A 72,089-nucleotide genomic window follows, 5' to 3' on the forward strand; every position below is an offset into this window, starting at 1 on the left:
ATCACCACAGAATACACTGTCAGTTTTTATGTCATCAATTTATGCTGCATAATTTCTTCTTCCTGAAGTGAAATCCAAGATTCACAAATAACACTCTTTATTGTGAAAAAATATGTTTTCATCTATTCTGACTTCTACAAGCATTTTATTGTGAACTCCTTTGAAGATTATTTGATTAAATTTTGTTCTTTTTGTGATTGTATTCCTTAGGATTTTTAATTTGGAAGGTTTTGCTGGCCTCATGAGTAGCTATGTGTGGTTCAGATTGTTCTCCATTGATTGTGTGAGTAGAGATTTACTGTGTTCATGAGGAATCATTCCTACTTTTCAGGTACTCATTCGTTCTTCACAAGAAAAGTTTTATTTCCTATGACCTCATGAAAAATGTATGTAGTGTTCTCTTGTGCATGTTTCATCTAGTTTATTGTCTACATACGATTTTGACTAAAAAACATGTTTTAATGAATAATGACATTCAACTGTACCTTAAATATTGTAAATACTAGTAGCTACTTTTCTGAATTCATCACTACAGTTAGCAATTATTTTCCCTCAGGGCCTGAACAATATTATTCCATGCTCTCCTGATTTTAATCTATGGATAAATATTTTTACTGCTAGGCTAGAATGCTACGTTCTTAAGAGTCCCAATGTCTGAACACTACACATTGCTATTTGATTTTATCTATTTTAAAAAGACTGTGGTGAAACAAGTGACAGTAAACTTTGACTGAAAGGCTCAAAAGTACAGAATTATGTCTTTTCAGAATCAGATGTGTATTTGAGGAAAACTCAGTTCCAAGGTTTAAAGTCGAAGCCCTAGTGTTGATGATGACTTCATGATGGAAGGATGCAAAACCATGGGCTATCCTTTCCATCCTAGAATGAGCTCTTGCTCTGTCTCCATGAAATGGAAAATGTACTTTTCCTGTTTTACACATAGACAGAATAGTTCCATGACACACATTCATTTTCTGTATTTACTATTGTTGGAGCTAAAGCCCAGCGTCTATCACTGGACCAGGAATTTATGATCTATTGCTGTTAGAAATGAAAACCATGCTCAGCCTGTGTCACAAGTTCAAATCATAAAGTAATAAGCTTTGCAAAAATTCCCTGATTACTCCCTAAAAATCCATGTATTCCTACGCCCACCTTTTATTACCCACTAGATGCTGTCCTCAAGTGCCCGGGGCATCAAGTCTTACATATTTTAAATTTATGACAGCATTATATTTTTTCCTGCATCTCCATTTTCTGTGGTACATAAATTCCTGTTGTCAGTAACTTTGCTATCACATAAACTAGGGATTAGGCTCATTTTTTCATGCTTATTACAATTGTTTAGAATATTTAGAGAGAAACATTCTGGTATTATATTTGCATTATCTGTTTTCTTTGCTATTGTTGATATTCAGAGCTCTTAGAGTTAACTTTAATCTGTTGTCTAAGTCCCCTAGTACTTGCATTTTTAGGGGAACGGCTTATAGGGCACTTCCACAGTTAGCCTGTCTTCATTCTCTGTCCCATCTCTTGTTATTCATGTTTTCATTATATCCTTGTGTTCCATGTATGTTCTGAGGCAGGTTTTGGATGGGTATCCACCCTGTCATATATTCATAATTCCATCTTCTATGGTAAATGACAGTGTGTGTTTCCACACCTCCACTTCCTCCATCTTTTTCAGCCTTACCTGTTCCCCCAGTGCATGCTGTTTACTCAGCACTCTCTGAATTGGCATCTTCCCTTTACCAACCACATGTGTCTGACTTAGCCTGAAAGCATCACCGTGCTGTGTTGTAGACAGAACGATATAAATGATTTCCTAGCATTTCTACAGATAGCCAGTGTGTCAGGTATAAATTCACTTTTGGGCCTGTGGATCTTTAGAGTGACTTTTGACAGCTTCCAGTGCCATGTGTATATTTCCTTATTAGACTGACTCTGTTCAAACAGGAAAGTTTTTGTTACCTACTTGTCCTTTTACACTGGCAGTCATCCACTGTCAGAGAGGTTGGTGTTTCAGCACAAGGGTCAGCACTTAGGGAGAGCCATTGGTGACTCTTACACCCAGGAGCCTACAGAGCCCTTGTTAGCAGTTTGTGTGCTAAACCAGGATATCCAAGATCCTTTTAGAGATTGAGTGGTCTTCTTACTTCTCAGGTCATTGTTAGGAATGTATAAAACAAAGTTATATGTTATTGTATTTTTTCTATAGATTATCAAATGCATTATAAGATTGGTACATTTTCTTGGGATATTTGTAGCTCCTGAGTTGAAGAATTCTGTTTCTTGTAGTTTGAGAAAACTTGCCTTCCTCATATCCTTATTTGAATATTGAAAATATTGTAAGTCTTACTTGCCCTTTGTAAGCACTTCTGTTGTGTGAAAGGTTAGTGTGGAGGCTGTGCACACTAGTGTGGATGACAGTACCACGTTCCTTCCTTCTCTTTCTCTTTTGTTAAGATTTTGTTTATTAATTGTTATGTATAACTCTTGTTATCTTCAAACACACCAGAAGTTGTCAGATCTCATTACAGATGGTTCTGAGTCACCATGTGGCTGCTGGAGTTGAACTCAGGACCTCTGGTAGAGCAGTCAGTGCTCTTTACCACTGAGCCATCTCTCCAGTCCCCTGTTTGTCTTCTGAGTAGAGTAGAATAATGACAGCTGTCTTCCCCTTTTTTAAAGGTGGGTTTGGATGTTGGTTAATCTTCATTAGTCTGAGGGATCCTCCTTCTCTTCCAATTCTTTAGAACTTTCTTCGGATCCATGTGATATTTTGTTTACTTTGTACCATTATAAAAGGCTGGAGAACAAATGGCCTAAAGTTTTAGTGGTTTTTTATTTTGAAACTTTCTTGGCTTTAATTAAATATTGTTCACATATTTTGCAATGCATTCATGGTGATGTTTCAATGGGATCACTGGATCCTGGACTGCATTACAAATGTTTATGTTCATTTGCTTTTGGATCCAGGTAAAGTCAGCTTTGTGTGAGTACTGTACCACGTTCCCTTTCTTTCTGTATTCCGCAATATTCATTGTGCAAGATTATTGGGGGATTTTCTAAAGAATTCAGTGCTGCATCTGTTTACTCCTCAGACAGTGTTAGAAGGAACACTGAGGGCCTGGGTTTCTGCACTTGATTATTGCTTGGCCTAGTATTATGACATAGAATGTTTACTTGTTTACTTGTATGGAAAATGGATATTTTACATATGGAAAATGGATATACTGTATCTGCTTGGTAAAAAGAAGTCGAACTTCACCAAAGTGTCAGATATTGTGTTTGATTGTAATGGCTAATGAAACACCACTCAAATCTAGGTCATCAATCAGGGTAGCCATTAGCCATTTATCCTTGACTCTAGACCCAGGGAGATAAGTTCTCAGTAATATCCCAGGGTAGTCGTGTTTTACAGCAGGTATTCATGTTGTCTGTGTTTGTGCCTGGTGACTGCTGATGTTGAAATAGACCTCAGATTATACTCATATCCCTACACACTAAATATGTGACTCCATGCACACGTTTCTGTAGAAATGTTGACAAGACTCTTCATATTTTGTTTTTAATATCCTTTTATGTGGGTAAGCATTATCCGTAACTAAGTTGTATTAATTTCAGCTTTGTAGTTTTCAAACCTGGTTGTGAAATTTCAAGAACACTTCCAATATTTGAATCTGTGAGAAGAACAACAAAAAGAATGAGTGTGGCTCTGGGAAACACTCTACAGGTCAGTGTATTGCGCACCTTTCTTTGAAAAATCTGTTTTTATCAACCATTTATTAATTTTATTATCTCTATGTTGTAATATTATCTAAAGGACTTATTTTCTATAATCTTCATTTTCTTCTGGGATAATGCAAATTTAATATTTAGGTCTTTTACTTTTATAAAACAATTTTTTACTGATGTTTCTACTGTGAGGACATACTATTTTCAAGGACTGAAGACATGCAGATCTCAAAGAGAATCTATTGTTAATGATTCTCAAAAAGTATATTGATGCCTAATTTGTAAATTAGATGGGTTTCTGTGCTATTATATTAGTGTTGAAGGAAGGTCCCATGTGTCACATAAGTTACATTTCAGAGATGGTCAAGGTTCCACACAAAAGCTTTTTAATGAATTATGTGGAGTCTGATATCACTGAGCAATATATGGAAGAGAAGAATTTGGAGAAGGATAAAATTATAAGGGATTCACTGTCTTGAATCCCAATAGTAAATATATTAGCTCCTTAGAGTCATAGGTGATAGAGGAATGTATATTTCTTTTTTGTGTGCAAATGCAGAATTCACTATGCAATTTTTTTTTGGAATTTTATGTCAAATAATGATTATGGGTGTGTTAGACATGAAATCTGTGTGTTCCAAGAAGCATTCCAAGAGACATACTGTCCAGTGTGGTGCTGTGTTGTAAATTCTCAATGTAGAAATTGTTATTTCCCTTTTTCTTTTGTTCCACAGTTAGAAGTAGTGTATGTCCTATATTCTCCACCTTTCTCTTTCCTCACATGGAATGTATTAGTAAAAATTTTCAGGGGCATATAGCCTTGGTGTTGTGTATGATCTATAAATTTTCAATCCTAAATAAACGTCCTTTCTACCTTGTTTTCTTTAGAAGGAAGAATGCTTTATCTACTCTTTGTTTCCTGTTCTACCAAACTCTGTGTTACATAGGGACATAATGAAGGGTTGTGATGATGTTTCTACATTTCTTTATTTATTGGTTATTGTCTTTATTTACATTCTAAATGTTCTCCCAATTCCCAGTTCCCTATCCCCTTCTTCTATAGGGATGCTACCCCACTCTCAAATCCATTCATTGCTGACTGCCCTAGCATCCTCCTATGCTGGGACTTCCAGCCTGTTCATGGGCCTCCTCTCCTCTTTATGCCAGATAATAAAATCTGCTACATATGCTGCTGGGGACTTGGGTCCCTCCATGTGTACTCTTTGGTTGCTACTTTAGTCTCTGGGAGCTCTGGGTTCTGGTTAGTGGATACTGTTGTCCTACCTATAGGGTTGCAATCCCCTTCAGCTATTTCAGTCCTTCAGCTATCTCTTCCATTGGGCTCTCCTTGCTCTGTCCAGTGGTTAGCTGTGAGCATCAGATCCTCATCTGTACTGGTCAGACTCTGTCATAGCCTCTCGGTGGATAGCTGTCCCAGCTTCCTGACAGCAAGGGCTTCTTGGCATTAACAATAAGGTTTGGATTTGATATCTAGAGATGGGATGGATCCCTAGGTGCGTAGTCTCGGGATGGCCTTGAGTCTCTGTTCACTCTTTGTCCTTGCTTTTTATTTAGACAAGAACCATTCTGGGTTAAAATTTTTGAGATGGGTAATTGACCGCATCCTTGACCTTCGACCTGTGCCTCTCCAGTGGATATGGTTACTACAGGTTCTCTCTCCCCTTTTTTGGTTATTTCAGGTAACATCATCCCTATTGTGTTCTGTGAACTTCTTGCTTACCAGGTATCTGGATTTTGTAATGGCCATTTCCAGTTTCCCATTGTCCACCGCTACACACATCTGTTAACTATCCTACCCTCTGTACATCTCCCCTGACTCCCCCAAACCTGATCGTACACTCCCTTTTTCCTTAATCTCCTCTCTCCCTCCTAGGTGCCTCCTTCCTTTTCCCTTCTGTGATTTTCTTTTATTCCTTTTAAGTGGGACTGAAGCATGGTTTGGGCAGAGGCAACCATGGTTTTAGCTTCCTGTTCAGCTTCATATGGGCCATGAGTTTTATCATGGGTATTCACAAGTTTTGGTCTAATATGCAATCATCACTGAGTTCATACCGTGTGTGTTCTTGTGTGAATGGTTACCTCACTCAGGATGATATTTTCTCATTCCATCCATTTGCCTTCTAAGCTGATGATGTCCTCATCCTTAATAGCTGAGTCGTATTCCACTGTGTAAATGAACCATATTTCCTGTATCCATTCCACCTCGGAGGGACATCTAGATTGTTTACAGATTCTGCCTATGATAAATGTGGCTGCTATGAACATAGTACATTTATCTTTCCTATATGTTGGACCATCTTTTAGGCATATGCCCAGGAGTGGTATAGCTGGATCCTCAGGTAGAATTATGTCCACTTTTCTGAGGAATTACCATACTTTTTTAGAGTGATTGTAGCAGCTTGCAGTTGCACCAGCAATGGAGGAGTGTTCCCCTTTGTCCACATACTAGCAATCATATGCTTCTCCTGAGTTTTTGATCTTAGCCATTCTGACTCTTGTGAGGTGGAATCTAAGGTTCATTTATTTGTATTTCCCTGATGACTAAGGATGTGAACATGTCTTTAGGTGCTTCTCAGCTATTCTAGATCTCTCAGTTGAGAATTCTTTCTTTAGCTTGGTATCTACCCCAATTTTAATAATTTTATCTTATTCTCTGTAGTCTTTACTTTTTGAGTTATTTGTATATATTGGATATTAGCTCTTTGTCAGATATAGGCTTGGTAGAGATCTTTCCCAGTCTGTAAGTTGTTTCGTTCCTTTAACAGTATAGTTTTCCTTACAGAAAATGTTCAATTGTATGAAGTCCCATTTGTCAATAGTTGATCTTATAGCCTGAGCCATTGGTATTCCGTTCAGGAAATTTTCCCATTTGCTGGTGTATTTGAGGATTTTTCCCACTTTCTCTTCAATTAGATTCAACGATCTGGTCCTATGTAGAAGTCCTAGATTCATTTGCACTTGAGCTTTGTAAAAGGAAAAACGAATGCATCAATATGCATTATTCTAAATGGTGACTGTCACTTGAACCAGTGCCATTTGTTGAATATCTTGTTTGTTTTCCACTGGTTGCTTTTGGCTTTTTAATTAAAGATCACTGTAGGTGTATGGGTTTATTTCAGTTCTATCATTAATCTACCTGCATGTGTCTTTAGCAAAACCATACCTTTCTTTTTTACTACTATTGCTCTGTAGTAGAACTTGTGGTCAAGAAGGGTGATTACTCTTAAAATCCTCATATTGTTAAGAATAATTTTTGCTATGCTGGGGTTTTTGCTATTCCAGATGAATTTGAGAATTACTATGTGTATCCCTATGAAAAATTGCATTGAATTTTGATGGGTATTCCTTTGAGCCTGTCGACTGCTTTTGATCAGATGGTCATTTTTCCTTTGTTAATCCTGCTAAACACTGAGCCTGGGATTTCTTTCCATCTTCTGCAGTCTTCTTTTTATTCTTTAATCAGAAATTTGAAGTTCTTGTCAAAAAGATCTTTTACTTATGGGCTAGTCACACTAAGATGTTTATGAGTATTTGTCACTATCTTGAATGGTGTCATTTCTCCAATTCCTTTCCCACCCTCCTATCTTTTGAGTAGAGAAATGCTACTAATTTTTTGGAGTTAATTTCACACCCAGATATTTTACTTAAGTTATTTTCCAGCTCTAGCAGTTCTGATTGATTTTTTGGGTCACATTAATGGCAAATAGTGATATTTTGACTTCTTCCTTTCTAATTTGTACCCCTTTGACCTCCTCTTTATTCTAATTATTCTGGCTAGAACTTTGAGTACTATATTGAATACATAGCGGAAAGTGGGCATCCTTATCTATTTGTTGATTTTAATAGGATTGCTTCATGTTTCCCTCCATTTAGTTTGATGCTGGCTATTGGTTTAGTGTTTATTGCTTTTATTAAATTTTGGTATGCATTTTGAGTTCCTGACCTTTCCAGTGTTTTTAACATGAAGAAGTGTTGTATTTTGTCAAAGGCTGCTTGAACATCCAATGAGGTAATCATGTGGTTTTTTTCTTTGAATTTGTTTATATAGTGGATTATGGTGATGTTTTCCTATATATTGAACCAACTGTGCTTCCCTGGGATCACCTATTGGATCATGGTGAATGATCCTTTTGATGTGCTTTTGGATCCAGGTTGCAATAATTATAATTACATTGAATTTTTTTCATATTTTGATGTTGGAAATATCAGAATATTAATAAAGGAAATTAGTCTGAAGTTATCTTTCTTTGTTGGGTCTTTTTGTGGTTTACATATGAGCATAACTGTTCCTTCATAGAATGAATCAAGTAGTGTTCCTTGTGATTCAATTTTTTAAGTATTTTGAAGGGTATATTGGTATTAGCTAATCTTTGAAGGTCTGATAGAATTCTGCAGTATGACCATCTGGTCTTGTTTATTTTTGGTGGGGAGTCTTTTAATGACTTATTCTATTTCTTTAGGGATTATGGAACTGTTCATATGGTTTATCTGATTCTGATTACCTTTGCTACCTGGCATCTGTCTAGAAAATCATCCATTTCATCTAGATTTTTACAGTTTTGGAGAGTATAGGCTTGTGCTCTAGGACCTCATAATTTTTTGAATTTCTTCAGTTTCTATTGATATGTTTCTATTTTCAATTCTGATTTCAATTTGGATACTGCCTCTGTGTCCTCTGGTTAGTCTGGCTTAGGATATATCCATCTTGTTATTTTTCTCAAAGATGCAACTCTTGGTTTTGTTGATTCTCTGTATAGTTCTCTTTGTTTCTTCTGCCCTAATTTTTTACCTGAATTTGATTAGTTCTGCAGGCTACTCCTCTTAGGTGTATTTGACCCTCTCTGTTCTAGAACTACCGGATAAACTTTTATGCTGCTAGTGTATGATCTCACCAATTTCTTTATGGAGGCACTTAGAGCTCTGAATTTTTCTGTTAGCAGTGTTTTCCTTTTTTTTTTTTTTATTAGATATATTTTGTTACTTACATTTCAAATGTTCTTCCCTTTCCTGGTTTCCTATACATAAGCCCCCATTCCCTCTCCTTCCCCAGTATGGGTATGTGCCTTATCCATCCCCCTAACTGCCCACCGTCCCCATATTCCCATGCACTGGAGATCCAACCTTGGCAGGACCAAGGGCTTCCCCTTCCACTGGTGCCCCAAAAAGGCTATTCTCTGATACACATGCTCTTAGAGCCCTGAGTAAGTCTATGTATAGTCCTTTGGTAGTTATTTAGTCCCTGGATGCTCTGGTTGTTTGGCATTGTTGTTCTTATGGGATTTCAAGCTCCATCAACTCTTTCAATCCTTCCTCTAATTTCCCCCAAGGGGGTCCTGTTCTCAGTTCAGTGGTTTGCTGCTAGCATTGACCTCTGTATTGGACATTCTCTGGATGTGTCTCTCAGGAGAGATCTATATCCGATCCCTTTCACCATGCATTTTTTTTAGCTTCATCAATCTTGTCTAGTTTTAGTGGCTGTATGTGTATGTGTGTATATATATATATATATATGTATATATATATATATATATATATATGCGACATGTGGGACAGGCTCTGAATGGCCATTCCTTCAGTCATTACAGTAAACTTTGCTTCCATATCCCTCCTATGGATATTTTCCCTCTGTTAAAAAGGAGTAGGAGTATCTGCATTTTGGTCATCCTTCTTGAGCTTCCTGTGGTCTGTGGATTGCATCTTGGGTAATTCAAGCTTTTCGGCTAATACCCACTTACCAATGAGTGCATACCAAGTGTGCTTTTCTATGACTGATTGCCTGACTCAGTATGATATTTTCTAGTTCTTTCTATTTGCCTATCAATTTCATAAAGTCATTGATTTTGATAGCTGAGTAGTACTCTATTGTGTAGTTGTTCCACATTTTTTGAATCCCATTCCTCTGTTGAAGGACATCTGGATTCTTTCCAACTTCAGTCTTATAAATAAGACTGCTGTGAACATAGTGGAGCATGTGTCTTTGTTGTATGTTGGAATATTTGGGTATATGCCCAGGAGAGGTCTAACTGGGTCCTCAGGTAGTGGAATGTGAAATTTTCTGAGGAACCTCCAGACTGATTTCCAGAGTGGTTGTACCAGTTTGCAATCCCACCAACAGTGGAGGACTGTTCCTCTTTCTCCACATCTTTGCCAGCATCTGCTGTCACCTAATCTTAGCCATTCTTACTGGTGTGAGGTGGAATCTTAGGGTGCTTTTGATTAGCATTTCCCTTATGACTAAAGATGTTGAGCATTTCTTTAGGTGCTTTTCAGCGATTCAATATTCCTCAGCTGAGAATGTTTTATTTAGCTCTGTACCCCATTTTTAATAGGGTTATTTGACTCTCTGGAGTCTAACTTCTTGAGTTCTTTGTATATTTTGGATATTAGCCCTCTATCAGATGTAGGATTGGTAAAGATCTTTTCCCAATCTCTTGGTTGAATTTCATCCTAATGACAGTGTCTTTTTGCCTTACAGAAGTTTTGGAATTTTATGAGGTCCCATTTGTCGATTCTTGATCTTAGAGCATAAGCCATTGGAGTTTTGTTCAAGAAACTTTCCCCAGTGCCCATGTGTATGAGACTCTTCCTACTTTTTCTTCTATTAGTTTAAGTGTATCTGGTTTGATGTGGAGGTCCTTGATCCACTTGGACTTAAGCTTTGTACAGGATGATAACATCAGATCATTTTGCATTCTTCTGCATGCTGACCTCCAGTTGAACCAGTACCATTTTTTGAAAATGTTATCTTTTTTCCATTGGATTGTTTTAGCTCCTTTGTCAAAGATCAAGTGACCATTGGTATGTGGGTTCATTTCTGGGTCTTCAATCCTCTTCCACTGACCTATCTGCCTGTCTCTGTACCAATGTTGAACAGTTTTTATGCCTATTGCTCTGTAATACTGCTTGAAGTCAGGTATGGTGATTCCCCCAGAAGTTCTTTTATGATTGAGAATATTTTTCACTATATATATATATATAATATATATAATATATAATAATATATATACATATATATATATTATATATATTGGGTATTTTGTTATTTCAAATGAATTTGCAAATTGCTCTTTTTATCTCTATAAAGAATTGAGTAGGAATTTTGATGGGGATTGCATTTAATCTGTAGATTGCTTTTGGCAAAATGGCCATCTTTAGTATATGAATCCTGCCAATCCATGAGCATGGAAGATCTTTTCATCTTCTGAAATCTTCCTCAATTTCATTCTTCAGAGACTTGAAGATCTTGTCATACAGATCTTCAAGTTGCTTGGTTAAAGTCATAACTAGATATTTTATATTATTAGGGACTATTGTGAAGGGCATCATTTCCCTAATTTCTTTCTTAGCCTGTGTATTCTTTGAGTAGAGGAAGGCTATTGATTTGTTTGAGTTAATTTTATACTCCAACACTTTGCTGAAGTTATTTATCAGGTTAAATAGTTCTCTGGTGGAACTTTTGGGGTCTACCATCATATCATCTGCAAAGAGTGATAGTTTGGATTCTTGCCTTCCAATCTGTATCCCTTTGACCTCCTTTTATTGTCTGATTGCTCTGGCTAGGACTTACATTGAATAAGTAGGGAAAGAACAGGCAGCATGTCTAGTTCCTGATTTTACTGGGATTGCTTCAAGTTTCTCTCAATGTAGTTTGATGTTAGCTACTGGTTTGCTGTATATTGCTTTTACTATGTTTAGGTATGGGCCTTGAATTCCTAGTCTTTCCAGGACTTTTATCATGAAGGGGTGTTGAATTTTGTCAAATGCTCTCTGGGTATTTGATGAAATGATCATATTGTTATTCTCTTTAAGTTTGTTTATACAGTGGAATCCATCTATGGATTTCTGTATATTAAACCATCCTTGCATTCCTGGGGTGAAGCCTACTTGATCATGATGGATGATCGTTTTGACGGGTTCTTGGATTCGATTTGCAAGAATTTTATTGAGTATTTTTGCATCGATATTCATAAGGGAAATTGATCTGAAGTTCTCTTTCTTTGTTGGGTTTGTGTGGTTTCAGTATAAGAGTAATTGTGGCTTCATAGAGGGAATTTGGTAGTGCTCTGTCAGTTTCTGTTTTGTGGAATAGTTTGGAGAGTATTGGTATGAGCTCTTCTATGAAAGTCTGATAGAATTCCTCACTAAACCCATCTGGTCCTGGGCTATTTTTGGTTGGGAGACTTTTAATGGCTGCTTCTATTTCTTTAGGAATTATGGGTTTGTTTAATTGATTTATTTATTGCTGATTTAACGTACCTGGTATCTGTCTAGAAAATTGTCCATTTCCTCCAGATTTTCCAGTTTTGTTGAATACAAACAATTGTAGTAGGATCCGATGATTCTTTTAATTTCTTCAGATTCTGTTGTTATATCTCCCTTTTCATTTCTGATTTTGTTAATTTGGATACACTCTTTGCAACCTCTGGTCAGTCTCAAAGAACCAGCTCCTGGTTTTGTTGATTCTTTGTATAGTCTTTTTCGTTTCTACTTAGTTGATTTCTGTCCTGAGTTTGAATATTTCCTACTTTCTACTCCTCTTGGGTTCATTTATTTCTTTTTGTTCTAGAGTTTTTCGGTATGCTGTCAAGCTGCTGACATATGTTCCCTCCTGTTTATTTTTGCAGTCTGTCAGAGCTATGAGTTTACCTCTTAGCATAGCTTTCATTGTGTCCCATAAGTTTGGGAATGTTTTATATTCATTTTTATCAAATTCTAAGAAGAATTAATTTCTTTATTTCTTTCTTGACCAAGTTGTCATTGAGTAGAGCATTGTTCATCTTTCATGTATGTGTGGGCTTTCTGTTGTTATTGTTGTTATGGAAAACCAGTCTTAGTGTGTGGTGATCTGATAGGATGCATGGGATTATTTCTATCTTCCTGTATCTGTTGAGGCCTGTTTTGTGATCGATTATATCGTCAATTTTGGAGAAGGTACCATGAGGTGCTGAGAAGAAGGTATATCCTTTTGTTTTACGATGGAATGTTCTATAAATATCTGTCAAATCCATTTATTTCATAACTTCTGTTAGTTTCTCTATGTCTCTGTTTAGTTTCTGTTTCCACGATGTGTCCATTGATGAGAGCGAGGTGTTAAAAGTCCTATTGTTGTGTGAGTGGAATGTGTGTTTTGAGCTTTAGTAAGGTTTCTTTTATGAATGTAGGTGTCCTTGCATTTAGAGCATAGATATTTAGGAGTGAGAGTTCAACTTGGTGGATTTTTCCTTTGATGAATATGAAGTTTCCTTCCTTACATTTTTTTATGACTTTTTGTTGAAAGTCAATTTCATTTGATATTAGAATGGCAACTGGAGCTTGTTTCTTCAGGCCATTTTCTTGGAAAGTTTTTTCTAGCCATTTATACTGAGGTCCTGTCTGTTTTTGTCTCTGAGGTGTGTTTCCTGCATGCAGCAAAATGCTAGGTCCTCTGTATGTATCCAGTCTCTTAGCCTAGGGCTTTTTATTAGGTAATTGAGTCCGTTGATGTTGAGAGACATGAAGGAATAGTGATTGTCGCTCCCTGTTATTTTAGTTGTTAGAGGTGCAATTATGTTTGTCTGTCTATCTTGGTTCCATTACATTCTTGCTTTCTGTATGGTATAGTTTCCCTCCTTGTATTCGAGTTTTCCGTCTATTATCCTTTGTAGGGCTGGATTTGTAGAAAGATATTGTATAAGTTTGGTTTTGTCATGGAATGTCTTGGTTTCTCCATCTATGTTAATTGAGAGTTGTCCTGGATACAGTAACTTGGGCTGGCATTTGTGTTCTCTTAGGGTTTGTATGACATCTGTCCAGGGTCTTCTACTATTATAGTCTCTGGTAAGAAGTCTGGTGTAATCCTAATAGGTCTGCCTTTATATGTCACTTGACCTTTTTCCCTTACTGCTTTTAATAAGCTTTCGTTGTTTTGTGCATTTAGTGTTTTAACTATTATGTAATGAGATTTCTCTTCTGGTCCAATCTATTTGAAATTCTTTAGGCTTATTGTATGTTTATGGGCATCTCTTTCTTTAGGTTAGGGAAGTTTTCTTCTATAGTTTTTTGAATATATCTCTTGGCCATTTAAGTTGTGAGTCTTCACTTTCTTCTATACCTATTATCCTTAGGGTTGATCTTCTTTTTGTGTCCTGGATTTCCTAGATGTTTTTGGTTAGGAGCTTTTCCCTTTTATATTATCTTTGACAATTGTATCCATGTTTTCTATGATATCTTCTGCCCCTCTATTGTATCTCTTGTATTCTCTTGTTGATGCCTGTATGTATAGCTCCTTGTGTCTTCCTTCGATTTTCTATATCCAGGGTTGTCTCCCTTTGTGCTTTCTTTATTGTTTCGTTTTCCATTTTTAAATCCTGAAAGGTTTTATTCAATCCTCATCTTTTTGGTTTTGTTTTCCTATAATTCTTTCAGGGGAGTTTTGTGTTTCCTCTCTAAGGGCTTCTACTTGTTTACTTGTTTTTTCCTGCATGTCTTTAAGGGACTTCTTTATGTTCTTCTTAAAGTCCTCCATCATTATAAAAAAAAGTACAATTTTAAATCTAAATCATGCTTTTCTGGTGTGTTTGGATATCCAGTATTTTCTTTGGTGGGAGAACTGGGCTCTGATAATGCCAAGTAGTCTTGGTTTCTTGTTGCACTTAGGTTCCTGCGCTTGACTCTAGCCATTGAGTTCTCTCTGGTGTTTGTTTGTCTTGCTGTTTCTGAGACTGACTTGACCCTGCTGTAGGCCTCTATGTCAGCACTCCTGTAGAACTCTTTTCCTCTTTTCTTTTAGGTTTTTCTGAGAACAGGTGCTCTGATTTTGGGTATGTCTGTCCTCCTACAGACTGTCTTCCAGCTGTAGGCACAGGCAGGAATCAATGGGTCCTGCCCCTGATTTCTCCTAGGTCCTTGCACCCAGGGGCCACAGTTGGCATTAGGCGATTCTCTTTTGGGTCTGGAATGTGGACAGAGGGTAATCTCCTCTGACTTCTCAGATGTGTCCACACTTCTGAGGGTCTAGCTCTGTCCCCTGTGGGATTTAGGTGTGGGGCCCTGTTTGCCTGGTGCATTTCAGTCCTGGGTACAGACCAGAACAGTGTGTACCAGTGGCTGGCTGTTCCTATATTCCTGTGTCCAGACGCACTGTGCAGTTTCTCCTCCTGAGGTGTGCAGAAATAGCAGTCTGTCCTGTGGTCTCAGGATGTCTGCTCTCCTGGGTGTTCAGCTCTCTTTTCCAAGGGATTTGAGTGCAGGGAACTGTGGGATTTTCAGTGTTTTCTTTTGTGTCCTATAAATATGTGTTTCTTCATTTTCATGAAATTCTAAAAAATCTTTAATTACTTTATGCTTTTCCCTGATCACTTTTCACTGTAGAGTGATAGTACTTAGTAGAGAATTATTCAGGTTTCACGTGTATGTGGGCTTCTTCTTGTTTGTATTGAAGATCATCCTTAGTCCATGGTGATGTGATAGGATGTATGGAATTATTTCTGTCTTTTTGTATTGATTGAGGCTTGTTTTATGTCTGATTATATGGTCAATTTTAGTGAAGGTTCTGTGACGTCCTGAGAAGGAGGTATATTATTTTGTTTTAGGAGAAAATATTCTCTGTATACCTGTTAGATCTATGTGATTCTTAAATCTTAGGTTCACTCTGTCTCTGTTTAGTTTCTGTTTCTGTTTACTTTCTGTTTCACTAATCTGTCCATTTGTGAGAGTGGGTGTTGAACTCTCCTAGTATTATTGTGTGAGGATCAATGTGTGCTTTCCGCTTCAGTACCATTTCTTTTGCAAATGTGCCCTTTTGGATCATATATGTTCACAGATGACAGTTCATCTCGGTATTTTTGTTTTTGATGAGTGTGAAATGTCCTCATATTTTTGATACCTTGGGTTGAAAGTCAGTTTTATTTGATATTAGAGTTGCTACTCCAGCTTGTTTCATGGGATTATTGCTTGGATTTTTTTCCCATCTGTTCTCTTCTTTAGAAGGTAGAATGGTTGATCGGATCTCTTTCCTCTACTCGAAGTGATGTTATACATAGAGAAAAACTGAAGGGTTATTACCATATTTGTTTTTTTCCAAAATTTTTCTCTTCTACTATGTAAGTGTTCATCTGCATATTTTTTTAGGTACAATGAATGATAAATTATGCACCTAGGTTACTCAATTCATCACAAAACCCGTGAGATTGAAGTCACAGCATGTGTCTTTAACTCTTAGTCATTTTTTCATGCCACAGCTTTATGTATCTGATGCCCATTTGTAATAGAAATCATATATAACCTGAATATTATAGTTTGGAAAAACAAGAAAGAATTGTACATAACATTTATCTGTGCCCATGGCTATTCGGATACTTAAATGAGCTTATATTCCAAAGAGAAGAAAATAAAGCTAAAAGTACAATATTGAATTTTTGAATTAATCAATCCCAGGAGGAGTAATGTATTCCATATTTATGAAAAATTAGAGTAATTATCCCCATCATTAAAAAAGATTTAATCAAAGAAATTGATTCTATTTCATCGAAATGCATTGTCACATATAGCATTCATTTTAACACACATATCTAAGTATTCTTTTGTGAAAGATCATATGAAACATATATAACTATGCATTATATGAATTGCTTGTGCTAGCTTTTTTAGAACTTCAAATAATTTAATTCCCTGTAGCATTGTTTCTTTGGTTTTGAATATACTTACATAAAATAATTGCCCTAAGTATTTGATTCTATGTGCCACTTGGAATGTTTATATGTCCTGATGTTGCACTCCTTTTCTGTTTTAAGAAAAAACTCTAATATTTGATTCATCCATTAACTCTCCACTTAATACTCTACTTCTTCCTTTCGGAAAGTTTCTAGCATTGTGGCTAAAACTGAGAACATGAAATACATACGTTATAATACAGTTCTGTGAGGCCCAAGCTGCACACAGGATTAAGCTATTGTCCATATTGTATGAGGTAGACATTGTAGAATTGATAGCATATATTTCCTCATCATAACTTGACCATCTGTGATGTGACATTAGGATTCACTTTGATATCAAACTATACTACATATAGGTACATTATTGTATCCAGGAATCAAAAACACATGTTATGTTATGAAAAAGATTGCAGCTTTTGAGATGATTATATCATTCATTCTCAGAGAGATGTAAATACAAGGAAATATATGACTATTTTAATACCTATGTTTTGTACTTACATTTAATGTCTTTTCTTGTGTAATGAAAGTTGGTAGCATTTGACTGTAAATATGCATATGTGTTGTATATTTCTCCTGCCCGAAGTCTTTAGCACAGATTATTTGATTTTAACAAAATGAGTATAAAAATCCAGTTTGTAGTACCATGGGGTTGCAGTTAAATAAATTTCATAATAGAGGACTTTAAATGAAATTATCCAATAAAAACTGTGCAAAAAAATTCAAATGTAGTGATGGTGGCAAATCTTTCTTTTGCTGCTAAAGTCTCAGAAAACCACCAAAAATTCATAAATGTGAGAGACTTCATGAATGAGAGCATTATTGTAAATCATTCTGTAGATTGTCTGTGGAAGAGCAGCAATTTATAACTTTAGACTCATATCCAAGAAACTTTGAGAAAATATTAGTCTTTCAATATGTTCCTTTCCTAATCTGTATTACAAAGAATCTCCAATTTGTTAGCGCTATTTTTAATGTAGGAAAGCAATTTTGTAAAGTAACAAATACATACTTATCTATTACAGGGTTTCTTAACCTTCAAGGATGTGGCTCCAGAGTTCACACTAGAGGAATGGGAAAGTCTCAATTATGCTCAGCGGGCACTGTACATGGATGTGATTTTGGAGACGTACAACAATCTATTGTCTGTGGGTAAGAATGTACTTTTTATAGAATTCCTGAATCTTACTTTGAATTTTCCTACATTGTGTATATATAAACTCTCTGAAATGTCTGGAGAGCACTAGGATAAGGGACCTCTTAGCATGATAATTTTTCCATGGCATTTCCTTTACATTTCTGCACTTTCTTTGGAGGTGTAACTGGTGTTATATTCTCCAAGATCTTTCCAATATCTCTTATCTATTAAATGCAAATTTCTGAGTTAAAAAAATATAATGTTCAGAAAAAGGCATTGTATTTCTGGATATATAATAATTGGAGCACATTCATTTTATTATTACATTAATCTCTTTAATTATGGTTTTTAACAACGAAAAATGTTTTATGTAGATATAGAGCTGTTGGTTTGGAGAAATTTCATGCCACCTATTTCTTTGCAGTTTGATATGTGGTCTCTGAGTTTAGTATTCATACAGCATGCTCTTTATCTTCAGTATTTTGGATGCTGACACAAGCATATATATAGGATTCATTTGTGATTATGAATTTCTAGCTGACCACACGTATACAATGCCTCTTTGAATCAAATTACAATCAAAAATTAGGGATATGTTATTCAGAGATCTAATTTATGTATGTTTAATATTGATTGATGATTTATTTTTCTTAGTTTCTGCAAGGTACAATTTTTAAGATAATATTTGAAGTGTATTATCGTTCCTTTCAGTTGATATAGATCAGAATTGATCATCCAAGTAATGATTATGAAAAGAGTAAAACCAATTTTAAGAACATAAATCCTTGAGATGGTCTAGTTTACCAGACAATTCAGCAAACACCCATTATTGAACCTCTTTCTCTCCAGTGCAGTAACCCCTGTCATCCCTAATTGCACTTTTATTTTTCAGAAAATAATCTGATAGGTGGAAAACATGGGAATGTCTTGGAACAAGACACAGAGTGCATTGTCCATGAGCATATGAATATCCAAAAGAAGTTTTGTAAATGGGATGAAATTAGCAAAATGACTCTTGAATCCACCCAAAGTACACCCTATAAGACTCATCTCCGAGATTCCTCTCTTCAGTCCTCAAACCTGAAAAGACATAAAGCTGGCAAAATGAGAGAAGTTTACAAATATAGAGACTGTGTACAGTTTTCAAATGAATGTGCTATCATTGGTGTAAATTCTGGAATCCACATAGAGAACAAAGAACACAAAAATACAGAATTTGATAAGGATTTTGTCTATAAACATAAACTGATGCTGAAACAAGACATTAATGGTAAGAACCTTCACCAATGTAGTACATGCAATAAATGCTTTTCCAGAAAAGGGAATCTTCATTTGCATCAAAGAATTCATTCAGGAGAGAAACCTTACAAATGTAGTCAATGTGACAAATATTTTGCCCAACAATCGTGTCTTATGCGTCATCAAAGAAGCCATTCAGGAGAGAAACCATACAAATGCAACCAATGTGACAAATTCTTTGCCCAAGTGTCCCATCTTAGTATTCATCAGAGAATTCATACAGGAGAGAAACCTTTCAAATGCAGTGAATGTGACAAATGCTTTACTATAAAAATAAACTAATGAGAAACCATAAAATTCATACAGGAGAGAAACCTTACCAATGTAGTAAATGTGACAAATGCTTTGGCAGAAAATCCCAATCTTCAAATTTGCATCAGAGAATTCATACAGGAGAAAACCATACAAATGTAGTGAATGTGACAAATATTTTACTGAAAATCCCTGGCTTATTCATCAAAGAATTCATACAGGAGAGAAACCTTTCATATGCAGTAAATGTGACAAATGCTTTGCCTACAAAGAGAGTCTTAGTATTCATCAGAGAATTCATACAGGAGAGAAACTTACAAATGCAGTGAATGTGACAAATGCTTTCACAAATCCAGTCTGAGTATACATCAGAGAATTCATACAGGAGATAAACCATACAAATGCAGTGAATGTGACAAATGCTTTGGCTACAAAGGCAGTCTGAAAATTCATCAGAGAATTCATACAGGAGAGAAACCATACAAATGCAGTGAATGTGATAAATACTTTAGCCAGCAATCCAATCTTAGTATTCATCAGAGAATTCATACAGGAGAGAAACCTTACAAATGCAGTGAATGTGACAAATGCTTTGGCTACAAAGGCAGTCTGAGGATTCATCAGAGAGTTCATACAGGAGAGAAACCATACAAATGCAGTGAATGTGACAAATGCTTTGCCTACCAATCCAATCTTACTATTCATCAGAGAATTCATATAGGAGATAAACCTTACAAATGCAGTAAATGTGACAAATGGTTTGGCCACAGAGTTAGTTTGAGAATTCATCAGAGAATTTGTACAGGAGAGAAACCAAACAAATGTGGTTAATATGACAAATGCTTTACCCAAAACTACAGTGTTTGTGTACATCAGAGACTTCATACGGGAGAGAAACTTTACAAATGTGGTGAATGTGACATATGCTTTGGCCGACAGTCTCATCTTAGTATTCATCAGAGAATTCATTTAGGACAAAAACCTTTCAAATTTCCTTTATGTGGGAAATGCTTTACCCACTAAGTCTTAATTCATCAGAGAATTCATACTGGAGAGAAACAATGTAAGTGAACTGAATGTGACAAATCTTTTACTCACAAAGTTACTTTGACGATTGTTCAGAGAATTCATCCAGGAGAATAAATTTACAAATGTGTGACAAATACTTTACCCTGAAATGCAGTCTTCATGTACATTAGAGACTTCATAGAGGAGAGAAACCTTACAAATGCAGTGAATGTGACAAATGCTTTACCCAAATGTTAGCCTAGAAAGGCATCAGAGATTTCATACATGAGATAATACTACTTGCAAGTGTGATGTACATGAAAAATGCATTAACTACAATGTAAGTCTGACATTACATACAGTGGAGAAACATTATAAATTTAGTCAATAAAACAATTCTTTACCTGCAAATATCGTCTTAAAATTCATTAGATAATACTTAAAGTAGAGAAAATTTCAAATGTTTTAGAGATGTGAATCTTTTCTTTTGGCCTATCTTTTAGAATTTACAGAATATGTACATGTGACAATCTGAAGAAATATAATTTATTTGGAAATATCTTTGACTTCATTTCAGGTCAGAGAAAACGTTTTAAATTTTTTTGTGCGGAAGTATATCTTGCAAAAATTGAGCTTCCACACTAGAGAATTTGTATGATTATGAAAACTTCAGAAACCTTCATGCAGTGTTCAAATCTTAGAAAATGTCAGGTATTTATGGTGAGAAAAACTCTGAAAATATGACAATGTAGGAAAGTTTTCATTAAACTTTTACCTGTTCACCCTGAAATATTCCAAGATGAAGACATGTGGGGAAGCCAGAATAATATAGTGTTGTGTAACACTTTCATGGCAACAGAAATTATCTATTTCAAAGGAACTTCACCTCTCAAAATGTCTAATAAAACTGTCAGGATTCTGTATATTCAAGTGATCAATTCAGACAAATTATACTTAAAAAGGTTTATTTGACAAACTCAGATACCAAAACTGTTTGTTCTTTATCCTATAAATATGTCTACAGATGTTAAGTCTCCTTTGACAATCCAGTACTCATAATTCTTATTAAATGCTGGTTTCATGTTTGAGGATAACGACTGAGACTGATTATGTGTCCTTGTGCTGTGTGGTCAACAACTCCTTCCCCATTGTCCTGTAAATAAATGTGAATGATTCCCCAAGTTTGATTTGGTTGTTTTAAGTTCATACTTGGGATCCTTAGATGAATATATGTTCCATCTTCCTAGGAAATGTCTCTCATAAAATATATGCTGAAGTCATGAATATTTTCTACAATCCCATAACATAAACGTTGTAGTAGTGATTTTCAGTGGGTGGATATCAACCACTTTGGTTGCAGTGATCGCTCTGTCATAGGGGTTGCTTAAGATCATAGAAAACATGTACTTATGATGGTCTTAGAACTGAGAAATCATTCAACTCCAAGTTATTCTGCCCACATTAGAATTATTTGAATTGTATGTCAGTGTTTAGCATCAGAAACATTAGAAACACTGTATTAGAGATTATGATTTGTGTTAACTAAAGTAGGGATGATTCTGTTCAATATCCAGGTTTACTGCCATAGTATTACTAGGTTAATTTAAAAAGACTTGAATCAGAAAACATGTAGAGGCTTACAGAGACTCAACAATTAGTCTGCACTCTTTCCTGAATACAAGAAAATATGAGAGAAAAGTCAACAAGAAAGTAAATGAAAATATGGCTTCATCATCTTCAGGTATAGCCATCCAGACTGTGATGTGTCTCTGCATGGCTCTGAAGTCATTAGTACCCCTTAATTGAACAAAACTCCAGTAACTTTCAGAACAATGCTACACACTGACACATATTACAGATCATTGTTATCCTATCCTGTTGCACCTGAATATTCCACTGTACCAAAAGGAACAAATCAGATTTTCATTCTTTTTCTATTAAAACTACCTTTATTTAATCTTTTCCAGTTACATTCTTTTAAACAAGGCTGTGTTTAAAAGACATTCAGGCAATGTTGATTTCATTAATGGTGCCAGAAAATAAGCATAAAAATGTAAAACATAGTTGCCTTAACCTGAACATACCTGCATTACCTATTACTGACCAGTCTGTGCCAAAGATTTATTCTCTGGCACTAAAATGGAGCACTTAAAAATATTGCTGTAAAGCAAATGTCTACACACTGGGCTTTGCAGCAAATAAAGTTATTCCTACTTTAAAATATTTAAGTCCATAATTGGATGAATATACACGCCTTCTTACATATAAGGAGTTCAGATCATAAAAACACAATACAGTCCAAAAAAAAACCCTACTTATAATAAAACTAAATAGTTTTATGATAAGAAATACAGATATCGCATATGTTTACAAATATCATAGACACATGAATTTGTTCAAATATTGTAAAGAAGTGGTTTTACATTATAAATGTTCCAAACATCCATTTACCTTGCTCAAAGCAAACAAAGTAAAACTCAGTATTTAACTCCTGCAGTTCAGATATGATAACAGTATACATATAGAATGGAAACTTGATCAGATTATACAGTGAATGTTTTCTCAGTTGAGTGTAGGTCTTCAAAAGCAAGAAAAAGATAAACAAGGTCCTGATCTGCTATGTTCACGGGGGTGCCCAGTTTATCAAAACAACACATTGAACTTTTGGCTAATAAGAAAAATAAATTACAAAATACAATTAAATACCTGTAAATTCAATAATGAAGTAAAAAAAATGTGGATTCATTTCATAGAATACATATTTTAAATATTACCTTGAGACAAACCAAAAAAATTAATAAGCACACCTGTAGGCTCACACGTAAGACAGAGGAGAGAGTGTGTGGAAGGAGTAACAACTTTCTAAGTAAAAAATGAATGTGTGGTGTGGTCAACAGCATCTTTCTAGCCAGTCTTTAACTCCTGAAAAAGAAAGACAAGGACAAATCAGATGACAGAATGGCAAGACCCAGTGGTCGGTCAGGGAACAGCACTTGAGCAACTGGGTTTTCTTCATCTGGAGTTTTAATGGTTGGACCTAACTTTAGAGGTGGGAAAAAAATTGGATGTGGCAATTTTAGAGAATTACGATTAGGGAAAAGTTTATATACAAATGAATATGTGGCGATTAAACTGGAGCCCATGAAATCCAGAGCACCAAAGCTGCATTTGGAATACAGATTCTATAAGCAGTTAGCATCTGGAGGTGGTATACCTCAAGTTTACTGTTTTGGCCCTTGTGGTAAATACAACGGTATGGTGCTTGAACTGCTGGGACCTACTTTGGAAGATTTGTTTGACCTCTGTGATAGAACACTTTTTCTTAAAACAGTTCTCTTGATAGCTATACAACCGATTTCTCACATGGAGTATGCCCACTCAAAGACCTTGATATACAGAGATATGAAGCCTGAGAACTTCTTAATAGGATGGCCAGGAAACAAAGCCCAGCAACTCATTCATGTCATAGATTTTGGTTTGGTAAAGGAATATATTGATCCAGAGACAAGGAAACATATACCATACAGAGAACACAAATCCTTACTGGAACAGTCAGAACATGAGCATAAACACACATCTAGGAAAAGAACAGAGTAGAAGAGCTGATTTAGAAGTTTAAGCCATATGTTCATGTACTTCCTGAGAGGCGGTCTTCCTTGGTAAGGCTTAAAGGTGCATATGTTAAAAGAGAGATCAGAAAATTGGAAACACGAAATTTGTCACACCGTTAGAAGTGCTGTGTGAAAACTTGCCAGAAATGGCAACATATCTTTGTTACATAGGAACGCTAGATTTTTTTTGAAAAGCCAGACTATGATTACCTAAGAAAGCTTTTTACTGACTTGTTCGATTACAAAGGGTATATGTTTGATTATGAATGTGACTGGATTGGTAAACAGTTGCCTACTCCTGTAGGTGCAGTTCAGCAAGACTCCACTCTGTCATCAAACAGAGAAGCACACCAACAGAGACAAGATACAGCAGCCTAAAAACCAGGTTGTAAGTTCTGCAAATGGAGAGCTAAACATGGATGACCCCACAGTGGGTCGGTCAAATGCACCCATTACAGCCCCTATGGAAGTTGAAGTGATGGATGAAACCAACTGCCAGAAAGTTTTGAATATGTGGTGCTGCTGCTTTTTCAAATGAAGGAAAAGAAAAACCATAGAACATCACAAATGACTGGAGACAGACAGATCCTGGGGAGTTATTTATATGTTCACATGCTGTCTTGTGATTAAAATCATCTCTATAGTGACCACATATTTTTTCAAGGATTCACTCTTGAAACAAAAACGTCACACTTTCATATTTCATTTTGTAGTTGTCTTACATTCATCACCCCATCCCTGATTTAAGTTTATGGAAGCTTTAAAATCTTGTCAAAATGTGAGTGCTTTGTCCATCATTGAATGGAATGGACGAATCAAGCATATTGATGAGAACAGTTCCATAGGAAAACAATACAGGTTTCCAAATGTCAATTAATTGTACCTAATTTGATTTCTTTATGTCTTCTATAAAAGCATAATCAAACAGGAATTTTCCTCTCACTGGTTAGTGCAACAGAGAAAACAGTTGCCCAAATATTAAAAACAACTCTTTTGAACAATTCCTGTTTTGTGACATCTGCATTGATTTCAGTATGTCTGATGGTACTGTTATTCATGAATCATATTGGCCTTCTCTTTGTGAAATAATGGTACAGTCACTGCCTAGAGGTACTGAGGAAAATGTACTGTGGGATTGGCAAACTCTGGCGGTCAATAGATTGGCAGTATTGGAAATATGAGCTCAGCTTCTGTGGCGCCACTGTGTGAGGTGCAACTGCAGAAGAAGCACCAGGAACATTTGCTTAATGTCACTCTGCTTCCAGATGATGATATATGATAGATGGCAAGAAGTGAGTACTGGAGAAGTAATGTGTGTTAGAGTTTAAAAGCACACTGAGGATAGGATGAAAATGGGAACATATTTTCAGTGTGTAAGGCTGGAGCCCCATTAAGAGCCTACTTACTGCTCATGGCTACATTTCTCTCAAGCAGAAACCCGAGGACGTGCCATACAGTGGTGGCTGCCTGTTATGTTGTTCTTCAATTAAGGAAAAGGATCATACTCCCAGCAACAAACACTGGGCCACTCTGCTGCCCTCTGTGCACACAAGTCTCTTATATTCAGCTTGGCTAAGTCTCTGGAATTCCCTGTCTAGACCACAATGTTGATGACTGCAGAATATTCTGAAGAGAGGGTGGGCATGGTGCTTTGCCTCCATAGCTTTCACAGTGCCTGCATATGAAGAGTGTAACAGTTCTGTTGTTAGCCAAGTCCATTCCACTTCGCAAGCCAGTTTTGTAAGGACACAGTCATACATTTTGTCTCATCCAGATTTCAATTCTTAAATAGTTTATAGAATTCTAACATTTTACACATCTAAGAATGTACATTCTGAAGAAAAACTCACTATTAAAATAGTCATCTTAATTTTATTTTTGAGTCCATTTATACAACCATCTTGAGTCTGTAAATCTTTTAAGAAATGTCCTTTGTATAGTACATGAGGCAGATGTTCATACACAGTTTAGAAACCCAAACATCCTGGAAATACATTGGGAAGTAATGGAGAAAGATGAAAAACTTGCTACTCCAAGTGAAACATTATTTTAGAATATTTATACAAAATTCAGGAAGGCTCAGAAACTTAGTTTCCTAGACAAAATTGTATGTTACTATGAGCAAATCGATGACTTTACATATTTTGATCTTCATTTAGAAAATACGGATATTGTTCAGCTTGTGAGACACTAATGAGTATTGGAATTTGCTGAAAGAGGGCATCATTGACAGTAGAATATAACTACTAGTAGAAGCAGTAGAGGCCTTTGATTTCAAATGATCATAGGTGATTTCTGTCAATTACTGCATCAGGGAGGGATGTTGAAGCTCACACACTAGGCAATTAATAGGTGTCTAGAATATCCCTAACACTCTGGAAATTGCAACCACTTGGAGAGTCTCTGTTGATTCCATGTTCACATATCCAATATAACTAGGCACACTGCTTGATGACTTAGAGATCAGTATACCAAACATGCAAAGATTACCAATGTCATAGAAAAATTTAAATTGTGCACAATGAAAACCCAGGTTGCCATTTACCCCTCCCACATTATTATTATTTCATTCTTCATTTATACACACACTTCTTGTCTATGGTACAACAAGCATATGGTGAGGGTGGATAAAATATCTCCAGGTGTACTCATTGATGGAGTTATTGGGGAGAAAGCACATGCAGCTTAAGAAAGTCTTGCAGTTTCTACTGAGATAGTAAAAAGGCTATTTACTTGCTACTTTGATGATTTAGGAAGAGGTGCTAAGTGCCAGAGAGTGTAGTTTCTGGCCTGTAAGGAACACAGGAGGCGGGTCATCTACAGTGGCACAGTAATTTAGACTTAGATTAGTAAACATTTATCATGACACAGCAACCCTAAATATCTCTTAAGACAATGCCTTACCCCATCTCCCATCAGAAAAAGTCATATCCTCAGCTGACACTTTCTCCTCTGATTCTTCAAGAAGAACCAACCAGAAAGAAGACTCCCACCAAGGCTGGCTCCTAGCACTTACTCTTTTCAAGATTTTCTTCATGTACATATTATTTACTTTCTATATAAGAATTAATATTAGAGCTATTATAATTTAGTACACTGTGTATGGAAATGATGCGGTCACAATTCTATTCATAACTCCGTGTATGTTAATAGAAGTATTGAATAGTAGTTACAGTTGTTGTGTATTGTAAAATTAGGAAACACCATGTTTCTAGATTTCTTTGTCGAAAAGTATTTGGAGAATTCTTTAGACACTCTTCATTTTGTGGTACTAGCAATGTGGGCATTCTTACATGTCATGTTTCTATTCTGTTTTCTATGTAAGTGAATGTCTTTCTTTGTCATGTGTATCTTTTCAATTGAAGTTATTCACATTAGGACACAATATCAGCTCTTCCTCTTCTCCTAGTACCCGTAACTGAATTCATTACCCCATTTCCCTTAAAAGCACAAGTCCCTGACTATTGGATGTAGTTAGTGAAGATCTTTTCTTCACCTTCGTATTCTGAAGATGGTGTCTTTTGACTTACAGAAGCTTTTCACACTCACAAGATTCCATTTATTAATTCTTGACTTTGGGCCAGAGCCATTGGTGTTCTGTTTTGGAAGTTGTCTCCTCCTGTTCCAGTAGGTTGAAGGCTGTTCACAAATTTCTATTTTCTTAGATTCTGTCTGGATTTGTAAAAAGGCCTTTGATCCATTTGGATCAAAGTATTGAGTGTTTTGCAGGGTGATAGATATTTTCATTCTTCTTCATGAAGACATCCTGTTACACCAACCTCATTTGTATAAGATACTTTCCCCTTTCCATTGTATGGTTTTAGCTTCTTTTTCAACAAATCAAGTATTCATCGATACATGGGCTTATTTTTGTATCTACAGTTGTATTCAATTGAACCACTTGCCTGTTTCTATACCATTTATTACTATTTCAGCAGTATTGCTTAAAGTCATTGATATTGATATCACCAGAAGTTCTTTTATGGTTCATGGTCATTTTACCTACCATGGGTTTTTTAAAATTTATTTTCATTTTCTATATGAGGTGGAGGTTTTATTCTTTCAATATATATGAAGAAATGTGTGGAATTTTGATGGAAATTGCACTGAACATTTAGATTGCTTTTTCGCAAAATGGACACTTAATCCTCCAGATACATGATCAAGGGAGGTCTTTCCCCCTTCTGATATCTTCTCAGTTTTTTTTTCATTTTGCCAATGTTGAAGTTCTTGTCAGACAAGTTTTCACTTGCTTGGTGAGAGGTAAATGAAAGTGTTTAATTTTGTTTGTGGCTCCTTTTGATTCCCAACAATGACATTCTCTGGTACATATACATCTGGAGCCATGGGTGTGTCCATGGTAGACTTTGGATAGTGGTATAGTCCTTGGGAGAACTGGTTGGTTGGTATTGTTTTCCTTATAAGTTTGCAAACCCCTTCAGCTCCTTCAGTCCTTTCTCTAACTCCTCTAATGAGGACCCTGTTTTCAATTCTAAGGTTGGCTACTAGCATATGCCTCTGTATTTGTCATGTTCTGGCAGACACTCTCAGGAGACAGCTAAATCAGGATCCTGATATTATAATGGGTATTCTAGCTTGATTCTTCGGACCATTTGCTTAGAAAATTGTTATCCAGGCTTTTATTGTGAGATATTGTGTTACTGAGCGAGGTGTGTTTCCTGTATGCAGCAAAATTCTGGGTCCTCTTTATGTATCTTGTCTATTAGTTTTGTCTTTTTTCTGCAGAATTGGGTCCCCAATTAATGATGTTAGAATATTAAGGAATAATGATTGTTTTTTTCCTGTTATTTTTTTATTTGTTAGTGTACAATTAATTTTGTGTGTCTCTTTTCATTTGGGTTGGAAGGGTAAGAAGATTACTTTCAACGCTTTCAGCTCTTTTATATTTTGGTTGTGAGCCTAGGCTCTAATGACTGAACCATCTAAGAAACAATGCCAACCAACCCCTGAGCTTCCAGGGACTAAACCACTACCAAGAAGACTATACATGGACTGCCTAGGACTCCAACTACATATGTGGCAGAGAATAGCCTTGTTGGGTCACCAGTGGGAGGGAAGCCCTTGGTCCTGCCAAGGTTGGACCCCCATTGCAGGGCAATGTGAGGGGGAGGTAAGGCGGAGAAATGGGGAACACCTGTGTCAGGGAGGTAGCCAGGAGGGTGAGGGTCTTATGGACAGGAAACCAGGGGAAGAGAATAACATTTGAAATGTAAGTGAAAAAATATATCTGATAAAAAATTTAAAAAAGCAACAACAATAAAAAAAGATTACTTTCTTGCTTTTTGATGTATCCTTTTCCTCCTTGTGTTGGGACTTCATTTTTTCCTTTGTCTAGGGCTGGATTTGTGGAAAGATATAATGTATGCAAATTTGGTTTTGTCATAGAATATCTTGGCTTCTCCATCTATATTAATTAGAGCTTTGCTGCATATAGTAGCCTGGGCTGTATTTTTTCCTTCATGTCTTGACTTTTTGCTATCTTGCTCACGGTCTTCTGGTTTCATAGTCTCTGGTCAGATATCTGGTGTAATTCTGATAGGTCTGCCCTTATATGTTAATGAACTGTTTTGCCACTGTTTTTAATATTTTCTTTGTTTTGTGCATTTAGTATTTTGACAATTATGATGGGAAGATATTTTCTCGTCAATGTATTCAGAGTTCTGTATGGGTTATTGTATGTTTGTGGGCATCTCTTTCTTTATGTTAGGAAGTTTCCTTCTATAATTTTGTTGAAGGTAGTTACTGATTCTTTAATTGGAGATCTTCGCTCTCTTCTATACCTATTATCCTTATGTTTGATCTTCTTTGTGTTCTGGATTTTCAAATATTTTCTGATAGGACTTTTGCATTTACAATTTCTGTGACAGTTGTTGCTAATGTTTTCTATAGTTATCTTCTGCCTCTAATTCTTTCTTCCCTTTTCCTATATTCTGTTGCTGATGCTTGTGTCTATGACTCTGATCTATTTCCTAGGTTTTCTATCTCCAAGGGTTGTCTCCTTTGTGATTTATTTTTGTTTCTATTTCCAATTTTAGATCCTGGATGTTTTGTTCCCATTCATTTTACATGTTTGGTTGTTTTCCTACAATTCTGTAGGTTTCTGTGTTTTCTCTTTAAGGCTTCCAAATATTTACTGCTTCATGAATTTTATGTTATCCTTGTGCAGAGGTCATGTTAATTTTCTTTGTATAGTTCAATTTTTAGGATATGTGCTTTTTTGGGCCAGCACTAATTTTTTTGTTAGGAGCTTGACTGGTTTCATGGCCAGATTCTGAAACTCAGGGTTATAGTTTTTTAACGTTCCACTCCTGTAAGAGATCTCTTTTCCCATAAATAAATAAAAGCTATATCAACCATGTATGGCCTCAATTTTCTCCCAACCTTGGATCCTATACATTTTATTCATTTCACTGTTTTTTTTTTTTTTTGGTAAAGTCACCAACTCCTTGAAGTGGATGTCTTCTTTCTTTTTTTATTTAATGTATATTTTATTTACATTTTAAATGTTACTCCTTTCCCAGTTTCCTTCCATAGTCCTTTATCCCATCTCCTCCCTTTCTTTTATGGGTTTCCCCTCCCAAAACCCACCTTCCTTCTTTTACCTGGATGTTCCTGCACAGCGTGTTTGGGGTGGGTGGTCCAGCCTTGCTGGGATCAAGGTCTTTTCCTCTCATTGGTGCCCAACAATGCCTTCTTTACTTATGCAGCTGGATCCATGGATCTGTCCATGTGTAGACTTTGGATAATGGTTCAGTCCCTGGGAGCTCTGGATGTTGTGTTGTTGTTCTTATGGGGTTGCAAGCTCACTTCCAACTCCTTCAATTCTTTCTCTAATTTTCTCCAACTGGGACCCTCTTCTCAGTACAGTGGTTTGCTGCTAGCATTTTGCCTTTTGTATTTCTCACGTTCTGTTCGAACCTCTCAGGGAGACAGCTATATCAATCTGCTGTCAGCATACTTCTTGGCTTCATCAATAATGTTTAGGGTTTTTTTTTTTGGCATTATATATATGGGCTGGATCCCCAGGTGGGACAGTCTGTGAATGATCATGCCTTCTTGTCTCCGTACTGTCTCTTATGAATATTGTCCCTCTTTTATGGAGAACTTAAGCAATCATATTTTGTGTTTCCTTCTTCTTTAGCTTCATGTGGTTTTATGTGGATTGTATGTTTGGTGGTGGAGCTTTTCCATTTCCTGGTTCTCGTGGTGATGCTTACTACCATACCTTTTGTTCTCTTTCCCTAGGTTTTCCATTTCTAGCATTGCTGCAGTTACATTCTTTATTGTTCCATTTCCTTTCAGGCCTTGGGCAGTTTCTTCATAAACTTCTCCTGTTTGTGTTTTTCCCTTTGTCTTTTATATTTATTTGGGTCATCTTCAATGTGGTTATCTGTTTTTGAATATGTATTTTCCTGTGCTGAATGACAGGGCCCAGTATAGCTATCCCCTGGAGCTCTGCCAGAACCGGAAAAAATACTGCTGCGAATATACGTAAAATATTGGACAAGCATTTATGATCCCAATGGTGAAGTTAGGACAAGGACCTAGAGCTGTTGGAGTTTGCAAGCTCAAAGGCATAACAATAGTATCAGCCAAACAGACCCCCCCCCCAAATCTTTCAGGGCTTAAACCATCAATCAAAAACTACAAAGGGAGTACCCTTGGTTCCAGCTGGATGTGTAGCAGAGGATTGCCTTATGTGGTATCACATGCAAAGGAGCCCCTTGGTCCTTAGGAAGTTTGATGATCCAGGATAGAAGAACAATAGGCCATTGAGTTAAGAGTGGGTGGATGGGAGGTGGAGCACCGCATACGGGGAGGGGCAAGGGAGAAATGTATAGGGGGCTTATGGAGGTAAAACTTGGAAGGGGGATAACATTTGAAATGTAAATAAACAAAATTACCAATAGAAAACTAAATACATCTGAGGAAAGGCTTAATTTCTGTCCTTGACTAATCTCAGATGCATTATTAATGACTATTATGTTTAATGTATTCACATATGCAGAATCAGTAAACTGTGGAAGTAATTTTTTTGTGTGCCAGCCTTATGTAGGAAAGAATAAAAGTCACCACAATGGAAAACATGAAGCTCTGCCCTCTCACATGTATCCGTGGGCTCAGAACCCTGCAATTTAAGGATAGACACCCTGGTCTGTGCTTCTGTTTCTGAGCTCTCTCTCTCTCATGCTTAGCTGGAATCCATTTTAACTTGCCATAATCATCACAATCGTTTTTGAATGTGAGGATTCTCCTGAGAATCCTAGAACTCATTATAATCATGAAAAGTATTGATTTCTTAGCTATTTTCTCTAAAGAGACTTGGGTAATTCTGGAGTCTCCTTTCCCCAGCATATGCAGATGTGGACGGGTGTACATAATGAATTATTGACATCAATTTAGAAACTATCTGTGAACAAATTGCTAAAGAATGCAGTGTATACTGTAGTTCTACTTCTATCTTCCTTCTCATTTTTCCTTTTTTGGCAAAAATCTAGACAGGTTTCCAAAGGAATTTCTCTTTTTCACCTCACCCTTCAAGCAATAAGTAATATTGTGCCTTAACCTAACATCATTTTAATTCTTCATTTTCTTTGACTGAGGCATCCAGCTCCTCTAACTTTTCTTCAAGTCTGATAATTTGTCTCCCAGTGTTTCTCTATGCATTATTATTATTATTATTATTCCTACTGCATTTTCCTTTCAGGGTCTTATGTTTGTTGTTTCTAACCTCCTATTGAACTTAACTTTCATATCCTATGTTGCTGTCCTCATTTCTTTCAGCCATCTGCTATTATTTTCTGACTCACAAGTCATTTTGTTCGTGTCCTCTTTGAGTTCATTTCCCGGGTTTACAAGCTTTGACTCTGGGTGTTCAATTCATTATCTTGGATATCATGTAAATCACCTTCATTAGGAAGCTCCTTATAAGGTTTCTGTGGTTTCACCCAAGGCATTTTAATTGCATCTAGTTTTTTTTTGGGGTATTTGTTCTGAACATCAGAATTCAGAGGTATTGCTATCTTTTGTGTATCTTTAGCCAGTGCACTAGATTCACAAAGTGAGAAGTTAGGCAAACGACCTTGGATGTAAATGGGTCAGAACAAGTGCAGTGTCCTACTACATCCACCTCTGGTCTAGAACTGGCAGCAAGCTTGTTTGAAGCTGTGCGGCTAGGTCCTAGGCTCTGACAGTTGCAGTTGTGTGAAGGCAACCTGCAAATACAGTTGGGGAGTGGTTCCTGATTGGGATCGGGGGGCACACCTGCCAGATCAGATGAGATTAAGAAAAATACAAAATAAAAAGAATGGAAAAATTAAGTAAACAAGCAAGCAAAAATCCAAACAGATTTAAAAAAATATCTATGAAGAATTTGGACGGGAAATGATTAAGATGTTCCGAAGTAGGTGGGCTTAGAAGAATTAAGTAAGAGGAAGCTGCTGCATATTGAGCGTGCCCAGAAGGAGTTACTCTGAGAAACCCCCAGAAGTGACAGGAAGTTCTGCACTTCCAGCAGATTCTTTGAGAATCTAGCCATTCTAGTGTTCAAGAAGTCCTGGTGGGAGAGTAGTCCTGAGTCCTGGAGGTTACCTGAAAACTTCCTTAAGCCCAGTTGCCGCGCAGGCTTCCTGGGACATTCATCAGCTGGTCCTGTCACCTGCCAGGTCAGAGGTGCTGCTGCGACCAGGAAACAGGCAGCAGCGGAGCAGCTGTGTGGAGCAGGGGTGCATTTTCTGCCTCCACTCTTATATTTCTGTTGTGGATATCTTAGCATTGTCGGAAGTGAGATACTGTGAATTAATATGTTTAGGTGATCGTTAACTAATTTTGTGGCATAGAATATTTTATGAAATAACACTTTAGATCCTGACTGCATCTGTAGTTTTGTACAGCAGGGTTTTTTCATTCAAAAAAGCCTTAGTAAAGTTCTTCAGGTTTAAATTCATGCATGCTTCCTTTTTTTTTTTTTTTTTTTTTTTTTTCTACATCTTTTTAACTTGTTTTTTTCTTTTTTACTTTTCAATTTTTTTTCCCTTTCCCGTTTTCCCTCCCAACATCCCCCTAACCCATCCCACTCCCCTTATATATGTGTGTTCCCCTCCCCATCCTCCCCCCATTACCACTCTACCATAAAAATCCTGTTCACTGGGGATTCAATCTTGGCACGACCAAGGGCTTCCCCTTCCACTGGCACTCTTTGAATCGGGACAAAGCAATACAAAAGGTGACTGAGAGTTGCAAAGCGTGCACTCAGGTTAACCCGGGAAGGACCATGATTGGACAAGGAGTTCGTGACACCGCCCCGGCATCCATTGGGAAATTGATTTTACTGAAATTAGACCAGGTATATATGGATACAAGTATCTTCTAGTGTTTGTAGACACCTTCTCAGGATGGGTCGAAGCCTTCCCCACAAAGCACGAGACTGAAAAGATGGTCACCAAGAAGCTCATCGAAGAAATCTTTCCCAGGTATGGCATGCCTCAAGCGTTGGGGTCTCCCAAATAAGTCAGTTAAGTGGCCAAATTACTGGGGATTGATTGGAGAATTACATTGTGCCTATAGACCCCAGAGTTCAGGGTCAGGTAGAATCATGAATAGAACAATTAAGGAGACTTTATCCAAACTTATGCCTGCAACTGGCTCAAGGACTGGGTGGCCCTCCTTCCTAGTTTCTGCCAGACCCCGAACACCCCGGCCCCCATATCTAACTCCCTTTGAAATAATGTATGGAGCACCACCCCCATTTGTCCATTTCTTTGATTCAAACATTGCTGATTCTGCTGACAGCCCTTCTCTGAGGGCCCATCTGCAGGCCCTACAGATCGTGCAGAGAGACGTCTGGAAACCTCTGGCTGCTGCTTACCAGGACAAGCTTGAGCATCCGGTGGTGCCACACCCGTTCCAGATTGGAGACACCGTGTGGGTGCTCAGACATCAGACCAAGAATCTCGAGCCACGGTGGAAAGGACCCTACACCGTCCTCCTGACTACCCCGACAGCCCTAAAGGTAGACGGGATCGCGGCCTGGATCCATGCGTCACATGTCAAGGCAGCCCGATCTGAGGAATAGACTAATTACAACACTACACCCCAGACATGGAAAGTTCAGCGCACCCCAAACCCCTTAAAGTTAAAACTCCTACGTGGCTCCTCCTAGCCCTTTTGTGGCCCGGAGTCGGTGGGGGAATAAGCCCCCACCACACTTATAACATTACCTGGACAGTCACTAATCTCATGACGGGAGGGATGGCTAATGCTACCTCCGTAAGGGGGACGCTGGCCGACGTCTTCCCTCCCTTATACTTTGACCTTTGTGATGTGGTGGACTACAAGTGGGAGCCTGGCACCCATAATTGGCATCCCTCAACCACCTACTATGGTTGCGGCCTGGCGTCCCACAGCAAGGAGATCTACGTTTGCCCTGGACACAGAGTGAGCCGGGAGTGCGGAGGGCCGGGGAGTGGATACTGTGCCCAGTGGGGATGTGAGACCACTGGGGATGTGTATTGGAAGCCATCCTCCTCTTGGGACCTGATCACTCTGAAACGAGATGGTCGTTCTCCTTACACCTTGTGTAAACGGGGCGGGAAATGCAATCCCCTCGTCCTCCACTTCACCGACTCAGGTAAGAGAGCGACTTGGGATGGGCCCAAATCTTGGGGCCTGCACTTATATGTCACAGGACCGACCCGGTGGGCCTGTTCTCTCTAAATAGACAGGTTTCTCCCCTGGCCACTTGACCCATTGGACCCAACCTAGTTCTACAAAATCAGAAACCTCCCTTGCTCCCAGCACAGGCCCAACCCCCGTCATTGCCTAAAGTCACTCAGGCCCCTGGTAACACCCCTACAAACCCCTTCTCCACGACGGGGGGCTCCACCATTCTGACCTCCCCGTCGCCAGGCACCGGGGATCGACTATTCAATTTGGTGACTGGTGCATATCTGGCTCTCAATTATTCAGACCCTTCTAGGACTCAGGAGTGCTGGTTGTGCCTCGTTTCCGGTCCGCCCTATTATGAAGGGGTGGCAGTCATTGGAAACTATACCAATCTGACCACTGCCCCGGACAGCTGTGCCAATACCCCTAGCCACAAACTAACTCTGCCAGAGGTATTGGGACGAGGGCTCTGCTTGGGGAATGTACTCCACACACACCATACCCTCTGCAACACCACTCAGAGGGTTCCCACTGGGACCTACTTCCTGTCAGCCCCAAGAGGCACGTACTGGGCCTGCAACACTGGACTAACACCCTGCCTCTCGGCCACAGTCCTCAATCAATCCTCTGACTATTGTGTATTAGTAGAAATTTGGCCCAAAGTCACCTACCATGAACCTGAGTATATATACTCGTTTTTCGAGAGACAGACTCGATTCAGACAAGAGCCTGCCACCCTGACCTTAGCTTTACTCCTAGGAGGAATCACCTTGGGGGGAGTGGCTGCGGGTATAGGGACCGGGACCACTGCACTCATAGAAACTGGTCATTTCTGTCAGCTACAAGCAGCCATGAATGCAGATCTTAAAGCTATAGAAGAGTCTGTGAGTGCATTAGAAAAGTGCTTGACATCATTGTCTGAGGTAGTCCTCCAAAACAGACGGGGGCTAGATATGTTGTTCCTCCTCGAGGGTGGATTGTGTGCTGCTCTAAAGAAGAGTGTTTAGCTTCTATACAGACCATGCCGAAAGTAAGAGATAATATGGCTAAGCTTGAGAACGCTTGGCCCAGAGACAAAAACTGTTTGATTCCAACAAGGGTGGTTAGAAATTTTTAACTGATCCCCTTGATTTACATACCTCCTGTCTACTTAATCTTCTCCTAATTCTCCTTTTTGGAGCCTGTATCCTTAACAGGCTGGTACAGTTCATGAGGGATAGATTTTCAGTCATTCAGACTCTTGTACTGACCCAGCAGTACCATAGGCTGAGACAACTGGAGACAGAGATTTCTTAAACAAGTCGAGTGAAAGATTTCAAAGTTAGCAAAAAGAATGGGGGAATGAAAGTCCCCAGCTTAGCAGCAGTAACGCCATTTTGCAAGGGTGGTTAAGATGACTGGTTCAGGGAAAGGTCAGAACACTGAGAACACAGCGGCTGACAAGAAGGATGTGTGTGGTCGAGCGCCTGGCAACAGGATGATTGTGGTTAAGCGCCTGACAATGAAAAAGAGGAATGTGGAAAGCCCCGGGAGAGGTCCCACACCCTGGTGGGGGGCCAAGTCAGCCGTTATGTTCCAGGAAGGCGGCTAGGGAACTTGTCCCCGGGCTGAACCCTCGCCTCATTAGAATCCACCAATTATATCCCTGTAACCATGTATCTGCTTCTGTATGCTTGCTTCTGCTCCCCAAAACCCTATAAAAAACCCGTCCTTGGTTCCACTGGGCGCGCCAGTCCCCCGAGGTGACTGAAGCGCCCACAGGTGCCTGTGTATCCTGACAATAAACCAAATCCTCTTGCTGATTGCATCCTATGGTCTCGGTCTGGTCATTGGGCTGGAGGGTCTCTTTCCCGAGGGAAAGTTCTCTCTGAGAGCTTTTCACTAGTTATTCCTGACCTTTTGCTGGCTGCTCAACTCAGCTATTCAGCTAAAACTCCTTCTACATACCAACTGATTTAACTCTGCTTGCTTGCTTGCTTTCTTTCTTTCTCTCTCTCTCTCTCTCTCTCTCTCTCTCTCTCTCTCTCTCTCTGTCTCTCTCTCTGTCTCTGTGTGTCTATATTGCTAACTTCTTCCCTTCTCTCTGTTCATGTCATATTCCTCTTTTTCTTCCCCCCCCTGCCTACCTCTCACACACTGGTTACTTTCCTGAACTCAGTCTTTGCTGAAGGTGAAGTTAAAAGATAAAAGTTTTAAAGTTGCCCCCCTAGACACAAAGTTTAGAGCAGAAAAAAAAAAAACAGGTTAGGCCCCAAAATTGTATGTTCCAAGAAGCCTCTCCTAGGGCTATTAGAATGGATAATTACATTGGCCAGCCCAACAGCTTTCTCCCAGAAAAAAGCTGACCATAAATCTTAAAAAAAAATTTTGAGAAGAAGGAAACAACTTCCCCAAGGAACCAGCGAACCATGAAGTAAAACAATCTGAGAAGTAGGGCAAGCTTCTCCTAGGAAACAATCTTGGGGACAGAGTTCTTCCTTGTGATTTTCACACTGTTATTCTACACACTTTCCAATGATGGGTTTCCATCCCTGCCCCCTCGGGTTGTGGTTCTCTCCCTAAATACCTCTTCTCCTGGCCTCTTGGGGTAGAACTCCACTGCCCCTGTGTGGGATACGAGTCTCAATCCCAGTGCACTGGTTGCTATCGATAAACCTCATGTGATTACAACAAGGACGGTCTTGTGTGAGTTCTTGGGGGGTCGCGTCATCCCGAGACTTGAGTGAGGGTCTCCCCACTCTGGGGGTCTTTCAAAGTCATCCAAGAACAGCTTCCCAATAAGCTGGCACTTAATCTAATCTCATCTTTCTTGAATTGGTTCATTTCACTGAAAGGAAAATTATACAGATTTAAGGTTCAAAAATATAAAATTAAAAGAGTAAGTTTCAAAATCCACAGACTCAGGGCTAAACACTGTCCAGGCAGGGTGGGGCCCGCCCTGCAGCCTGGACTGACAGGCCATAAAGATGCAGAAGGGCACCTCCCCCAGCTTACTCAGAGTCACACATTAACCAGATGTCCTTCAAACCCTGATAAGCCCCTAGCTTCTAAAATCCTGTACACTCCAGTCAGCACGTACTCTTCTGCTGCTGTAATCTCACTGCCATGTTTGAATGAGCCAATCACTTATAGCCGTGCCAGAAATTAGCCAATTGTGTGTAACCACGCCAAACACCCTAGCCTTCCCTATATAAACCCCTGACTTTTGAGCTTCGGGGTCGATATCTCCGTCTCCTGCACGGGATACGTGTCGGCCCGGAAATCCCCGTAATAGATCTCCGTAATAAACCTCGCCTTTGCTTATGACATCCAAAATGGTCTCTCTGTATCTGGGGTCCGTGATTTCCCAAGACTTGAATAAGGGTCTCTCTCTTCAGAGATCTTTCATTTGGGGGCTCGTCCGGGATCGGTGTTTCCTGGGGTGCGCCATCCTGAGACTCGAGCTAGGTTCTTTCATTTGGGGGCTCGTCTGTGATCGGTGTTTCCTGGGGCGCACCATCCTGAGACTCGAGCTAGGTTCTTTCATCACCAGTAGAGAACATATAAATTACCAATGGGGATTGGTGTACTAGCAGGGTGTCTGGTCCAGGGAATAATTAGAATTTAATCAGACTACACAAGGAGCCACAATTGTCTACTGCAAACCACACCAGCTCCTGAAGCTCAACAGTCTGATCTACCCAGATATGGGCAATTACCCTGTGCTCCCCATGTTCAGTTTTGAAGCTTGCTTGAGCTTGCCTCTAAACACCAAGTATGCACTCTTTAAATGAGGATGGATAGCTTGCATCTGTAATCCTCAATTATAACTCCATGGTACAGGAGGCACATAACTTCCTGGAATGCTGGGAATTGTAGTTCTTTAAGAATAACAGAGACTCTGCCAAGCAACCAGAGCTTCCAGGGACTAAGCCACTACCTAAAGACTATACATGGACTGACCCTGGACTCTGACCTCATAGGTAGCAATGAATATCCTAGTAAGAGCACCAGTGGAAGGGGAAGCCCTGGGTCCTGCTAAGATTGAACCCCCAGTGAACATGATTGTTGGGGGAAGGGTGGCAATGGGGGGAGGATGGGGAGGGGAACACCCATAAAGAAGGGGAGGGGGAAGGGCTAGGGGGATGTTTGCCCGGAAACCGGAAAGGGAATAACACTCGAAATGTATATAAGTATTCAAGTTAATAAAAAAAATGACAATAAAAAAAAATAACAGAGGCTCAAGACCTCAAGAAATGTTCAAAGTCCTTAGTGATCAGAGAAATGCAAATCAAAACGACCCTGTGATTCCACCTTACCCCAGTTAGAATGGCTAACACCAAAACCACAGGTAACAACACATATTGGCAGGGATGTGGAGAAAGAGGAACACTCCTCTATTGCTGCAGGGAATGCAAACTGGTACAACTACTCTGAAAATTAATTTGAAGATTTCTCAGAAAATTGGAAATAGACCTACCAAAAGACCCAGCAATACAACTCTCAGGAATATACCCAAAAGACGCCCACGGTGCCATAGGGGCACATGTTCCACTATATTCAGAGCAACTTTATTTGTGATAGACAGAAGCTGGAAAACAACCCAGATGTCCCATGACAGAAGAATGGATACAAATATGTGGTTTATTTACACAATGGAATACTACTCAGCTAATAAGAAAAAGGACATCCTGAAATTTGCAGGCAAATGGATGGAACTAGAAAATATCATCCTGAGTGAGGTATCTCAGACCTACAAGTTCTTGTTAATGTGAAATCTTAGGTTTGAATAAAAAATGAAGACAGGATTGCATAAAGGTATGGCTGAAGAGGTATGGACTTTGATCACATGGTACAGGGGGTTGTGTAACCCATTGTAATTTCCCATGAAGCTTTACTATTTTCCAAAACATGCAACCTGCAGCATTGCCAAGAAGGTACCTGGTTCTAATGGTGAGATTAATTATAATATTTGGCATTACAATCTGAGGAAGAAAGCATTCAGAGTTATCTGGTTGTGTCCAGACTGAACCAGGAACATGAGGTGTGGGGGATTGGTATTGTGGACTAGAAGAGAGGATAGATGGGACTGCTAAGGGAGAACCAGGATCCAAGAAAGCACCTAGGCCACATTGTCTGCATTGATATGTTAATAGGCACCACAGTTAACCATTCCTCCTGAATTCCTTTGAGTCCTTCCCAGGGTCAGCCCAGCACAATGAGAGGGGATGATATCAGGCCATATTTTTAAAAGTAGAAAAGTTACTCTAGATTAAGGCAGAATTAGACAGCACCTTTTCAATAATTATGATTGCTCACTTACTTAAGAATAATGTCCCCTTATATCATGAAAAGCACTCTGCCCATGCACGTTCATGGTTTGTTGAATTCTGTAATGTGAACTACTTGCAGGTGTGGGGATGATTAGACCCTGCACTTAGGGCTTTTTTCAGAGACATATAGTTGGAGAAGTTCAACAATCTGCACTCCGTGGGTCACAATAGTTTTCTTAAAGTCTTTTTTACTCCTCCTCAGTTTTGCTTCTAAAAGGACTCTGAATGTATGTTAACTGTGTGACCAACTCTTACATCTCAGAGGGTAAACTGAAATCCTCAAAGAAAAGAGATATTTTCATGATATCTCCACTTTACTTCATGTTTATTCTTTCACCAGGTATTGGCTCTTTTTGTTGGTTTGAATTTTTCTGGCCTCCCTGATTGATTGTTCCTTTGTTTTGATGTTGTCTTTTTCTTAAACTCATCTGATCATTCAGGTGTACCCACCCTCCCCATCTGGAAACCACTCCTCCAACCCTGTTGCAGTCTGTCTAACATGCAACTGCAGCTGTCAGGATGCCCAGGACCTACTCTGTACAGCTTCCCCTCAAGGTGTTGATAGACTAGACCAGAACTGTATGTAGTAGGATACTGCACCCTGGGTTCTGAACACTTCATACACAAGTTCTCCTGCCTAAGTTCTCACATTGTGAGTATAACCCACTGAGCTAATGATATTGACAGCAATCCCTCTGAATTCTGATGCTCAGAATATATATCCAATACAAAGTAAAACAAAGATAAAGTTCACTTGGTTGGAACCACAAACCATATACCCCATTAGGAATGCAATTTACATGGCAGTTAAGATAAAGAATTGAATACCCAGAGTCAAAGCTTGTAAACCAGGGAAATCAACTCAAAGAGGACAAGAACAAAATGATTCTTGGGCAAGAAAATAATAGCAGATGCCTAAAGGAAACGTGGACAACAATGTAGGATAAGAAAATTAAGTTCAATATGAGGTTAGAAACATCAAAATTAAGACCCTGAAAGGAAAATTCAGTAAGGCAAGTAAAAATAACTCATAGAGAACCTGTAGGAGACAGATTATCAGACTTGAAGAAAAGGTAGAGTAGCTGGATGCTGCATATGTTGCAGACAATGGCCTTGTTGGGTACCAATGGGAGTGGAAGCCCTTGGTCCTGCCAAGGCTGGAACCCCACCCTGCTCTATGGGAATGTCAGGGTGTGGAGATGGGAAAGGGATATTGTTGGGGAGGGGAAACACACTTCTAAAAAAGGGAGGGGGATGGGATAATGGGATTATGGAAGGGAAAAATGTGAAAGGGAATAACATTTGAAATGTAAATAAAAATATTATTTAAAAAAAGAAGTAGGCATCTAATTCAAGGAGTTGGACTTTACCAAAAATAAAACAAATGATGAAATGGTTTAAATGTATAGGATCTGAAGGTCAGGGAGGAAAACTGAAGCCATATATGGTTGATATAGTCATTCATTTATGGAAAAGAGATCTGCTACAGCAGCGGAAGATAAAAAAGCACATCCCCACAGTTTTAGAATCTGGCCATGAAACCAGTCAGCCTCCTAAAAAATATTAAATTCATGCTGGCTCCAGCAGCATATATCCTAAAATTGGAACTATACAGAGAAGATTAACATGGCCCCTGCACAAGGATAACATGCAAATTCATGAAGCATTAAATATTTTGAAGCCCTTAAAGAGGAAACACAGAAATCCCTTAAAAATTACAGGAAAACACAGCCAAACAGGTGAAGGAATTGAACAAACCTATTCAAGATCTAAAAATGGAAATATAAACAACAAACAAATCACAAAGGGAGACAACCCTGGAGATAGAAAACCTAGGAAACAGATCGGGAGTCATACACACAAGCATCAGCAACAGAACACAGGAAATAGAAAAGAGAATCTCAGAGGCAGAAGATACCATAGAAACACGAACACATCTGTCACAGAAATTGTAAAACGCAAAAAGATCCTATCCCTAAACATCCAGAAAATCCAAAACATTATGAGAAGATCAAACATAAGGAAATGGGTATAGAAGAGATGAAGATTCCCAACGTAAAGGGTCAACAACTATCTTTAACAAAAGTATAGAAGGAAACTTCCCTAACCTAAAGAGAGAGATGCCCAGAAACACGTAAGAAGCCTACAGAGCTCTGAATAGATTAGACCAGAAAAGAAATTCTACCCATCATATAGTAGTCAAAATACCAAATGCACAAAAGAAAGAATATTAAAAACAGTAAGGGAAAACGGTCCATTAACATATAAGGGCAGACCTATCAGAATTACACCAGTCTTCTCACCAGAGACTATGAAAGCCAGAAGACCCTTGGGGAGATGTCATACAGCCATGAAGGTAAAACAAATGCCAGCCCAGGCTACTATATTCAGCAAAACTCTCAATTAACATAAATGGAGAAACAAAGATATTCCAATACTAAAACCAAGGTTACACAATATATTTCCACAAATCCTGCCCAACAAAGGATAAAAATGGAAGACTGCAACACAAGGAGGGAAACGATACCCTCAAAAAAGCAAGAAAATAATCTTGCCATCATCCCAAACGAAGAGAGACACTCAAGCATAATTCCATTACTAACAACAAAACCAACAGGAAACAGCAATCACTATTCTTTAATATCTCTTAACATCCTTAATTGAGGACTCAATTCCCCAATAAAGAGACATAGACTAACTGACTGAATACATAAAGAGGACTCAGCATTTTGCTGCACACAGGAAACACACCTCAGTGACAAAGACACAATAACTCACAATAAAAGGTTGGAAAAATTGTCCAAGCAAATGGTCTGAAGAATCAAGCTGGAGTTGTCATTATAATTTCAGGAGCCTGATTTATCTGTCTCCTGAGAGTCTCTGCCAGAGCATGATAAATGCAGAGGCAAATGCTAGTAGCCAACCTTAGAACTGAAAACAGGGTCCTCATTGGAGGAGTTAGAGAAAGGATTGAAAGAGGTGAAGGGGACTGAAACCCCATAAGAACTACAATAACAACCAATCAGTTCTCCTAAAGACTAAACAATTGCCCAAAGACTACCATGGACAGACCGATGGCTCCAGCTGCATATGTACCAGAGAATGGTCTTGTTGGGAACCACTGGGAGAAGCCCTTGGTTTGGCCAAAGCTGTACCCCACAATGTAGGTGAATCTCAGGGAGGGGAGGTAGGAAGGGGTGAGTGGTTGGGTGGCAGAACACACTCATTAAAGAAAGGGTATGGGATATGGGGTTTATGGAAGGGAAACCAGGAAAGGGGATAACATTGAATAAAATGTAAATGAATAAAAATAAATATAATTAAAAAACAAAAAGAAAAACATTTTCAATAATACTTTTAAAAGAAAAACAAATCTCATTGGATGCCAAAAACATGTTTGATAGAATCCAACCCCCTTTATCATAACTCTTGGAGAGAAAAGGGATGCAAGGGGCATACCTAAATAAAATATTGGCAACATACTGCAAGCCAATACCCAAAATCAAATTAAACAGAGAGAAACTTAAAGAACTTTCCATAAAATCAGGGACAAGGCAAGGGTGTCCACTCTCCCCATAACTCTACAAAACAGTACTAGAAATTCTAGCTCAAGTGATAAGGCAACTAAAGGAAATCAAAGGAATATAAATTGGAAAGGAAGAAGTAAACTTATCACTATTCGCAGATGATATGATAGTATGTATATACAAGTGAAATCAAAAATTCTACCAGAAAACTACAGTTGATATAAATTTTAGCTAAGTGGCTGGATAAACAATTGACATGAAAAAAATCAATAGCTCTCCTCTACAAATTCAATAAACAGACTGAGAAAGAATTTATGGAAACAGAACCCTTCACAAGTGACACAAATAAAATGAAATACCTCCATTTACCTCTCACCAAGTAAGTGAAAACTTGTCTGACAAGAACTTCAAGTATTTGCAAAAAGAAAAAAATAACTGAGATGTCAGAGGCAGAAAGATCTACCTTGCTCATGTATCATGAGGATTAACATAATAAAAATGTCCATCTTACCAAAAAGAAATCTACAGATTCAGTGCAATTTTCATCAAAATTTCAACACAGCTCTTCACATATTTTGAAAAAATAAAACCTCCATCTCATTATCAAAATAAATAAATAAACAAAAAATAAATAGACACAGGATAAAACGATCCTGTACCATAAAAAAAACTTACCGAGGTGTCAATATCATTGACTTTAATAAACACAGGATACATAAAATGATCCTGTACCATAAAAAAAAAAAAAACAACTTAGAGGTGTCAATATCATTGACTTTAAGCAATAGTGCTGAACAATAGTAATAAAACTTGCTTGTATTGGTATAGATACTGAGAGGTGGTTCAATTCAATACAGCTGTAGATCCAAAAATAAATCCATGTACCAATGTACACTTGATTTGTTGAAAAAGAAGCTAAAACCATACAATGGAAAGGAGAGACTATCTTATATGAATGAGGCTGGTACAATTAGATGTCTTCATGAAGAGGAATGCAGATATTTATCATCCTGCAAAATACTCAATATTTTGATCCAAATGGATCAAAGATGTCTTTACAAATCCAGATGAAATCTAAGAACAGAGAAATTGGAGGATAGCCTTGAAACTATGTGAACAGGAGGAGGGAACTTCCAAAAGAGAACACCAATGGCTCTGGAACTAAGGTCAAGAATTAATAAATTGAAACGTGTGAATGTGAAAAGCTTCTGTAAGTCAAAAGACACCATCTTCAGGATAAAAGTAGGTGAAAAAAAGATCTTCACTAACTACATCCAATAGACAGGGACTTGTGCTTCTAATGGAAATGGGGTAAAGAATTCAGTTAGGGGTACTGGGAGGAGAGGAAGGTTGTGTACTTTTATTTTTTTAACTTTTTTTTTATTAGATATATTTCTCTTTTCCCCAATTTTTATAAAATTGAGTACTTCTTACTTACGTTTCAAATGTTATCCCCTTTCCCTGTTTCCAGGCCAACATCCCCATAACCATTACACTTGCCCATCAATATGGGTGTTCCCCTCCCCATCCTCCCGCCATTACTGCCCTCCCCCCAACAATCCCGTTCACAGGGGGTCCAGCCTTGGCAGGGCCACGGGCTTCCCCTTCCACTGGTGCCCTTACTAGGCTACTCATTGTTACCTATGCACTTGGAGCACACGGTCAGTCCATGTATAGTCTTTAGGTAGTTGCTTAGGACCTGGAATCTCTGGTTGGTAGGCATTATTGTTCATATGGGGTTTCAAGCGCCTTCAGCTCCTTCAGTCCTTTCTCTGATTCCTTCAACAGGGGGCCCACTCTTAGTTCAGTGGTTTGCTGTTGGCATTCACCTATGTATTTGCCGAATTCTGGCTGTCTCTCAGGAGAGATCTACGTCCAGTTCCTGTCAGCCTGAACTTCTTTGCTTCATCCATCTTATCTAGTTTGGTGGCTGTATATGTATGGGCCACATGTGGGGCAGGCTCTGAATTGGCGTTCCTTCAGCCTCTGTTCTAAACTTTGCATCCCTTTCCCCTCCTAAGGGTATTCTTGTTCCCCTTTTAAAGAAGGAGTGAAGCATCCGCATTTTGGTCATCCTTCTTGAGTTTCATGTGTTCTGTGTGTCTTGGGTAATTTGAGCATTTGGGCTAATAGCCACTTACCAATGAGTGCATACCATGTGTGTTTTTCTGTGATTGGGTTATCTCACTCTAGATGATATTTTCCAGTTGCATCTATTTGCCTATGGTTTTGATAAAGTCACTGTTTTTGATAGCTGAGTAGTATTCCATTATGCAGATGTACCACATTTTCTGTATCCATTCCTCTGTTGAAGTGCATCTGGGTTCTTTCCAGCTTCTGGCTATTATAAATAAGGCTGCTATGAACATAGTGGAGCATGTGTCTTTTTTATATGTTGGGGCATCTTTTGGGTATATGCCCAAGAGAGGGATAGCTGGATCCTCAGGCAGTTTAATGTCCAATTTTCTGAGGAACCTGCAGACTGATTTCCAGAATGTTTGTACCAGTCTGCAGTCCCACCAGCAATTGAGGAGTGTTCCTTTTTCCACATCCTTGCCAGCATCTGCTGTCACCTGAGTTTTGAGTCTTTTCCATTATGACTGGTGTGTGGTGGAATCTAAGGGTTGTTTTGATTTGCATTTCCCTTATGACTAAAGATGTTGAACATTTCTGTAGATGCTTCTCAGCCATTCAACATTCCTCAGTTGAAAATTCATTGTTTAGCTCTGAACCCCATTTTTTCATAGGGTTGTCACATTGCAGTTTAACTTCATGAGTTCTTTGTATGTTATGAATGTAAGCCCTCTATCTGTTGTAGGATCAGTAAAGATTTTTTCCCAATATGTTGGTTGCTGTTTTGTCCTAACAACAGTGTCCTTTGCCTTACAGAAGCTTTGTAGTTTTAGAAGATCCCATTTAGTTTTTTTTTTTTTTGTTCTTTTTTTTTTTCGGAGCTGGGGACGAACCCAGGACCTTGCTTCCTAGGCAAGCGCTCTACCACTGAGCTAAATCCCAACCCTCCATTTGTGATTCTTGATCTTAGAGCAGAAGCCATTGGTGTTTTGTTCAGGAAATTTTTTCCAGTGCCCATGTTTTCGAAATGCTTCCCCACGTTTTCCTCTATTAGTTTGAGTGTAGTTTGATGTGGAGGTCCTTGATCCACTTGGACTTAAGCTTTGTGCATGGTGAGAAGAGTGGGTCAATTTGCATTCTTCTACATGCTGACCTCCAGTTGAACGAGAAGCATTTGTTGAAAATGCTATCTTTTTTTCCATTGGATGGTCTTGGCTCCTCTGTCAAAATCAAGTGACCATAGGTGTGTGGGTTCATTTCTGGTTCTTCAATTCTATTCCACAGATCTATCTGCCTGTCTCTGTACCAATACCATACAGTTTTTATCACTATAGCTCTGCAATAGTGCTTAAGGTCAGGGGTGGTGAGTTCCCCGGAAGTTCTTTTATTGTTGAGGATAGTTTCAGGTATCCTGGGTTTTTTGTTATTACAGATGAATTTGCGAATTGTTCTAAGTCTATGAAGAATTGGATTGGAATTTTGATGGGGATTGCATTGAATCTGTAGATTGCTTTTGGTAAAATGGCCATATTTTCTATATTAATCCTGCCGATCCATGAGCATGGAAGACCTATACATCTTCTGAAATCTTCAATTTCTTTCTTCAGAGACTTGAAGTTTTTATCATACAGATCTTTCACTTGCTTGGTTAAAATCACACTGAGGTGTTTTTGATTATTTGAAACTATTATGAAGGGTATTGTTTCCCTAATTTCTTTCTCAGCCTGTTTATCTTTTGCGCACAAGGCTACTGATTTGAGTTAATTTTATACCCTGACACTTTGCTGACATTGTTTATCAGGTTTAGTAGTTCTCTGGTGGAACTATTGGGGTAATGTAAGTATACTACATATCATCTGCAAATAGTGATATTTTGACTTCTTCCTTTCCAATCTGTATCCCCTTTATCTCCTTTTGTTGTCTGATTGCTCTGGCTAGGAGTTCGAGAACTATATGAATAAGTAGGGAGAGAGTGGGCAACCTTGTCTAGTCCCTGATTTTAGTGGGATTGCTTCAAGTTTCTCTCCATTTACTTTAATATTAGCTACTCATTTGCTGTATATGACTTTTACTATGTTTAGGTATGGGCCTTGAATTCCTGATCTTCCCAGGACTTTTATGATCAAAGGGTGTTAAATTCTGTCAAATGCTTTCTCAGCATCTAATGAAATGATCATGTGATTTTTATCTTTGAGTTTTCTTCTATCGTGGAGTATCTTGACGGTTTTCCATATATTGAACCATACCTGCATCCCTCGTATGTAGCATACTTGATCATGGTGGATGATCGTTTTGATGTGATCTTGGATTTGGTTTGCAAGAGTTTTATTGAGTATTTTTGTATCAATATCCATAAGGGAATTTTGTCTGAAGTTCTCTTTCTTTGTTGGATCTTTGTGTGGTTTAGGTATAAGAGTAATTGTGACTTCATAGAAGGAATTTGGTACTGCTCCCTCTGTTTCAATTTTGTGGAATAGTTTGGACAGTATTGGTATGAAGTCTTCTATGAAGGTCTGATAGCACTTAACCCTTCTGGACCTGGGCTCTTTTTGGTTGGGAGACCTTTAATGACTGCTTCTATTTCCTTAGCAGTTATGGGGTTGTTTAACTGGTTTATCTGTTCCTGATTTAACTTCAGTACCTGGTATCTGTCTAGGTAATTGTCCACTTCCTCCCGATTTTTAAGTTTTGTTGAATATAGTCTTTTTATTAGGATCTAGTGATCCTAATAATGCTGATGCTGTTGTTATGACTACCTTTTCATTTCTGATATTTGTTAATTTGGCCACAGTCTCTATGCCCTGTAATTATTCTGGCTAAGGGTTTATCTATCTTGTTGATTTTCTCAAAGCATCAGCTTTCGGTTCTGTTTATCTTTGTTTCTTTCAAGTATGAATTCTCTGATGAATTCTCAGACTACTTTTGTAGCCAAAGCATTTGTCACATTCATTGCATTTGTAACGTTTATCTCCTGTATGTACTCTCTGGTGAATACTACGATGGCATTGTAGGCGAAAACATTTGTCACATTCACTGCATTTATAAGGTTTCTCTCCGGTATGAATTCTCATATGGCTTCTCAGAGTGCCTTTTTCAGTAAAGCATTTGTCACATTGACTGCATTTGAAAGGTTTCTCTCCTGTATGAATTCTCTGATGAATACTAAGATGGGATTTGTGGCCAAAGCATTTGTCACATTCACCACATTTGTAAGGTTTCTCTCCTGTATGTATTCTCTGATGAAATCTCAGAGTGCCTTTTTCAGTAAAGAATTTGTCACATTCACTGCATTTGTAAGGTTTCTCTCCTGTATGAATTCTCTGATGAATCCTAAAATTACATTTGTAAGTAAAGTATTTTTCACATTCACTGCATTTGTAAGGTTTCTCTCCAGTATGAATTCTCTGATGAATATTAAGATGGAATTGTAGGCGAAAGCATTTGTCACATTCACTGCATTTGTAAGGTTTTTCTCCTGTATGAATTCTCATATGTCTTTTCAGAGTGCCTTTTTCAGTAAAGCATTTGTCACATTCACTGCATTTGTAAGGTTTCTCTCCGGTATGAATTCTCATATGGGTTCTGAGAGTGCCTTTTTCAGTAAAGCATTTATCACATTCACTGCATTTGTAAGGTTTCTCTCCGGTATGAATTCTCTGATGATGCCTAAGATAGGATTCTCGGGCAAAGGATTTGTCACATTGACTACATTTGTAACATTTCTTTCCTGTGTGAATTCTCTGATGCAAATGAAGATCCCTTGTTTTGGTAAAGCATTTCTCACATTCACTACATTGGTGAAGGTTCTTACCATTAGTGTTTTGTTTCAGTGCCAGTTTATCTTCATGGACAAAATCCTTATCAAATTCTTTATTGTGCTCTTTGTTCTCTATGTGGATTCTGGAATTTACACCAGCGATAGCACATTCATTTGAAAACTGTACACAGTCTTTATATTTGTAAACTTCTCTGGTTTTCCCAGCTTTAAGGGCGGGATCTCGGAGATTAGTTTTATAAGGTGTACTTTGGGTGGATTCAAGAGTCACTTTGCTAATTTCTTCCCATTTACAAAACTTCTCTTGGATATTCACATGCTCATGGACAATGCACTCTGTGTCTCTATCCAATACCTTCCCATGTTTTTCACATATCACATAATTTTCTGAAAAATAAAAGTACAATTAGGGATGACAAGGGTTACTCCACTGGGCAGAAAGAGATTCAATAATGGGTGTTTGCTGAATTATCTGGTAAACTAGACCATCTCAAGGATTTATTTTCTCAAAATTGGTTTTACTCTTTTCATAATCATTCCTTGGATCCTCAGAAACACCCCAATTCTGATCTATATCAACTGAAAGGAATCAAAATACCTTAATATTTTCTTAAAAATTGTACCTTGCAGAAGCTAAGAAAAATAAGTCATCAATCAATATTGAACATACACAAAGTAGATCTCTGAATAACATCTCTAATTTTTTTATTACAATTTGATTCAGAGTGACATTGTATACACGTAATCAGCTACAAATTCATAATTATAAATGAATCCTATACATATGCTTATGTCAGTATCCAAAATACTGAAAATAAAGAACATGCTGTGTGAATACTAAACTCAGAGACCACATCTCAAAATGCAAAGAAATAGTCAATATTAAAATTCTCCAAACCAACAGCTCTATATTTACTTAAAACCTTTTGCATTATTAAAAATCATAATTAAAGAGATTAATGTAATAATAAAATGAATGTGCTACAATTATTATGTGTCCAGAAATATAATTCCTTGTTCTGAACATTATACTTTTTAACTCACAAATTCCCCTAAAAGCTAGATAAGATGTGTTGGAAAGATCTCGAAGACTAAAACACTGGTTACTCCTCCAAAGAAAGCAGAGAAATATAAAGAAAATACCATGGAAAAACTATCATGCTAAGAGGAACATCCCTTATCCTAGTGGTTTCCAGACATTTCAGAGAGTTTACATAAATGCAATGTAGGAAAATTCAAAGTAAGATTCAGGAATTCTACAAAAAGTGCATTCTTACCCAAAGACAATAGATTGTAGTAAGTCTCCAAAATTACATCCATGTACAGTGCCCGCTGAGCAAAACTGAGACTTTCCCATTCCTCTAGTGTGAACTCTGGAGCCACATCCTTGAAGGTTAAGAAACCCTGTAATAGAAAATTACCTATTTGTTACTTTACAAAATTGCTTTCCTACATTAAAAAATAGCTAATGAATTGGAGATAATTTGTTATATACATTAGGAAAGGAAAATATTGAAGGGCAAATATTTTCTCAAAGTTTCACAGATATGAGTCTAAAGTTATGAATTGCTATTCTTCCATAGACAATCTACCGAATGATTTACAATAATGCTCTCATGTAATGAAGGCTTTCACATTCATGAATTTTCTGTGGTTTTTTGAGACCTTAGCAGCAAAAGAAAGATTTGCCTCCATCAGTACATTTGAATTTTTTTGTGCACTTTGGATTGTATAATAACTTTTTAAGTGCTCTATTATGAAATTTGTTTAACTGCAGCCCCATGGTACTACAGATGTGTTTTTATACTCATTTCCTTAAAATCAATGATCTCTGGTGAAGACTTCTGGCAGGAAGAATATACAGCAAATATGCATAATTTCAGACAACTGTTACCAGCATACATTATAAAATAAAAGACATTAAATATAAGTTCAAAATATAGGTATTAAAATAGTCATATATTTCCTTGTACTTACATCTCTCTCAAAATGAATGATATAAGCATCTCAAAAGCTGTAATCTTTTACAGAACATAATATGTTCATTTGATTTCTGGATACAATAATATACCTATATGTAGTATAGGTTGATATCAAACAGAATCCTAATGTCAGATCACAGATGGTCAAGTTATGATGAGGAAAAATATGCTATCAATTCTACAATATCTACACCATACAATATGGACAATATGCTAAATCCTGTGTGCAGCTGGGCCTCACATGCCTGTATTATAACATATGTCTTTGACATTCTGAAGTCTAGCTTCAATGCTAGAAACTTTCCATAAGGAAGAAGTAGAGTATTAAATGGAGAATTAATGGATGAGTCAAAAGTTAGAGTTTTTTCTTTAAACAGAAAATGAGTGCAACATCAGGACATATATTAAACATTCCAAGTGACACACAGAATCAAATACTTACGGCAATTATTTTATGTAAGTATCTTCATAACCAAGAGAAAAATGTCACAAGGAATTAAATTATTTAAAGTTCTATAAAACCTAGCACAAGCAATACATATAACACAGATTTCATAAGTTCCATATGATGTTTCACAAAAGAATACTTAGATATGTATGTTAAAATGAATGCTGTATGTGACAATGCATGTCAATGAACTAGAATAATTTTCTTTGATTAAATCTTTTTAATGATAGGGATAATTATCCTAATTTTTCATAAATATGAATACATTATTCCTCATGTGATTGACTTAATTGAAAACTTCAATGTTGTAAATTTTAGCTTTATCTTTTTCTCTTCGCAATATAATCTCATTTGAGTATCAGAATGGACATGTGTGCAGATAAATGTGATGTACAATTCTTTCTTTTTTTATCAAAATTATAATACTCAGGTTATATATTATTTCTACTACAAATTGGCATCAGATATATAAACCTGTGGCATGAGAAAATGACTAAGAGATAAAGACATTTGCTGTGACTTCAATCTCAAGGGTTTGGTGCTGAACTCAGGGACAAAGAGGAATAATTTATCATTCAGTGCATCTAAAAATATGCAAATCAACAGTTACATACTTAAAGAGAAAAATATTGGAAAGAAATAAACATGGTCAAAACCCTTCAGTTTTTCCCTATGTATAACATCATTTCAGGTTAGAGGAAAGAGAACAGGTGAACCATTCTTCCTGCTAAAGAAAAGAAGAAACAAAATGGGGAAAAAATTCGAAGCAAATAGTCTCATGAAACAAGCTAGAGTAGCAACGCTAATATCAAATAAAACTGACTTTCATCCAAAAGTTATCAAAAAATATGAGGAAGGACACTTCACACTCATCAAAGAAAATAAAAATCCTAGATGAACTGTCGTTTCTGAACATATATGATCAGAAAGGGCACATTGATAAAAGAAATGGTACTGAAGCTGAAAGCACACATTGATCCTCACACAATAATACTAGGAGACTACAACATCCACTCTCACCAATGGACAGATCATGGAAACAGAAACTAAACAGAGACAGTGAACATAACAAAGCTTATGAATCATGTAGATTTAACAGATATTATAGAGTATTTTATCCTAAAACAAAATAATATACCTTCTTCTCAGCAATTCACAGTACCTTTACTAAAACTGACCATATAATCAGACATGAAACAAGCCTAAATCGATACAAAACAATTGAAATAATTCCATATATTCTATCACATCACCACCGACTAAGGATGGTCTTCAATAAAAGCAAACAGCCCACAGACATATGGAAGCTGAATGATTCTCTACTCAAGTGGTCAGGGAAAAATGTAAAAAAATTGAGGATTTTTAGAATTTCATGAAAATGAAAAAACAATATACCCAAACTTATAGGACATCATGAAAGCACTGCTAACAGAAAAATTCAGAGATCTGAGTGCCTCAATAAAGAAATTGGTGAAATCATACACTAGCAGCATAACAGTGTATCTGATGGTTCTAGAACAGAGAGCGCAAATACACCTAGGAGGAATAGCCTGTAGAAATAATCAAATTCAGGAAAATATTAACTGAGAAGAAACAAAGGAAACTATCCAAAAATCAACAAAACCAAGAGATGCTTCTTTGAGAAAAATAACAAGATGGATATACCGTTAGCCAGACTAACCAGAGGACACAGAGGCAGTATCCAAATTAAAATCAGAACTGAAAATACAGACATAAAAATAAAAACTGAAGAAACTCAAAAAATTATGAGATCCTACAACACAAGCCTATACTCTACAAAACTGAAAAATCTAGATGAAATGGATGATTTTCTAGACAGATGCCAGGTAAAAGAGGAATCAGGATCAGATAAACCATATAAACAGCCCCATAACCCCTAAAAAATAGAATAAGTCATTAAAAGACTCCCCACAAAAATAACCAAGGACCAGATGGACATAATACCTGCAAAGTTTAACTAATACCAATGCACTTCAAAATAGTCAACAAATAGAATCACAAGTAATACTACCTAATTCATTCTATGAAGGCACACTTATGCTCATACCTAAACCACCAGAAGAAACAAAAATGAAAGCTAACATCAGACTAATTTCCCCAATTAATATCAGTGAAAAATATTCAAATCGAATCCAAAAGCAAATCAAAAATCATCATTTGCCATGATCAAGTAGGCTTCTTCCCAGGGAAGCACAGTTGGTTCAATATACCAGAAACCACTAGCATAATCCACTATATAAACAAACTCAAAGAAAAAGAACACATGATCAACTCAGTGGGTGTTCAAGAGGCCTTTGACAAAGCACTCCTTCAAGTTAAAAACATTGGAAAGATCAGGAACTCAATGTGCATATCAAAATATAATTAAAGCAATAAACACTAAACCAATAGCCAGCATCAAACTAAATGTAGGGAAATAATGAAACAATCCTACTAAAATCAAGAAATAAATAAGGATGCCCACTTTCCCCTATCTATTCAACACAGTACTCAAAGTTCTAGCCAGAATAACTAGAATAAAGAGATCAAAGGGACACAAATTAGAAAGGCAGAAGTCAAAATAACACTATTTGCGATTGATATGGAAGTATACCTTGTGACCACAAAAAATCAATCAGAGAACTCCTAGAACTGATAAATAACTTAAGCAAAATATCTGGGTGTGAAATTAACTTCAAAAAATTAGTAGCATCCCTCTACTCAAAAGAAAGAAGGGTGGGAAAGAAATTGGAGAAATGACACCCTTCAAAATAGTCACAAACATTCATAAATATGTTTGTGTGACCCTAACCTATAAGTGAAAGATCTATTTGACAAGAATTTCAAATTTCTGAATAAAGAATTACAAGACTGCAGAAAATGGAAAGAAATCCCAGGCTCAGGGATCAGCAGGATTAACAGAGGAAAAATGGCCATCTTATCAAAAGCAGTCTACGGGCTCAATGCAATACCCATTAAAATTCCAATGCAATTTTTTAGAGGGAAAGAACAATTCTCAAATTCATCTGGAATAACAAAAAACCCAGCATAGCGAAAATTATTCTTGAAAATATAAGGATTTCAGAGGTAATCACCATTCCTGACCTCAAGCCCTACTACAGAGCAACAGTAGTAAAAAAGAAAAGTATGGTATTGGTAAAGACACATGCAGGTAGATTAATGAGCTAGAATTGAAGAAGCAGAAATAAAGCCATACACCTACAGTCATGTGATCTTTAACTAAGATGCCAAAACCATCCAGTGGAAAACAAACAAGATATTCAACAAATGGTACTGGTTCAAGTGGCAGTCTCCATTTAGAATAATGCAAATTGATCCATTCTTTTTTTCTTACACAAAGCTCAATTGCAAATGCATCTAGAACTTCCACATAAGAAGAGATACATAAATCTGATAGAAGAGAAGTGGGAAAAATCCTCAAATACACCAGCAATTGGGGAAATTTCCTTAACAGAACACCAACGGCTCAGGCTCCAAGATCAACTATTGACAAATGGGACCTCATACAATTGAACATTTTCTGCAAGGCAGAGGATAGTTAATAAGACAAAACAGCAACCTATAGACTGGGAAAGATCTCTACCAAGCCTATATCTGATAGAGAGTTAATATCCAATAAATACAAAGAATTTAGAAAATTAGACTACAAAGAATCAGATAACCTTATTTAAAAAATGGGGTACAAAGCTAAACAAGGAATTCTCAACTGAGAGATCTGGAATAGCTGAGAAGCACCTATAGACATGTTCACATCCTTAGTCAACAGGGAAACACAAATTAACAAACTTTAGATTCCACCTCACAGGAGTCAGAATGGCTAGGATCAAAAACTCGGGTGACAGCATATGATTGTTGCGATGTGGACAAAGGGGAACACTCCTCTGTTGCTGGTACAATTGCAAGCTGCTACAACCACTCTGGAAAAGTATGGTCGTTCCTCGGAAAAGTGGATATAATTTTACCTGAGGACTCAGCTATACCACTCCTGGGCGTATGACTAAACAATGGTCAAAGGTAAATGTTCCATTATGTTCATAGCAGACTTATTTATAATAGGCAGAATCTATAAACAATCTAGGTGTCCCTCTGATGTAGAATAGGTAAAGAAAATATGCTACATTTACACAATGGAATATGACTCAGTTATTAAGAATGAGGACGTGATGAGCTTAGAAGGCAAATGAATGGAATGAGAAAATATCATCCTGAGTGAGGTAACCATTCACACAAGAACACACAAGTTATGAACTCACGGAAGAGTAGATATTAGAACAAAAGGTTTATGTACCCATGATAAAACTCAGAGACCACATGAAGCCAGACAGGAAGCCCAAACCATGAATGCCTTTGCCCAAACCATGGATGTTTAAGTCCTACTTCAAAGGAGTAACAGAAAATCACAGGAGGGAAAAAGGAAGGAGGGACCTAGGAGGGAGAGAGGATGGAAGGGCAGGATCTGGTGTGGGAGGAGATAGGGAGATGTACAGAGGGTAGGAAATTTAACAGATGTGTGTGGCAGTAGAGGTGGGAAACTGGAGGTAGCTATTACAAAGTTCCAGAGACCTGAAAAGCAAGGGGTTCCCAGGACACAACACAGACGTTGTTAGCTGAAATACACAACAAAGCGGGAAGAGAACCTGTAGTAACCATATCCACTGGATAGGATCAGCTCCCAGTTCAAGGATGGCGACACCTACCCATCTCTAAAATATCAACACAGATTAGTTCCTGTCAAATGAAAAGCAAGGATAAAGAGTGGAACAGACACTGAAGAAAAGGCCATTCAGAGACTACTCACCTAGGGATCCATCCCATCTCTAGGCATCAAACCCAAACAGTATTGCTGATGCTAAGAAGCCCTTGCTGTGAGGAACCTGGTACAGCTATGCACTGAGAGGCTCTGACAGTGTCTGACCGATGCAGATGTGGATATGATGCTCACCACCAACTATTGGACTGAGCAAGGAGACCCAAATGGAAGAGTTACCCGAAGGACTGAATAGTTAAAGGAGAATGCAACCCATAAGTAGAACAACAGTATCAACTAACCAGATACCCTGAGCTCCCAGGAACTAAACTAGCAACGAAATAGTATAACTAGAGGGACCCAAGTCCCCAGCAGCAAGTGTAGCAGAAGATTTTCCTATCTGGCTTCAAAGTGAGTTGAGGACCATGAGGAGGCTCAATGTTACAGCGTAGGAGGATGCAAGGGTATTCAGGCAGCAATGGTTCCAGGACTGGGGGACTATCCTCATACATGAAGGGGGAAGGGAGCAGGGGATAGGAGATTTGAAGAAAGGGAACTGGTAATTGGGAGAACATTTCGAATGTAAATAAATACAATAACCAATCAATAAAGCAATGTAGAACCATCCTCACATCCCTTCAGTATGTCACTATGTGAAACATAGTTCGTAGAACAGGAAACAAAGAGTAGATAAAGCATTCTACCTTTTAAAGAAAAGAAGAAAACAAATTAGAAAGGACATTTATTTAGGATTGAAAATTTATATATCATGTACAACACCATGCTATATGCCCCAGAAAAGTTTTACTAATATACTAAATTGGGAAAAAATAGAACATAGGACTTATACTACTTTGAAACGCAGAACAAAAGACAAAGGGAAGTAACAATTTCTATATTGAGAATTTACCACACAGCACCATACTGGGCAGTATGTGTCTTGGAATCTCTATGGAACAAAAAGATTTCATGTCTATACACACTCATAATCTCCATGTGACATAAAATGCCAAGAAAATTTGCATACTGAATTCTGCATTTCCTCACAAACACAACTATTATGCTACTGCAAAATAAAGACACATATAGCTCCCTGTGCCTCTAAAGAGCTAATATATTTACTATTGGGATTCAAGACAGTGAATCCCTTATAATTTTATTCTTCTCCAAATTCTTCTCTTCCATATATTGCTCAGTGATATCAGAGTCCACATAATTCCATATCCACATTCACAAGCTTTTTTCTGGAACAGTGACCATCTCTGAAATGCACCTTCTATGACACATGGGACCTTCCTTCTACACTAATACAATAGCACACAAATCCATCCAATGTACAAATTAGCCATCACTATACTTTTTGAGAATCATTTTCAATATATTCTTCCTAAGACCTGCATGTATATAGTCCTTGAAAACTGTATGTCTCACAGTAGAAATAGAAAACCCAGTAAAAATTTAATGGTTTCATATATGTGAAAAACCTAAATATTAAATTTTCATTATCCCAGAAGAAAATGAAATTATAGAAAATAAGCCCCCTTTTTCTGCAACAAAGCGACCTGCCTGGCAGACTCAGGACACACAGAGGAAAAATTCCTCTGGGACTGGACACTTCCCAGTTTTAGCTGGAGCCCAAACCTTGCTGATCCTGGCCCACAGCTCCCTGCTCCCAAACCCCTTGGGAGAGAGAGCTCACTGCCCGGACAGGTGGGCACTCCTGAGACTGCAGAGCGGGAGAGACCACCAATACTGCCCACCCCTGACCACATCCCTGGTCAAAGAGAAAACTGTATAGGGCCTCTGGGAATCGGAAGACAGGGGCACTGGAGTGGCAGGTCCCCCGCGGTCCAGAACACCACCCAGACCTGATCAACAGCTCTCTGCACCCAAATCCCATGGGAGGGAGAGCTAAACATTCAGAGGGCAGACACAGGCCTGGGAGGCCAGAAGAGACTATGCTCTGCCCACATTTCTGACTCCAGAGGAAAACACCTAACACCATCTGGGATCCCGGTACACGGGGGCTCCGGGAAAAGGCTGCGCAGGCCCACCTGGTTGCCGCCCTCACAGAGAGCTCAAAAGCAGCCCGCCACCAGCAACTTGAGCCGCAGGATCACAGGTAAGACCAACTTTTCTGCTCCAGGCGACCTGCCTTCTGGACTCAGGACACACAGGGGCAAAATTCCTCTGGGACCAGACACTTCCGTTTTTAGCTGGAGCCCCAGCCTCGCTGATCCTGGCCCACAGCTCCCTGCTCCCAAACCCCTTGGGAGAGAGAGCTCGCCGCCCTGACAGTTGGGCACTCCTGAGACTGCAGAGTGGGAGAGACCACCAATACTGCCCACCCCTGACCACATCCCTGGTCCAAGAGGAAACTGTATAAGGCCTCTGGGAACCAGAAGACAGGGGCGCTCGAACTGTAGACCCCACGCAGTCCAGACACACCTGGACCTTAAGGGAATCAGTCAACAGTTCTCTGCACCCAAATCCCTTGGGAGGGCCTTGGGAGGGAGAGCTAAACCTTCAGAGGGGCAGACATGCCTGGGAAGCTACAAGAGACTACACTCTGCCCATATTTCTGACTCCAGGGGAAAACACCTAATGCCATCTGGGACCCCCCTGCACGAGGGCTCCAGGAAAAGGCAGCGGAAGCCCTCCTGGTTGCTGCCCTCACCAAGAGCTCAAAAGCAGCCCCCCACGAGCAACTTGAGCCTCGGGACCACAGGTAAGAACAACTTTTCTGCTCCAAGCGACCTGCCTGGTAGACTCAGGACACAGGCCCAAAGAAACAGTTGAAGACCAGTAGACAGGAAAGACTACACGCCCGAAACCAGAACACTCTGTTCCCATAACTGGCTGAAAAAAAAACAGGAAAACAGGTCTACAGCACTCCTGACACACAGGCCAGTAGGACTGTCTAGCCACTGTCAGAAATAGTAGAACAAAGTAAGACCAGAGACAACCTGATGGCGAGAGGCAAGCGCAGGAACCCAAGCAACAGAAACCAAGACTACATGGCATCATCTGAGCCCAATTCTCCCACCAAAGCAAACACTGAATATCAAAACAGACTAGAAAAGCATGATCTACACTTAAAATAACATTTGATAACCATGCTGGAGGACTTCAAGAAAGACATGAAGAACTCCCTTAGAGAAACACAGGAAAACATAAGTAAACAAGTAGAAGCCTATAGAGAGGAATCACAAAAATCCCTGAAAGAATTCCAGGAAAACATAATCAAACAGGTAAAGGAGTTAAAAATGGAAATAGAAGTAATAAAGAAAGGACACAGGGAAAAACCCTGGATATAGAAAACCAAAGGAAGAGACAAGGAGCAGTAGATACAAGCATCATAAACAGAATACAAGAGATAGAAGAGAGAATCGCAGGAGCAGAAGATTCCATAGAAATCATTGACACAACTGTCAAAGATAATGTAGAACGGAAAAAGCTACTGGTCCAAAACATACAGGAAATCCAGTACTCAATGCGAAGATCAAACCTAATGATAATAGATATAGAAGAGAGTAAAGACTCCCAGCTCAAGGGACCAGTAAATATCTTCAACAAAATCGTAGAAGAAAACTTCCCCAACCTAAAGAAACGGATACCCATAAACATACAAGAAGCCTACAGAACTCCAAACAGATTGGACCAGAAAAGAAACTCCTCCCGTCACATAACAGTCAAAACACCAAATGCACAAAATAAAGAAAGAATATTAAAAGCAGTAAGGGAAAAAGGTCAAGTAACATATAAAGGCAGACCTATCAGAATCACACCAGTCTTCTCACATCAAACCAGATACACTCAAACTAATAGAAGAAAAAGTGGGAAAGAATCTCGAACACATGTCCACTCGGGAAAATTTCCTGAACAATGGCTTTTGCTCTAAGATCAAGAATCAACAAATGGGACCTCATAAAACTACAAAGATTCTGTAAGGCAAAAGACACTGTCAGGACAAAACGGCAACCAACAGATTAGGAAAAAATCTTTACTAATTCTATATCTGACACAGGGCTAATATACAAAATATACAAAGAATTCAAGAAGTCAGACTCCAGAGAGCCAAATAACTCTATTAAAAATTGGGTACAGAGCTAAACAAAATATTCTCAGCTGAGGAATATCGAATGGCCAAAAAGCACCTAAAAATGTTCTACATCCTTATTCATCAGGGAAATGCAAATCAAAACAACACCGAAGTTCCACCTCACACCAGTCAGAATAGCTAAGACTAAAACTCAAAAACTCAGGTGACAGCACATGTTGGCGAAGAAGGGGAGAAAGAAGAACACTCCTCCATTGTTGGTGGGATTGCAAACTGGTAGAACCACTCTAGAAATCAGTCTGGAAGTTCCTCAGAAAATTGGACATTCCACTACCTGAGGAACCAGCTAGACCTCTCCTGGGCATATACCTAAAAGATGCTCCAACATACAGCAAATACACATGCTGTACTATGTTCATAGCAGCCTTATGTATCATAGCCAGATGCTGGAAAGAACCCAGATGCCCTTCAAGAGAGGAATGGATACAGAAAATGTGGTACACCTACACAATGGAATACTACACAACTATCAAAAACAATGACTTCATGAAATTCATAGGCAAATTGAATGAACTAGAAAATATCTTCCTGAGTGAGGTAACCCAATCACAGAAAAATGCATTTGGTGTACACTCATTGATAAGTAGATAGTAGCCACAAAGCTCGAATTACCCAAGATGCAATCCATTAAAGAAGAATGACCAAAATGCATATGTCCCCACTCCTTCTTAAAAGGGGGAAAAATCCATAGGCTATGGAAGCAAAGTTAAGAGCAGCAACTCAAGGAACGGTCATTCAGAGCCTGCTCCACATGTGGCCCATATATATACAGTCACCAAAACTAGATAAGATTGATGAAGCTAAAAAATGCATGCCGAAAGGGACAGGATATAGATCTCTCCTGAGAGACCCATCCAGAGGATGTCCAATACAGAAAGGTCAATGATAGCAGCAAACCACTGAACGGAGAACAGGGCCCACTTGGGGGGAATTAGTGGAAGGATTGAAAGAGTTGAAGGAGCTTGCAACCCCATAAGAACAACAATGCCAATGAACCAGAGCTTCCAGGGCTAAACACCTACCGAAAGAATATACATGGACTGACCCAGGGATCCAACTGCCTATGTAGTAGAGAATAGCCTTGTTGGGGCACCAGTGGAAGGGGAAGTCCTTGGTCCTGCCAAGGTTGGAACCCCAGTGCAGTGGAATATGGGGGGTGAGGGGGCATTAAGGGGGATGGATGGAGGAAAACCCAATGGGGGAAGGGCAGGTGTTGGGGGTTTATGGACAGGAAACCGGGAAAGGGAATAACATTTGAAATATAAGTAAAGAAATATATCTAATTAAAAAAAAGCAACTGCTAACAAAAAATTTCATAACTCTGAGTGCCTCCATAAAGAAATTGGTGAGATCATAAACTAGCAGCATAACAGTGTATCTGATAGTTCTAGACAGAGAGGGACAAGTATACCTAAGAAGAGTAGTCTGCAAGGAGTTATCAAATTCAGGGAAAAAATTAACCCAGAAGAAACAAAGAGAACTATACAAACAATCAACAAAACCAAGAGTTGAATCTTTGAGAAAAATAACAAGGTGGATATATCCTAAGCCAGACTAACCAGGGGACACAAAGGCAGATTCCAAATTAAAATCAGAATTGAAAATAGAGATATATCAGTAGAAACAGGAGAAATTAAAAAAAAATTATGAGATCCTACAGCACAAGCTGATACTTTACAAAACTGGAAAATATGGTTCCAAAATCCCTAAAGAAATAGAGTAAGACATTAAAAGACTCCCCACCAAAAAAGAATCAAGGACAAGGTGGTCATACTGCAGAATTCTATCAAGCCTTCAAAGATTAGTTAATATCAATACGCTTCAAAATATTCAACAAATAGAATCACAAGGAACACTATCTAATTCATTCTATGAAGGCACAGTTATGTTCATACCTAAACCACCAAAAGACCCAACAAAGAAAGCTAACCTCAGACTAATTTCCCCTATTAATATCAGTGAAAAATATTCAATATAATTTTATCAAACTGAATCCAAAAGCACATCAAAATGATCATTCAATATGATCAAGTAGGTTTCATCCCAGGGAAGCACAGTTGGTTCAATATATGGGAAACATTCAACATAATCCACTATATAAACAAACTCAAAGAAAAAACTACATAATCACCTCATTGGATGTTCAAGAAGACTTTGACAAAATACAACACTCCATCTTAAAAACACTGGAAAGATCACGAATTCAATGAGCATACCAAAATATAATAAAAGCAATAAACACTAAACAAATAGCCAGTATCAAACTAAATGGAGGGAAACATAAGCAATCCTATTAAAATCAAAAAATAGATAAGGATGCCCACTTTCCCCTATCTATTCAATATAGCACTCAAAGTTCTAGCCAGAATAATTAGAATAAAGAGGAGGTCAAAGGAATACAAACTAGAAAGGAAGAAGTCAAAATATCACTATTTGCCATTGATGTGGTAATATACCTAGGTGACCCAAAACATCCATCAGAACTCCTACAGCTGGAAAATAACTTAAGCAAAATATCTGGGTGTGAAATTAACTCCAAAAAATCAGTAGCATTCCTCTACTCAAAAGAGAGGAGGATGGGAAAGGAATTGGAGAAATGACACCGTTCAAGATAGTCATAAATATTCATAAAATCTTAGTGTGACTAACCCACAAGGGAAAGATCTTTTTGACAAGAACTTCAAATTTCTGAATAAAGAATTACAGGAAGACTGCAGAAGATGGAACGATATTCCAGGCTCAGGGAACAACAGGATTAACAGGAAAAATGGCCATCTTATCAAAAGCAGTCTACAGGCTCAATGAATACCCATCAAAATTCCAATGCAATTTTTCAGAGGGATAGAAAGAGTAATTCTCAAATTCACCTGGAATAGCAAAAACCCTGGCATAGCAAAAAGTATTCTCAACAATATGAGGATTTCCGCATTAATCACCACAAGTTCTACTACAGAGTAATAGTAAAAAAAAAAGGTATGTGGGCTGGGGATTTAGCTCAGCGGTAGAGCCGCCACCTAGGAAGGCAAGGCCCTGAGTTGGTCCCCAGCTCCAGAAAAAAAAAAAAAAAAAAAAAAAAAAAAAAAAAGGTATGGTTTGCTAAAGACACATGGAGGTAGATTAATGAGATAGAATTGAAGAAGCAGAAATAAACCCATACACCTGCAGTCATTTGATCTTTAACAAAGAAGCCGAAACCATCCAGTGGAAAACAAACAAGATATTCAACAAATGGTAATGGTTCTAAAAGACCCTCAGAATGAGGAGACTCTCACTCCAATCCTGAGGAATCCTCCCCCTCCCCAACACGTGGGACTCGCATTTTGATGCAAAAGCAAGAGGTTGGGATACCAGTGCACTGGGGCTCGACATGGTCCTCACGCAGGAGGGATGTGAACAGCCACGAACAGCAGGAACATACAGTCTATATAGTCACCACAAGGTCACACAGCTTCATTAGCTCAGCTATTTCGGGGGCAAGGATATCTGACTAGGCAGATGGTTCTCGTCCTGGAGTTCCCGGGACAAGGCTGCAACCATATCAGTGCAGCTCTTCCAGTATCAAGGACATCTGACTTAACAAATGTTTTCCCATCCTGGAGTTTCCAGGACAAGGACCAAGGATATCTGACTTGGCAGATGGTTCCCCTCCTGGAGTTCCCAGGACAAGGCCACAGCTATATCATCTGTTCTTGTGCCCGGGTAGCTTCCTGGAGAGTGGGTGGGAATGTGCTTTCTGTACTTTCTGGTCTAACGTCTAGCGGCTAAACAGAGGCCAACTTAAAATTTTTTATTTTTAAGAAATGGCTGCACTAATGTTAAGCGGGGATCTTTCATTTCAAGTTGCAGTCTCCCTTTAGAATATGCAAATTGATCCATTCTTTTTCGTTTATACAAAGCTCAAGTGCAAATGCATTTGGACTTCTACGTAAGACCAGATACATTGAATCTAACAGAAGGGAAAGTGGGGGAAAAAAAATCCTCAAATACTCCAGCAAATGGGAAAATTTCCTGAACAGAATACCAATGGCTCAGGCTCTAAGATCAACCATTGACAAACAGGACCTCATACAACTGAACATTTTCTGTAAGGAAAAGGATGCTGTTAATAGGACGAAACAGCAACCTACAGACTGGGAAAGATCTCTACCAAGCCTATATCTGATAGAGAGCTAATATCCAATATATACAAAGAATTCAAAAAGTTAAGACTACAGAGAATCAGATGAAATTATTAAAATTGGGGTAAAAAACTAAAGAAAGAATTCTCAACTGAGAGATCTGGAATAGCTGAGAAGCATCTAATGACATGTTCACATCCTTAGTCATCAGGGAAACACAAATTGACGAACTTTAAATTGCACCTCAAAGGAGTCAGAATGGCTAGGATGAAAAACTCAGGAGAAGCATATGATTGCTGGGATGTGGACAGAGGGGAACACTCCTCCATTGCTGGTGCAAATGCAAGCTGCTAACACTCTGGAAAAGTATGGTGGTTGCTCAGAAAAGTGGACATAGTCCTACCTGAGGACCCAGCTATACCACTCCTGGGCATATGCCTAAAAGATGGTCCAACATATAGCAAAGATAAATGTACTGTGCTCGTAGCAGCCTTATTTATCATAGGCAGAAGTTGTAAACAATCGAGATGTCCCTCTGAGGTGGAATGGATAAGGGAAATGTGGTACATTTACACAATGGAATACGACTCAGCTATTAAGAAGGAGGACTTCATGAGGTTAGACGGCAAATGGATGGAATGAGAAAATATCATCTTGAGTGAGATAACCATTCACACAAGGTATGAACTCAGTGATGAGTGCATATTAGACCAAAAGTTGTGAATACCCATGACAAAACTCACAGACCACATGAAGCTGAACAGGAATCCCAAACCATAGATGCCTCTGCCCAGACCATGGATGCTTCAGTCCTACTTAAAAGGACTAAAACAAAAATCACAGAACGGAAAGGGAAGGAGGGACCAAGAAGGGCGAGAGGAGGGTGAGGAAAAACGGAGAGTAGGATCAAGTGTGGGAGGAGACAGGGGAGATGTACAGAGAGAGGGTAGGATATTTAACAGATGTGTGAGACAGTGGACGATGGGAAACTGGAGGTAGCCATTATAAAATTCAGATACCTGGTAAGCAAGAGTTCCCAGGACACAATAGGGATGATTTAAGTTGAAATAATCAAAAAAAGGGAGAGAGAACCTATAGTAACCATATGTACTGGATAGTCACAGCTTGCAGGTCAAGGGTGCGGTCAACCACCCATCTCAAAAATATTAACCCAGAATGTTTCCTGTCTAAATGAAAAGCAAGGACAAAGAGTGGAACAGAGACTCAAGGCCATCCCGAGACTACCCACTAGGGATCCATCCCATCTACAGACATCAAGTCCAAACAGTATTGCTGATGCCAAGAAACCCTTGAGGTCAGGAAGCTGGAACAGCTATCCACTGAGAGGCTATGACAGAGTCTGAGCAACACAGATGTGAACTTTATCCCTACAGCTAACCACTGGACTGAACAAGGAGACCAAAATGGAAGAGTTAGCTGAAGGACTTAAGTAGCTGAAGGGAATTGCAACCCTATAGGTAGAACAAGAGTATCAACTAACCAGATAACCCAGAGCTCCCAAGGACTAAACTAGCAACCAAATAGTACACATGGAGGGGCCCAAGTCCCCAGCAGCATATGTAGCAGAAGATTTTCCTATCTATCATCAATAAGAGGGGAGGAGGTTCATTATACGTTGGATGTCCCAGCATAGGAGGATGCTATGGAGTCAGCCAGGAATGGTTCTGAGACTGGGGGAGCATCCCCATTGAAGAAAGGAATAGGGAACTGGGAATTGGGAGAACATTTAGAATGTAAATAAATACATAAACAATAAATAAAGAAAGGCAGAAACATCATCACAACCCTTCATGATGTCCCTATGTAACACAGAGTTTAGTAGAACAGGAAAAAAAGGGTAGATAAATCATTCTTCCTTGTAAAGAAAAGAAGAAAACAAGTTAGACAGGACATTTATTTAGGATTGAAAATTTATACATTATGTACAACACCAAGGCTATATGCTCCAGGAAATTGTTATTAGTATAATTCCTGTGAAGAAATAAAAAGAGGGAGAACACAGGACTCATACTACTTATAAACGTGGAACAAAAGACAAAGAAAAATAACAATTTCTACATTGAGAATTTACCACACAGCACCACACTGGGCAGTATGTCTCTCGGAATGTTTCTTGGAACAAACAGATTTCATGTCTAACCACACCCATAATCATTATTTGACATAAAATTCCAAAAAAAATTGCATACTGAATTCTGCATTTGCTCACAAAAAAGGAAAGATACATTCCTCCCATCACCAGTGCCTCTAAGGAGCTAATACATTTACTATTGGGGCTCAAAACAGTGAATTCCTTATAATTTTATCATTCTCCAAATTCTTCTCTTCCATACATTGCTCAGTGATATCAGCCTCCACATAATTCACAAACTTTTGTCTGGAACCCTGACCATCTCTGAAATGCAACTTAGGTGACACATGAGACATTCTTTTCACACTAATATAATAGCACACAAATGCATCTAATATAGAAATTAAGCATTGATATAGTTTTTGAGAATCATTTACAATAGATTCTCTTTGAGACCTGCATGTCTTCAGTCTTTGAAAATTTCTATGTACTCACAGTCGAAAACCCAATAAATATTTAATGGTTTTATATACGTGAAAGACCTAAACATTAAATTTTCATTATCCCAGAAGAAAATGAAAATTATAGAAAATAAGTCCTTTAGATAATATTACAACATATAGATAATAAAATTATTAAATGGTTAGAATAAAAAGGGGATTTTTCAAAAAAAATGTGGACAGCACACTGACCTGTAGAGTGTTTCCCAGAGCCACACTCATTCTTTTTGTTGTTCTTCTCACAGATTCAAATATTGGAAGTTTTCTTGAAATTTCACAACCAGGTTTGAAAACTACAAAGCTGAAATTAATACAACTTAGTTATGGACAATGCTAAACCACATAAAAGGATATTAAAAACAAAATATGAAGAATGTTGTCAACATTTCTACAGAAATGTGAGCATGGAGTCACATATTTAGTGTGTAGGGAATATGAGTATTATCTGAGGTCTATTTTAACATCAGCAGACACCAGGCACAAACACAGACAACATGAATACCTGCTGTAAAACATGATTACTCAGGGTTATTACTGAGAATTTATCTCCCTGGGTCTACAGTCAAGGACAAATGGTTAGTGGCTACCTTGATTGATGACCTAGACTTGAATGGTGTTTCATTAGCCATCACAATCAAATATACTATCTAACAGTTAGGTGAAATTCAACTACTTTCTACCAAGCAGATACAGTATATCTATTTTCCATGTGTATCCTATTGTCTTGGAGTACAAAGATTCTATCTACCAAATATTATGGGTTCTGCAAAAGAGTAAGTTGTCTTCATATTTAGTTATAGCGATTTTCATCAGCATCTACGAAGGCTTTCAATAGTTCATGACATGAAACTTCTATTTCCAACTTACTTCTCCTTTCAATTATCCCGTTTGCTAATTTGCATGACACATTTGTATGCATTGATCTTGATCCCTTGACATCTCCATGTATACATTAATATGTAGAATATTACAATTAAAGCCAGAAATGTCTTCAAATAAACTTTACTTTTCTAAAATTTTAGGCCATTTATTCTCCAATTTTCTAATGGTGTGGTAAACCTTTAGTATAGTTCCAGAAACTCATAAGTTGCTGTATCTACATGTTTCAGACCCACATGCAGATTGATAAGAGGAGTGGTGTATGAGTTCCCAAGACCACAAAAAATATGGGTTTTATGATGGTCAGTCTTTGACAAACCCTGTGAAAGTGTGAATGGACCACAAAGAGGTCACAACTCAAGGCTTAAGAAAAAGGGTTCTAGGCAATGTCAAAACAAGATCAAGAAGGAGGTATGGTAGAATTCACTGATGGCTTCCAGGGGGGAGGGGAAATACACACACACACACACACACACACACACACACTCACTCACTCACACACACGCACATACACAAACACATATACACACAGGGATAAAATGAACCATTTCAGGCCATGCTTTTGGAATGATTTCCTCACTATATCAAATCTGGTAAAATACTATCACTGTTGGAATACCTTCCTGAACATGCATATATCTACATTGTGCAACTGTTCCAGGCAGTTCTCAGGTTCCCAATCACTAATAAATATGAATACAATGAGCTTCTTGGAGCCGTGCTGTTAAGGCTTTCATCTCTGGCAAAACCTCTTGTAGGTTCAAGAATGTATGATATGGATCTTCTGGAATATATACCAATACATATACATACATGCATATATACATACATATGTTTAGGCATAGATAAAAACGTAAGAATTCATCCTTAATGTCAAGATACTATTAGTACACAAATTTTTCATGACCCTGGATTCAGCAAATATACAACATTTTTTGTATGACTTTGACCTTATGTCTTTCATGTCAGATACCTCTCCTGGCATTTAATGGATATATGAATGGCCTCTTTCGATGCCCCTGCCTCAGAAGTTTAGAGTGACACCGGGAAAATGCAGATGATGGAGTATCATGAAAATCATATATAATTAATAAGAATTGATGAAGAAGATAGTCATTTCCTAAGGAACAAGTAAACAAGTAAACATTCTATACCATAATACTAGGCCAAGCAATAATCAAGTGCAGAACCTAGGTCCTCAGTGTTCCTTCTAACACTATCTGAGGAGTAAATAGATGCAGCACTGAATTCACACATTTCTTTAGAAAATCCCACAATAATCTTGCACAGTGAATATTGAAGACTACAGAAAGAAAGAGAATATGGTACAGTCATCACACAAAGCTGACTTTACCTGGATCCAAAAGCAAATGAACATAAAAATATGCACAAAGAAAATAATAGCAGTCCAAGTACACCAGTGTACATTGAAAAAAATGTTTCTCACTAATGGATGCAAAAAGTGAACTGGACTTGATTTTATGACAGATATGTAAGACAGTTTCAACCAGAACAAACCACACAACCCACGGTACAAGCTACATACACTCAGCGAGAGAAGGCTCACAGCCTTCTCAATAGATCTAAGAAAGGCCTAAGGCAAAATATCACAGTAGATCACTACAAAAGTTCTGAAGAATGTGGAACAGAAGGAGCATCCCTCAGACTAATGAAGATAATAACCAACATCCAAAACCTATCATTAAAAAAACTGAATTAGTTGTCATTATTCTACTCTACTCAGAAGAGAAACAGGGGACTTGGGGAGATGGCTCAGTGGTAAGAGCACTAACTGCTCTTCCAGAGGTCCCGAATTCAATTCCAGCAGCCACATAGTGGCTCACAACCTTCCTTAATGAGATCTTATGCTGTCTTCTGTTGAGTTTAAATATAGCTACAGTGTACTTATAAATAATAATAAATAAATGAATCTTTAAAAAAGAAAGAGACAAGGAAGTGTAAAGCCTCCACACTAACCTTTCGCAGAACTGCAGTGCTTACAAAGGGCAAGTAAGACTTACAATATTTTCAATGTTCAAACAATGATATGAAGAAGGCAAGTTTTCTCAAATTATAAGAAACAGAAGTCTTCATCTCAGGAGCTCCAAATATCCCAAGAAAATGTACCAATCTGATAATTCATTTGATAATCTATAGAAAAAATACAAGAAAATATTGAAGAGGAAGATAGGAGCAGTTAAGCTGCGGAGCCCTGCGGTCCAGACTGCGCCCGGATCTCAACAGACCTGGTCAAACAGCTCCCTGCCTCCTTGCACACAAGTCCCGTGGGAGGGAGAGCTACACCTCCAGAGGGGCAGACACGCCAGGGAAACCAGAGGAGACTACTCTCTGCCCACATTTCTGACTCTAGAGGAAAATGCCTAGCGCCTTCTGGGCCCCCTGCACACAGGGACTCAGGAGAAGTAGGGGCAGGCCCTTCTGGTTGCTGCCCACACAGAGAGCTGAAAGCCAGCAATGAGAAAAGACTTCAGGCCCTATACCAGAGGTAAGGCCAACTTTTCTGGTCCAAGTGACCTGCCTGGTGGACTCAGGACACCCAAAGGCAAAAATTCCTTTGGGACCGGACACTTCCGGTTTCTAGCTGGCACCTGAACCTCACTGATCCTGGCCCACCGTTCCCTGCTCCAAAACCCAGGAACCCAGGAGAAGTAGGGGCAGAACCTTCTGGTTCCCGCCCACAGGGACAGCTGAAAGCCAGTGGAAATGAACAACTACATGCCTGAGAGCAGTACGCTCTGTTCCCATAACTGGCTGAAAGTAAACAGGTCTACAGCATTCCTGAGACATAGGCCTATAAGATGGTCAAGCCACTGTCAGAAATAGCAAAACAAGGTAACACCAGAGACAACCTGATGGCAGGAGGCAACCACAGGAACCCAAGCAACAGAAATCAAGACTAAATGGCATCATCAGAGCCCAATTCTCCCTCCAAAGAAAACACTGAATATACAAACACACCAAAACAGCAAGACCTAGATTTAAAAATCACATTTTATCATAAAGATGCAGGACTTTAAGAAGATCATAAAT

The 72,089-nt window shown here is 38.4% G+C and overlaps 1 protein-coding gene, 2 non-coding genes and 3 pseudogenes across 4 annotated transcripts; 4 read left to right on the top strand and 2 right to left on the bottom strand.

Annotated features, from left to right (window-relative positions):
- Positions 1 to 3,613: 3,613 nt before the first annotated feature.
- LOC116893018 lies at positions 3,614 to 22,457 on the top strand (annotated as a pseudogene). The gene is made up of 3 exons (XR_004386992.1): positions 3,614 to 3,736; positions 17,477 to 17,603; positions 18,482 to 22,457. The product of XR_004386992.1 is annotated as a zinc finger protein 260-like (transcript).
- Positions 22,458 to 22,882: 425 nt separating this feature from the next.
- LOC116892997 lies at positions 22,883 to 24,330 on the top strand (annotated as a pseudogene).
- A 5,572-nt stretch (positions 24,331 to 29,902) lies between these two features.
- On the bottom strand, positions 29,903 to 30,009 carry LOC116890388. Its single transcript, XR_004386594.1, has one exon. It is a non-coding gene; the product is annotated as a U6 spliceosomal RNA (small nuclear RNA).
- A 4,946-nt stretch (positions 30,010 to 34,955) lies between these two features.
- LOC116890263 lies at positions 34,956 to 36,740 on the top strand (annotated as a pseudogene).
- A 5,587-nt stretch (positions 36,741 to 42,327) lies between these two features.
- LOC116890337 lies at positions 42,328 to 42,434 on the top strand. The gene has a single exon (XR_004386559.1). It is a non-coding gene; the product is annotated as a U6 spliceosomal RNA (small nuclear RNA).
- Positions 42,435 to 49,123: 6,689 nt separating this feature from the next.
- On the bottom strand, positions 49,124 to 69,334 carry LOC116892971 (zinc finger protein 501-like). The gene is made up of 3 exons (XM_032894932.1): positions 68,352 to 69,334; positions 51,409 to 51,535; positions 49,124 to 50,518 (listed from the first exon to the last, which is right to left on the bottom strand). Exons 1-3 carry the CDS (start codon positions 68,379 to 68,381, stop codon positions 49,242 to 49,244), a joined length of 1,434 nt encoding a protein of 477 aa, XP_032750823.1. The 5' UTR covers positions 68,382 to 69,334; the 3' UTR covers positions 49,124 to 49,241.
- Positions 69,335 to 72,089: the final 2,755 nt, after the last annotated feature.

This window comes from Rattus rattus, chromosome 1, assembly GCF_011064425.1.
Source record: "Rattus rattus isolate New Zealand chromosome 1, Rrattus_CSIRO_v1, whole genome shotgun sequence".
Lineage (NCBI taxonomy): Eukaryota > Metazoa > Chordata > Mammalia > Rodentia > Muridae > Rattus > Rattus rattus.

Coding starts and splice junctions, on each gene's coding strand:
- LOC116892971 (XM_032894932.1), bottom strand. CDS start 68,381: ATGAGTGTGGCTCTGGGAAACACTCTACAG. Junction 51,536..68,351: donor CTCTGGGAAACACTCTACAG/GTCAGTGTGCTG, acceptor TTTCTATTACAG/GGTTTCTTAACCTTCAAGGA. Junction 50,519..51,408: donor CTACAATCTATTGTCTTTGG/GTAAGAATGCAC, acceptor TTTATTTTTCAG/AAAATTATGTGATATGTGAA.